Raw genomic sequence first — 72,089 nt, 5'->3', positions numbered from 1 at the left:
TCTTTGCAGACAATAGTGATAAAACGTCTATGTGGCCTTGCTTGGCTACTGAGGTAAACGTCACAGGTAAGCATGCACTTTTACACAGGTGTAACCGCAGAATGACAGGCCTATTACAATAGCGGGAAGAAGTCTATGTGGCCTTGCTTGGCTACTGAGGTAAACATCACAGGTAAGCATGCACTTTTACACAGGTGTAACTGCAGAATGACAGGCCTATTACATACAATAGCGGGAAGAAGTCTATGTGGCCTTGCTTGGCTACTGAAGTAAACGTCACAGGTAAGCATGCACTTTTACACAAGTGTAGCTGCAGAATGACAGGCCTTTTGCAGACAATAGCGGGAAGAAGTCTATGTGGCCTTGCTTGGCTACTGAGGTAAATGTCACAGGTAAGCGTGCACAGGTGTAGCTGCAGAATGACAGGCCCATTGCAGACAATAGTGATAAAACGTGGCTGGAAGCAATAGCAAGTCACTGTTGAATACGTAAATCCAACTACAACAATAACTTCAAAATTCACTACCTGGGGAGTTTGCCAACTAAGGTCATGCAGGGATGGAATTTTCACCATAACAAAGCTACATTACACATGCTAAGCATCCATATTAATGACAGGCAAATATAAACGCATAGGAATGACATTACCAACTTCGAAGCATTTACCAGCATATGAACAACATTAATCCAGCACATGAACATTTACCAACATATGAACATGGGATCAGGGGCGTAGTGAAGATGCTTGTGCTCCGGGCGACTGCTCCAGTCTCGGCACAGGAGATCAGACATCTGATGGAGAGAGGATTACCTGCAGAGTCTGAAGCACATACAGAGATCAGTGATTTCAGACAGGGAACATGTTGTTAGCAGAGCAACGTTTGCGGCTCTTCCCACACCATGCCCCCAATATGGAGTCACTAATCTCTCTGTGATACAGACTTAGTAGATGATCCACCCCCCACTGGATGTCTGATCTGTGCCCTTTGAAAATGAGGAGGGTACATAGAAGATTTGAGGGGGGGCGCTGTGTAATATATGTGTTTGAAGGGAGAGGAGCTGTGTGTGTTTTGGGGGGGTTGTCTGTGAGAAGAGGAAGATCTGTGGGGGGATCTGACGGGGGGAGAGCTGTGTGTATTTGAGGGGAGGAGGGATTGTGTGAAGGGGGAACTGAATGAGGGGGATCTCAGTAAGTGGGGAGAGCTGTGTGTTTGGGGTGTCTGTGTGGGGGGTATTGTGTGAAAGGGAGCTGAATGAGGGGAGATCTCAGTAAGTGGGGAGAGCTGTGTGTTTGGGGGGGTCTGTGTGAGTACGAAAGATCTGTGTGGGGGGATGTATGTGTGCTTGAGGGGAGGGACTATTGTGTGACAGGAGAGAAAGCTGTGTGGGGGGTCTCACTGAGTGGGAAGAGCAGTGTGTGTGAAAGGGCTGAGAGAGGGGGGAGCACTGTGTGTGTTTGAGGGAAGGGGAGCTAAGTGAGGAAGAAGCACACAAAAAGAAATGGAAAAAGACGGCGCATGTGTGATAATAATTCGATGGATAACAATCTACAAATGATCTATGTATAGATTTACATGTATACTATATGTATACACAAAATTGGAGAGTCATGTGGATATCTTGATAAAAACACAATTTAATAAACAACAATAAAATTGTATCTACAACGTGGATATTACCAATAGTATAGAACTGCTAATTAGCATATGTACATATAAACATAGGATGTAACGTAGTATTCCTTCTCAGAGGTACAACTCCCACAGTCTGGTTTCAATCGTATACGATGATATTAGAATAAAGCTCCATATATATTTACCGATACCACTTTTCCGTGTGCAGATGAAATATGAGATGTATGTCCAAACAGGGTTAGTAATATTCTGCAACCTGTGCAGTCCCTTTATCCTTATTCTCTAATGGCACAATGTGTGAAGCGGCTGGCAATAAGACGCCATTTTGCGAATGGCCACCCAATGCCATTTTAGCAAATCTCACAATATCAGTATATACGGCGATGTTATTATTTAGCGTCGTACGTCTCCTACGCAATCGAACACTAATAAAAGTCCTTACTAAAATTATACGTACATTTATTAATACTCATAATAGGAACAACCCTGCAAAACACATATCACGGTGCACCCCATGAACACGTAGACGCACAACGCTAACTAGCGTCTTTTCTTAATATCCTTACACATTGCACACTTACATAGAAAGGTTCCCTAGCATTAAGGTTAATATTCCAGGTTATATTCATTATTATGTTATGAAGTGACTGTATTTGAGATCTATGGTTTAGTACATGATAAGCAGACCGTGTTTGGTGCTATTCTAAACCACTGTTTATTTGCAGACTCCCGGTTCCATCGGCGAGGAAATTGCAACATGTGTCTGCAAATTATGGATCATAGAGAGATAGGCAATGAAATGTACTCTGTAATGTAATGTTTATTAGTCAGTTTAGACTTGTTCTTCGGTGGGAAAATGGACACAAAGAGCTGTTGGAGGCTGAACTATTACAATATAAACTGACCTATGAACTGTATCGTAACAGAAGAACCAGGAAGAAGAACCAATGGGATTATGCCAACTTGTTCTATTGTATTGCCTATCTCTGTAAGGGTACATAAGCAAGTACTCTGGATCTGATAGTCATCTTTTTCTGTTGCCGGAGGTTTCCTAGTTGATGGCGGGAAATCTGGATCCAGAGCGCATGTGTATGTATCGACTGTACCTAGTGATTGTATAATTTGTTTGCGCTAATTGTATTTAGATCACAGCGTGTAACTATATGCTTTTTGTTGAATAATATCTTTTTGTGCTTTGGAACCACAATCAAAGTCTGGAAAGCAATTATTTCTTGTGTGACTTACAACGCTAAATAGCAACATTTAGGGTGTATAGATCATTAGGTATTCATACATTGAAAAAACAAGAACCAATAGAACTAGACCCAGAATCCACAATCGACACATCATTCTCGACACACAGTATAGAGGAGAGTGACGAATATGAATCAATAGCAAGACAATCTCTGGAAAGAGGCTTTCAAATTACAGTACCCGACCAATACAAAGAAAAAGAGAAGGACACAACATGGGGAGACATTTTTTTAGACCAGGAGGCAGGACTGAAATCCTGCATAATGAAAGACAAGTCACAAAAAAGAAACTTATATACACTAGAAGGGGACACAGAGGAGGAAAGAAATGTAAGAGAACAACCAACCAAATGACCCAACATGCCCCCACTAACAACAGAATCATAAACCTAAGCAACACTTAACTAACGCAGACACAAACACAACTTCTAAACAAAGGATTAAAATTTGCACCCACATCAAAACTTAACATAACTTGATTTACATAAATTAACAATGGAAACTCACACTGGTGAAATATCATGTGAACAATACATACACACACAACCAACAGGAAGAGACCAAATACAAACAGATCTTAGACCCAAGTCCAAATTCTACCCACAATATATGAAAGGTCACCTTATTAACACCTTTGAATCCATAGTTACAAGGGACATTGAACGCATACAGTACAACTATAAAGGCAGATCCATGAATATTACAAAGGCAGAAAGGGAGGCACTACAAGAATTAAGTAACAACAAAGACCTGATCATAAAACCTGCCGATAAAGGCGGGAGTATTGTAATACTCAATACTTCAGACTACAACCAGGAATCACATAGAATTCTAAGTGATACCTCCACCTACGAACCATTACACAAAGAACCTACCACACAATACCAACAAACGCTAAGAAACCTACTGAAAACAGGACAAGACAATGGAATTCTAAATAAAAAAGAATACGAATACCTTGACATGGCACACCCAGTAATACCAGTCTTTTATTACTTACCCAAGGTCCGCAAAGACATCCATAACCCGCCAGGACGCCCCATAATATCTGGGATCGATTCAATTTCTGCTAATCTGTCTAGATACATTGGCACTTATTTACAGCCGTATTTGAAGGAACAAAAATTGTTCATTAGAGACACCACAGATATACTAAAGACCCTACAAGAAGTAGAATGGAAGGATGATCTATGGCTGTGCATAAGTGACATCACGTCACTGTACACAGTCATAGATCACAAACAAGGTCTGGAAGCCACCAAACATTATTTGACACAGGACTCCAAAATACAACCAGAACAGACAGAACTTATCATTGATGCCATGAACTTCATACTCCAAAATAACTATTTTTGGTATGGGGGCAGATACTATCGCCAGAAGACTGGGACCACCATGGGAACTAGATTTGCACCAAGCTATGCCAATCTCTTTATGAGTTTTTGGGAAGACAATAACATCTGGTCTGGGCATAGCTTTGGGGAAAATCTGATCCTGTGGCGGCGCTATATAGATGATGTGATTTTCATTTGGGAAGGAGACGAAGCATCACTGAAGGATTTCTTGAAACACAAACAATAATAACTGTAACTTAATATTCACAACTGACTACAACCACAGTAATGTGAATTTTCTAGATATTACAATATATACTGAAAATCACCAACTTCACACAAAAACATACATTAAACCAGTAGACGTAAACAGCTATATCTCATCTGATAGCGGACACAATCACAACTGGCTGAAAAGTATTCCAGTCAGCCAATTTACCAGAATAAGACGCAACTGTACCCAAACTCACGATTTCAAAACACAAAGTGAGAAACTAAAAGGAACAATTTTTCGCTAAACCATATGTCACACAGACAGTAGAAGATGCATATCAGAGGATAGAAAACACTGACAGACAATCATTGTTGTCCTACAAGGACAAGAACAAAGAAAATAACTCCTACAAAACTGCTTTCATAACACAGCTTAACAAAGGCACAAGACATCTACAAAATATACTAAACAAACACTGGCATATTTTACAAGAAGATGAGATAGTGGACCTCATACCAGATAGACCGCAAGTAATATACAAGAAAGCCCAGGACTTGAAACAAAAACTAGTTAAGAACCATATAAAAGACAAACCTTTGAGACAAACGACCCTAGACAACACACACATTAGGAAAGGTTTTTATTTCTGTGGTACACATAAAAATTGCAAAGAGGGACAAATGACAACAAAAAGAATAGAACAATTTATGTCCAACACCACCAAACGGACATACAAAAAAACCCACCATATTATTGTAACAGCACAGGGGTCATATACCTGATTGAATGCCCCTGTGGTCTTCAATACATGGGATGGACTAAACGCAACCTAAAAACATGTATATCTGAACACCGTTGCAACATCAAGAAAGGACTCGAGACACATAGCCTATCTTCAGACTTTAAGGAAATACATAATAAAAGATCCCAAAGGGATGAAATACATGAGTGTAACCTGCATCGAGAAGAACTGGAGAGGAGGGGATTTTGAGGGGACATTGAACAGGGAAGAGTTAAAGTGGATTTACACCCTCAAAACATTCCAACCACAGGGTCTGAATGTAGACAATGAGATAAAATCTGTTATTACACACTGACAACATCCCCTGATCTATTCGACCCTATCCACCTATCCAGTTGCCTCCCGCCCCCCCTTCGATACCCCACCCTCCCACCTACCCATAACATATACCAGATGTAATGCCAATGGTATTTATATACATATACCATCATATAATAATATAATATGTACATACATGCACTATCTGATTACTAAAATGTATATACATAGACTATTCTCATTAACAAAGGATTATGACACTTCCTGTCTCACACAAGATGGCTACCATTTCAACAACCCCTGCAGCCACCACCAAGATGGCCGACGCTGTACAATCAGCCTATAAATAACCACACACAAGATGGCAAACACCATGCTCTGAGGAAGGCTCATCAGCCAATATGCATTGGAAGGAACTCACTACCACACTTATCCATCTCCTATTCATCGAGCTCCCCCCCTTTAAGTCTCCTCACGGCGCCGAGTCGAGCCACTGCGAGCGACTGCTGAGCCTGGAGTACTGCGGACTCTCGCGAGAGTGCAGCAACCCGGAAGCCTCGCAGGACGCCGGCGAAGACGCTGCATCCCAGCCAGCACGTGTCTCATACACGCACTGACAGCAATAGCGGAGCAGAAGACCGAAGACTGTGACGAGGATGGAGAAGAGGACACCGCTCACCTGGAGGTGAACAACAAAGGATGTAGATGGTAAGTATGTGCACCTGGAGGATACGGGATGCCGCCCCACTAGACACATACTGACATACCCCGCGTATAAGGGCACAATTACAGACCAGCTGGACCACATCTACTGGTGCTGTACACCGGACCTACAATTGTGTGCAAGACTGTTTCTTGGCCATACATACCCCCACTATACCAAGACCAGTGCAAACACCCCCCAGCTTGTTGCAATGACCATCCGTACAATACCATTTTGTATTTACTGCACTAATTACTTTAGTGATAATGTACTATCTGCATACCACCCATCATACTACTACTGGTACTATTGTGCACCGTACCTACAACTTACATAATAGGCTATGCCTACATCTTAATTAATAAAAATTACCTATTTCTACACATAAGTACTCTGCATATCATTTAGGTGTAGCGTTGATCTCCACCAATATAACTTACACTTGAGATTGGGTTGGGTTCCCAAATAGAGATCAGCAGCAGGCACCGAACCCTACACATAACCAATAATATTGTAGCGCAGGTCTCCCATCTCTCTATAACTATGAGTTCATATCTTAGCCATGCAATAGAGAATAAATAAGAATAAATATAGAATGAATAAATCTATCTTTTATTTTAATCTAGCAAGAATGGGACTAGATCACACCCTTCATTCAATCCCTGAGAGGTCAGGATATTGAGAGTATGTATCCAGTATGTTTCTCTCCTAGCTAATTTTTTATCCAAATCCCCACCTGTTTCATCCAGGGTTACATGTTCAATTCCCTTAAAGGATAAACTGTTTAAAGAAGACTTTTGGCACTCAAGAAAATGCCTAGGAACACTATGGTTAAGGATTTTATTTATAATATTTCTTGTGTGTTCCAAAATTTGCAGTTTCAATTGTTTTTGTTCTTTTTGTTTTCCCTATATACTTTTTTTCCGCACTTACATTCTATCATGTAAATAACTGAGCAAGTGAGGCAATTCATTCTACTATTAATTGTTCTCCCCTTAGTATTATCAAAATTAAAGAATTCCTTTCTATTTGGACTACAGTATTTACACATTTTACAATGTGTACATGGAAAAAAACATTTTAGATTATCAATTATTTGTATTTATTTCTTTTATTAAAGGTAATTTACTTGGTGCCTGTCTATTTTTTAACGTCTGTGCTTTTCAAAATATTATACTGTATCTGGCTTTTCTGGAATAAATTTCTCGCAGCACTGGATCCAGCTTCAAAATATCCCAGTGTTTAGTCAAAATTCCCTTAATACATTTTTCATTTCTATTATAATTAGTAACAAACGAAGAAGTCCTTTAATTTTCCAAATATTTTTCCTTATATTCTAGAAGGGTTTTCCTATCTATACCTCTAGCTTTAGTAATGCTATCTTGAATAAGCTTGGTGGGATACTTCTTTTCTAAAAAGAAAAAAATCTAATTTTTGCTTGCTTCTCAAATTTATCTTGCTGCTGGCAGTTTCTTCTGATTCTAGTCATCTGAGAGAAAGGGATGTTTCTTTTCCAAGACTTTAAGTGGCAACTATCGTAGTGTAGGTAGCTATTGCTATCTACTTGTTTTAATGAATATATAAGAATTAATCTTATTACCTTTAGTCCAATTACTAGTATCTAACACTAGATCAAGAAATTCTATTTTTGTATTATGAAAGTAACTAGTAAAACTCAAATTTAGATAATTTTGAATGATGAAGGTAAAAAATTAATCAAAATCCTCTTTCGTACCTTTTCAAACAATAATTATGTTGTTTATATATCTCTTAAATAAAACAATTTCATCAGAGTAAGGATTGTTATTGTATAAATGATCCTGCTCCCATGTGCCCATATATAAATTTGCAAAGCTGGGCTCAAAAGGAGTTCCCATCACCGTCCCGCGGTGCTGAATAAAAAACTTATCCTTAAATCTAAAATAATTTGTTTTTTAAATATAATTGATGGAATCCAAAATAAAGTTCCTTTTATTTATATCTATAGTGGGATCATCTAATAGATATTTTTCAATTGCACACAGGCCTTTTTCATGAGGAATACTAGTAAACAGTGATTCAGCATCTATAGTACACCATTTTAGATTTTCATTCCATTCAAATTTATCTCGAATTTTTAGGATATGCGTAGTAACTTGGACGAACGATCTTAATTTGTATTACATATCTTTTTAAGTAAAGGTCCACAAATTCAGATAGTCTGGAGGTTACTGAGCCGATCCCAAAATGATCGGCCTTCCGGGTGGGTTTTGGGAATGAAGTAAAAGTTTGGTACTCTTGGATTATCAATCTTCATATATTCATATTCATCTTTATTAATTGAGCCCATCTTTAGACCTCTATTTAGGGTCTCTTTTATTTCTTCTACCATTCTTTTACTTGGATCATTCTCCAAACTAGAATAGGTACTTTTATCTTCAATTAACCTATATGCCTCTTTAATATAGGCATCCCTATCCATAAGGACAATGCTTCCCCATTTATCAGCACATTTAATTATAAGTCCTTTATCTTCCTCTAGACTTTTCAAACCATCTCTTTCTCTTTTGATAGGTTATCTTTAAAATTGTCTTTTTCTTTACATAATTTTTCAGTCTTTTTTAATAAGTTTTGAGAAGGTATCCACATAATTACCCTTGGATTCAATCGGGTAGTATGTGGATTTTTGTTTTAAATTTGTGAACCCTTGAATCTCATTTCTTAAAATTGCTGTAGTTTTTATATCTTTTTTCATAAAATGTAATTTTAGTGTAATATTTCTAATATATTTGTTTGCATCTAGAAATAAATTAAAACTTGAAGGTTTATAAGATGGTGCATATGACATTCCTCTTTTCAATAATTGTTCCTCATTTTTCTTAAGTTTATGATTTGACAAATTGTATATACCATTTTCGTCTTATCTGAACATCTTTCTGGCTTTTTTCCTTTCTTCCTCCTCTCGTCCCTCTTTTTGTTCTACACTTTTTCTTTTCACCCCCATTGGGGATTTGGTGGAACTTAGAATTCTAATATTGCTGTGAAAAAGATATAAATAGGTTCCAAAAAGAGAACGTCGTAAGTATCATAGCAGCTATAATTTAGCTTAAAGCTACGTTCTGAGCACCTTTGCTAATTCTCTATGTAATTAAATTATTAGTTGATTGGATGCTGCAAGTTGTTTACCATAAAAAGGTCTGAAGCACGCTGATTAGCTACACCCACTGACGAAGTCTGATAGACAAAACGCGTTTGGGCATGGCTGCTGGTGACATCACGATGCTGTGGAGCTGCCTGATGGGAAGTGGAGTCCTGTGACTTAGATCCGGAGCTGGGACGCCGCGCTGAACCGTGGACAAGACGGATGCTTGTAGCGGCTTTACCACACTGCTGTGGCTGTGTTTTCCCAATGCTCGTTGTGATCCTATGTGCCGAAATGTGACATTTTATGTTCAAGTTTTATATGTGCTACAATTAAATACGTGTTATTTTTTACTCATTGTGGTGCGCATCCCATTTTGCTTCTTTGACCAGAGATCCCTGTATGTACTCCTGAGGAGGAGGACCTAATTGAAACGGGAGCTGCAAACATTGAGAGATATCTGAAAACAAGAGGACACACTTCCATTGTACTACTGGACTAGCATACTGCGACGGTGATATACTTATTTTCTTTGCTTATATATATATATATATATATAATTATACAATACTGCATAAAAGTTTTATGCAGCTGTGGAAAAAATGCTGCAAAGTAAGAATGCTTTCAAAAATAGAAGTGTTAATAGTTATTTTTACCAAAATCACAAAATGCAAAAGTGAATGAACAGAAGAGAAATCTAAATATTAATATTTGGTGTGACCACCCTTTGCCTTCAAAACAGCATCAATTCTTCTAGGTACACTTGCACACAGTTTTTGAAGGAACTTAACAGGGAGGTTGTACCAAAAATCTTGGAGAACTAACCATAGATCTTCTGTGGATGTAGGCTTGCTCAAATCCTTCGGTCTCTTTATGTAATCCTAGACAGACTCGATGATGTTGAGATCAGGGCTCTGTGGGGGGCATATCATCACTTCCAGGACTCCTTGTTCTTCTTTACGCTGAAGATAGTTCCTAATGACATTGGCTGTATGTTTGGGGTTGATGTCCTGCTGCAGATTAAATTTGGAGCCAATCTGACGCCTCCCTGATGGTATTACATGATGGAAAAATACATGCCTGCATTTCTCAGCATTGAGGACACCAATAATCCTGATCAAATCCCCAACTCCATTTGCTAAAATGCAACCCCAAACTTGCAAGGAACCTTCATCATGCTTCACTGTTACCTGCAGACTCTCATTATTATACCACTCTCCGTAGAAATCCATAGAAACCAGGTAATATTTGCTCAGAAATAGTCACATTATGAAACAAAACAGCATTTGCACTGAGGAACATATTTTTATGCTTATATACACACATATATATATATATATATATATATATATGTGTGTATTCATTTTTTAAAGATGATCATCCCTCTTAATTGTAATATATAACTAAAAGTTTAATAAATGAATTACTCCATCTACTATTTAGTTTTCGATAAAACCTTACCTGTCTGCAGATAATCGCAGAAGAGGTTGTCATCCTTTGAATTATGAATATCCTTAGGTATGCTTCCCCTTAGGTAATAAATACCCTAAAGGTGCGTACACCCGGAATGATATATCGTAACGATATGAACGATAATATATCGTTCATATCGTTCCGTGTGAATGCAATGAACGACTAATGATGCACGCTCCTGCTGGACGATAACGATATCGTCCATGCATGCCGGCTAATCTGGACGATATTGTTATTTTTCCCATAGGAGTTTGCGATCGTTGGTTATTCATCGTTGGTGATATCTTTGGTGTGTGGATGAACAATATCGTTCATCCAGCACACCAGGAATTTCAAGGGTGATCGTTCGCTGAACAGATCGTCCTGTGTATACCCAGCATTAGGTTATGTGACCCCTTAGGTAATGAATACCCTTAAGTATGCGTCCCCTTAGGTAATGAATTTCCTTATATGCGTTCCTTTAGGTTATGGGTCCCATTATGTTATGAGTCTCCTTAGGCCATGTAGATCCTATGTAATGGATCTTGAGTGCAATAATAGGACATTGGTAAGGTCACAACAGTGGTTTGTAACAAAAGCATGTGGTTTAAATAAGATGCCTCACATCTTATTTGAAGGTATTATTAAATAAGTCTATGTTTATTTTGCAATGCATGTATTGTAGAATATTCACATTGCTATGGCTGCAGAGTTACCAACTATATATTCCCAGGAAGAAAAAAAACTGCTGGGAGAAGTGGTCTCTATTGTGTTGTCTTTGACTATTTTCCGATTTTTATTCACTACCTTACGCAACTGTGAATGCAATAGCGCTTACGCGCGCAGTTCAACTGCGATAGTATGCTAATCCATTGCGATCGCAATGCCCTTGTAGTATAACATAAGGACGCCCACTTTACTTATCACACATCCGTCATCCTTAGCAAGACTGCAAAACCATCAATACAATCGAGTACCATCATAGCCTCACGCACACTTGCACAAGCACAGACCTTACACAGAAATTGCTAACAACCACGAATGTTATCATGCCTCAGGCTGTGTAAGCCATCGCAGTGCATAATTTATGCAAGCTCATGCAACGGCGTTCAAACGCACTAGCACGACTGTGTTCGCTCGACCACACACCCCCATTACCACCCACAAATGGCACTTCCTGTCAATCACTCTGCAATGGGTCTGCATAGTCATTGCGATCACAGTCCCAATCACAATGGCTAGTTCATGCACGCACACTGCAAGGCTTACACAGTACGCAACAAATGGATGATTGCGTGCGTAATCGCAGTTGCGTATGGTAGTGACTCAGGCCCTTAAGTCTGTTTTGTCAACAGTGGTTATATTGACACTTAATACAAATGGTTAGAAAAACGCACTCCCACGTATCACCTCTGACAGCTGCAGGCAGAGTTGACCCCAGCTTTAAGTAGACAATAATACATTCACAAAACATGCTGTGCTGTAGTTATCAGAAATGACAAAGTATATCAGTAAAATGATCAGATACTTTACTAAGTTATACACATAACTAAAAAGATATCAATAACATTAGCATGCATGCACAAAAGAGAGAAGCATGTCTAATCAAAGTATAAATGTAATATAGTAACTAAGATCTTGAGTTACAATAAAAAGTTCAAATCTAAACACTGATGCAATACTGCTTGTTCCTATTGAATACAGTGTCTGTATGTAAAAGTCTATGGGGGGGATGTACTAAAGGCGAAAATGCAGTAAAACCCCCTGAAAATGCAATTTTTCGCGGGTTTTACCTCATTCTCCAAATGTACGAAGCACCGAAATGTGAGGTGGCGTTACCCAGTAGAAGCCTATGGGCTTCTTATCGGGACGCTGCCCCTTGGGAGGGATCCGATTGGATCCCTCCCATCACCGCCTACAGCCCGCATCCTTCTGTGCATGTGCAGAAAGACGCCAAAGGGACTTCTGGGTGTTAAATCCGGAAATCCCTCTGTCCATAGCAATTGCAGAGGACAGTTCTTATTGGGAGAGCTGTCCTTTGTGATATTATTGGTACATACCACGGTATGTACCCGAAAACAGGGGGGATGAACGGCATCGCGGATGCGATGCTTAGTACATCCCACCCTATAGCCGGTAACTGTTCTATGTGAGTAGAATAAATGAACAATATGTGTAAGTCAGCTGTAAATACAGAAAAAAATGGCATCCCAGACTCCCTGTATACAGTTTACGCACTCAAACATCCTCTTTATGCTTCTGCCCCCACTCTCCACCGGATCACCGGAAGTGCTGGGGGTTCTTGACAGTGTTCCCTTAGGGGACGGGAAAGTCTCCCTGTTGTCCTCCGTCTTGCTGGTTTCCGTATTCCGGTGCATGGTAGAGTTCCATCCAACATCGGTGGTGGCTGCAACGGTCCTCTCCTGATGCAGGAGACTTCTGCATGTAAGTCTCACAATGTTAATGTCCAGATAGTTATACCAGACGGCCATGTGTGGTAATTGGCTGTGCTCAGGGTGTCTGTGCATCCGACACGTAGCAGCTGTTCCGTCTTCCTCAGGGATAAAGACCTGTGCCCAAGGTCTGTCTTTTATTCTGTATGCAGTGGTGACACTTATTGGACCAAGTGTCTGGTTGTGCTATTAGTTACTAGTTGCTCCATTAATCGGATCTTCACATATGCAGATTATTAATGTTAGTTTAATTGATTTCCACATATTATTACATTTTATTTATAGGGCGCACAAGTGGTCCACAGCGTCGTACATACAGTACAGGGTACACAGAACATTACATTACAGTAACCAAAATATAAACAGAGCACAGGTAACAATTAGCAACACAATTCTTCATACACAAGACCGCTGGGAAGGCGAAGGCTGTCATTGAATTGCTAGAGAAGAAGGCTGTGAGACAGTGGGGAGGATTCTGCTCCTAGGAGCTTACAATCACATAGATCGGTTCTCAGTTGCACGGCTATTATGCACATTGTAAACATAATCAGAGAATAAAACAATAAAGAATATTTAGTGTGTGTTGTTGATTACATTCCTTTGTATGTGCTTAATATTGTTAAAAGTAATTGCATCAATATTGAGGATAATACTCCTATTGAAAGAATGCATGATCTATTGCAGGTATTTTGTACTTATTCATTGCATCACTACCAAATCTTTAGTGGTTGTAGCAGGAAAAAGAATAAAAGTTTTCATTTTAATCCAGAGAGTGAATATGATAATTGGGAAGTAGTTGTGCAAAATGTATTTGTGATGATCCGATTGTTGGATCTAGATGTAATCTGGGATTAGTCATTATTTTAGAAATGTGTTGTACTGTGGATATTTTCCCGTTATGGCAACATACATTGATTTGATGCTCCACATGAATCATGGTAACTATGGTTAGATAATTTGATTAACTCTAACCTGTAATCACTGCCTTGATTTTATTGTCTATGTTCAGTTCGAATGGGGCCAATGTTGTGAGGAAGAAGATCCGGAATGGGAATGTAATACCAACAGTCGGGATGCCTCCTGTTAGCTCCCCGTGGCTAACAGCTAAAATGCCCCGGACTTACCTAGTTCGGGATGGCGTCCTTCTGGATTCCAGTGTCGGGATTAAGATAGGCGCCAGTATTTCGACGCCTATCTTAAACCCCATACGAGATTCCTCCATTGGAATTTAGACCGACAGTATCCCGAGCACCAGTCTGCTAACTACATGCCAGAAGATCCATTTAAACTCTTCTTTATTAATTTTCTTAACGTTATCTCCTCTCCAATTTTGTTTCATCTGTTTGACCCATATGAATTTTAGACCCTTTGGGTTACATCCATGATGGATTTTAAAATGATTGGATAGGTTCTCTCCAATCCTTTTTTCACATTCTTTGTGTTCTGCGGTTCAGCCCAGTCTAGCCCACACTTACCTCCTTCTGCTACTGCTCAGCTCCTCTCTCTTCAGTGTCCAGTGGCGAGACGTCATGCTGCTGCATCTATAGGCCAAAAAAAACTTTATTGTGCCGCCCACCTGCGGCTGCCTCTGCGCTGTCCCAGCTCTCTGCCTCCTCAGTGTAGTTTGTCCCATTTTCATGTGTGTACATCCGCCAGTAAGGGGTACAGCTCTGAATATTTTAATGGTATGCCATACCACCTCATACCGCCATACTTGCACCATTGACTACATCCCATTAGGATAGGTAATGTGCCTGATATAGGTATAGATGGATATGTAATATATATGACAAACTGTAGGTAGTCTACCTCAACCTCTTGCACCCTTAGAATGTAAGCTCCACAAGCAGGGCCCTCCTCCTTCATGTTGTCATTACCTACTTTTCATATACACCAGCTACACTCTACACCTTCTCCTTGGGCTCTCTGCCCCCAAACTCCATCCCTTTGCTGTTTACCTAAATTCGCTACCTGCACCCATGCTAATAGAATTAGAAATATTCAGCAAAAACATATATATATATATATATATATATATATCTCCCTCCCTCTCTCCCCCCCACCCCCACCCTTGCTTAATGACATTTACAGGACTAGATCCTGTGAGTGCTCAGTCCTGCTCCTCTTCAACACACTCTCTTACCAGTCTGGCAGGGATGTAGTCCGATAACCAGCAGCTGTAAGGCGAGAGGGGGCTTTTGGATTAGGGAGTCTAGCGGGTTAGGTTTGGGTGGGAGGAGAATAGGGTTAGGCACCCCCCAGGGAGTGGTTAGGGTTAGGGGCTAGGTACCCCGCCAATGTCACTCACTGGACATATTGTCCAGTGTGTATGCGCCTTTAGAGTTAGTTTTATCCACCCCTTGTTATCCAAATGATGCCTTCCGCCCAAATAGACCCTTGTTACAGGAAATTAAATTCCATGGCAAATTACCTTGACAAAACTTTTTACCTGGTATGCAATGCAAGGTCCATAAGGCTGTGTCTACACCTACATATATATCTGTTCAAGCTGGCTGGTGGGAAGGAAAATCTGGTAATGTATGGGAGCAAATAAAATAAATTTTCTCCCAAACACTGGAAATGCAACCAGATTTGACTGACAGACAGACAGACAGACAGACAGAGAGATATATATATTTCATAATATAAATAAACACACACACACACACTATGTAGCCTAATAGTCAGGGCCGACTCTAGGGGGTGTTCAACCTGAGCAGTCAAACAGGGGCACCACCCATAGAGGGCGCACCCTTCCCCAGCATCCCAATTTCAGCAGGACAATACTACCCCGCTGTTCCACCCATGGGCCTAAGTGGCGCGCAGTGGTCAAAGCGGTAGGTTGGGGACACCCACCACCGCGGGACCCCAGAGTCTGAATGGATGCTGCACGCGGCATCCATTCAGTGCTGTGAGAGGGCTGGGGGAAGCCCAGCTAGTGAGGCTCCCCCCCAGCCTGACGTTATTTGAAGGCATGCCAGGCAGCCACACCCCTCAGATTACATCACGTAAGGAGGCATGACCTATGGTAATTAGGCCACACACCCCACCCATTTCAGGCGCACGCAGCTGTGCAGCGCACAATAAGGAGCATGGAGCACGCGGCCGGCACAGGGCGCTATTAGCCCTGGAGCTAGCTCTGCTAATGGTGCATATACACACGGTCAGACTTGCTAGATCAACGATGAACGATTTTACCAACGATCTCATTAACAATGAGATATTTCTGACAGTATTGAAATGAATGATCTCGTCCAAATCTGACTGCAAACAGTCGATATAGTTATTGGACATACGCATCATTCGTCGATGCATGTCAACGATGTAACGATTTTTACAATCGTTATTGTTCACAACTTCCAGAAAATCTGACAGTGTGTACCCTCCAATAGACTATCATGAAGGGCAACTAATTAGTGCAGTTTTAACCCTAAAGGTGCCCACACATATACCGATGTGCTCACGATACGATTTTATGGCCAATTTCCTCATGAACTTTCACGGGAGCTCCCTTGCCGTCGTGATCACGATTTGGGAAAAAAGACACCCAATCTGTCTTACGATCTCACGATCTATCGGATCGTACGCAACGTGAGTTTAAAAAAATAAATAAAACAGGCTCTTGACTATTGGTGGGAAATTTAAATAGCCATAACAATGGGAGGGGCTATCTAGGGAGTATAAACAGCAGGAACCCTTTAAACTCTGTGTACATTCTGCTCTGCTACTAGATGAGGCTAGGTGTATTCCTGCTGAATCCTGTACATTGCTACTGTGCTCTTTGTATTTGGCTTGCCTTATACAAAGTTTATTCTACCTGCAAGTGTGTGCTACCTACCTGCATTGTATCCTGTTCCTGAATTCTGTACTGATGCGTCCCTATCAGTATAAAGTGTTGGTCGCTGAACCCGGGGTCCGGGAGATTAGGAAGAGGGCCCAGCGAAGAAGGACGAGAGCATGCTGGACAAAGGAGTGGCTGCTACAAAGGGATACCCGCTCTCACATGTCCCTGCTGATAGAGATCAAGGAGAACAACCCGGAGGACTATCGGAACTACCTGCGCATGGATGACGCCAGCTTCCAAGAATTGCTGCATCTGGTGACCCCCCACATCAAGAGACAGGACACAAGGTGGCGGAGGGCAATCCCTGCTGAAGACAGACTGGTGGCTACCCTGAGATACCTGGCTACAGGAAGGTCACTGGAAGACCTAAAGTTTGGGACACTCATCTCACCTCAGTCTTTGGGCGTCATCATTCCGGAGACCTGCAAAGCCATCGTAAAAGTGCTACAGTACCAGTATTGCAAGGTAAGTTAAAAAAAAAACACCACACATTGGTTTCTTGTGCAAAGAAAAATGTTTATATTTATTTTTTACTCAACATATAAAGCAAGAAATTGCCTTCTTTTAATACAATGTGCACTGACCTGCAGGCAACTGAAAGTGTGCACTAAACTGTGTGCAAAATACTTTTTTATTACAACTTTACAAAAGAACATTATCACCAAATTTTATGAATCTCAATAGGTAGCCGGCTGTATGTGATAGGGTGGGTCAGACGCCAGTTTGAACAGGCCAATACACACATGGCACAAGTACACATTGTGGCCCCGGCTTCCAGCTATGTGTACTTGTGCCATGTGCGTAGTGACCTTGTTCAAATGGCGTCATCACCACCCTATCCCATGCAGCAAGCACCGATTGGAATTCATAAAATTTGGTGACATTAAAATCAAGACAAAAAAACAACCAAATTAAATATCACCAAATTTAATGAATCCCAATAGGTAGCCGGCTGTATGTGATAGGGTGGGTCAGACGCCAGTTTGAACAGGCCAATACACACATGGCACAAGTACACATTGTGGCCCCGGCTTCCAGCTATGTGTACTTGTGCCATGTGCGTAGTGACCTTGTTCAAATGGCGTCATCACCACCCTATCCCATGCAGCAGCACCGATTGGAATTCATAAAATTTGGTGATATTACAATATAGAACAAATTTACATCTCTGTATATTGGGGCGACTCATCTGCTGCATCCAGCAGAGCATTATACAAGGTGGTGCTGGTGCTTGGGGTGCTTGGTGGGGGAGTAATATCTAACTGGGCAGGGGGGGGGGGCGGACATACCTATTTGGGGCAGGGGAAAATAGCATTGGATCTGCAATGTATGTCGAATTTGAGATATTTTTGCTCATACAGCGACTCAAGAGGTCGTAGTTTAACCGTAAAAATTTTTTTGGGGTATCTGCATCCAGATTTCTCAATGTGCTGTTCACATGAGCTGTGAAATCATCAATTGCATCTGGGGGTTTCTGCAGCAGCCGTTCTGCGTTTTGTAAAAAATGGTCCTTTCGTTCTGTAAAATTCTCCTTTCAGCCTTTTTTTTTCTTTTTTTGGGGTTGTTGCGAAGATGAGGGTCCAGGTGGAAGTGGAGTTTCCACTTGTGTGCTATTCTCCGGATCACTGTTGCCACCGAGCAGACTGAGGTCCGGTGTGGATGTTAAATCAGGGTCTTGAGTGGGAGTCTATATAGGGAAAAAAGATATAAAAAATATTATAGTCATGTTTTAACATCTTTTTTCCTATTTTTACAGTTTCCTAACACAGTGGAGGAGTGGACTAGCATCAAATTTGAACAACGTTGGAATTTCCCTAACTGCGGAGGAGCCATCGATGGGAAACACATCCGCATCAACCCACCTGCCAACACCGGATCATATTACTACAACTACAAAGGATTCTTCAGCATCGTTCTCATGGCAGTGGTGAATGCCAACTACGAATTTCTGTTTGTGGATGTCGGCAAGAATGGGCGTGCTTCAGATGGTGGATCCTTCAAAAAGACGGCTTTCTACCAGAGACTCGCCAACAAAACCCTCAACCTGCCCTCACTGGACCAGACAAAGCACGGCCTAAATTACGTTTTCGTTGCAGACGAGGCTTTTGCATTACATGAACATGTGATGAAGCCATTTGCACACAGGGGCCTGACCAGAGAGAAAAGGATATACAACTACCGTCTATCCCGGGCACGGCGCATTGTGGAAAATGAGTTTGGAATAATGAGCAACCGCTTCCGCATTTTCCACACCACCATCAATCTACATGTGGAGAAGATAGACTGGGTCGTGATGGCGTGCTGTGTGCTGCACAACTTTCTGCGAAGAAAATCTACTCAACGAGGACCAGTCCCAGCTAGACCAGAAGATGTAGGACCCCTGGAGGACATTGAACATTTGACATCTGTGTCTGCACCAACAACTACAACAACATCCACCGCACGTGCCAAAGAAGTGAGGGAGGAGTACATGACCTATTTCAATGGACCAGGTGCTGTACCATGGCAGGAGGACTATCTGTGAACTACTGACTAAATTGGACATTTGGGATTTAACAACAAAAACATTAAGGATTTTGGTTTAAACTGTGTCACTACTTACCAAGACTTCTGCAACCTCCTCATCTCCCTCACGCTCAGACATCAAGATGATTGATTCCCTTTGAGGCTCTTGTTCACTGATGAATGACATCATTTGGTAGTACCACAGCGCAGGAGTATATATTTCATCTGTAGCCGCTCCTGATTTTTTGGAGTCATCCACCTTCTTTTTTTCTTTGATGTATACTGTCCTGAGATTTTGTATCTTTTGCCGTACAGTTTTCAGGTCTGCATCAGATATGTATTTTTTTGTATACACCAACAGTTCCTCGAGTGCGGCCAACTTCTGCGACTTATTGTGGTACTTCCGAGAACTGATCTTCCACAGACAGTCTTTCGAGTGCAGGATTTCAATGAATCCTGTAACGAATTCACGTTCAGAATCCATGGACATTATCTATGAATAAGAAAAAAAAGGACATTTAAATATTTGTGTATATAGTTTTGTAAAATGTAATGTTGTTATAGTTCACATTTTTAATGTTTTAATATTTTCTTTTTTACAGGTTTTTAAAGGTTTGTTATGGTATTCTAATCATGTTTTCTTTTACAGGAATGTTATGTGTTTATTGCTTGGTAATATAATGTTTTTCTTTGACAGTATGGGTTTTCCACCTTTGGGCCTGTCGTTGTGGTAGAACTACAGATCCCATGATGCCCTAAAAATAGTTTCAAAGGTGGGTGGCAGGTCATCCTGGGATCTGTAGTTCCACAACAGCTGGAGACCAAAAGGTAGAAGACCCCCAGTTTGAAATAATGTGTGTTTTTAAATGTAATGTATGGTGGTTTTTTTGGGAAAAAACGTGTTTATTTATTTGAGGTATTACACACATTGGTGGGCAGTGGGGGAGCTTAATGCATGACCCAGCCACCGCCCGCCTCAATACGGCGGGCGGTGGCTGGGTCATGCATTTATTGCCTGTGGGCACACATTGGTGGGCAGTGGGGGAGCTTAATGCATGACCCAGCCACCGCCCGCCTCAATACGGCGGGCGGTGGCTGGGTCATGCATTTATTGCCTGGGGGCACACATTGGTGGGCAGTGGGGGAGCTTAATGCATGACCCAGCCACCGCCCGCCTCAATACGGTGGGTGGTGGCTGGGTCATGCATTTATTGCCTGGGGGCATACATTGGTGGGCAGTGGGGAGCACATATTGGTGATCAGTGTGGTTGCAAACTGTACAAATACTCACCAAATATCCAACAAAACAAATATCCAGTGTGCAGGCTCCCAAAGTGCGACTGACTTGCTCCATACACGATGCTGCACAAGATGGCGATGGGGCGTGTCCAGGCTTCTGTCAGTCAAATTCTGCATTGTGTGATGAATCGTACGATTCATCGTGAGGAAAAAAAACCCTCACGATCGGCGTCGATCGGGTTCATGGTTGGCTAATCTGCCCTACAGCACGGCAGATCAGAAGATGCGATATACGACGAGCGGGGACGCGCATCGGCATCGTGCTCGTGAGTATAAATTCACGATTTGTACTTTTTTTACCCGATTCGTCGTCATCGGCCAAATCGTGTAAAATGTCGCTATGTGTGTGGGCACCTTCAGAAAGCAATCTGCACAGTTCATCTCTAGCATTGAGAATAACATGGAACCAGAGTGTCCATAGCGCCACACAGGGAAGTTAAAACACAGAAATAAAATAAGGTCAAGCAGTACACGCGGACAATTCACACAGGGAGACTTCTGGACACCTGCAACTGAGTGACAGAACACAACAATAGTAGTCAGTGACCCAGTGCCCTGGTAGAGCAGACAGGGGTCAGAGCTGCTGAGTGAGGGCACACTATAGAGACAAGGATAGCGCAAGGTGAGAACTGGGTACACACTGTAAAATTTTAACTTCTGACAGATAAATAGAAATCGGAAGAAACATTGTATCCCTGTACACACTGAACAGATCATCTGCATAGTGTTGCCTAATCAAAATAAAAAGTCTGTTGGCAGATTGGTCATTAGCGCATACACACTACAAAATGTTTCAATACAGTGACCAGATTCTATTGCGTCTTTAAGTTTATGAGTGTAATCGGTAAACTGAGGATAGATAAGGAGGGAAGATTACTTCTCTATCAGCAAAACTAGATCTCTCCGCTACTGAGGTTGCTGACCCAAACGCCTCAACGAAAGATTCTCACACATTAAAACAACACTCAAACATTGTGAAAAGCCTGGACAAGCCGCATACACACTAGACGATTTCTATGGACGATAATGATATTGTTCAACGACATATCGTTCAGTGTGTATGCAATGAACGACCAACGATGCACGCTCCCGCGGGTCATTAACAATGTCTTTTGTCATCCGTACATGCAGGCCAATCTAACGATATCTTCAAAAATTGCCTGTTGAGATGTATCATGATGACTTCACTGAAAGATATCTTTCAGTGTGTACACCAAATATCGTTTGTCCTGCACTACAGAAAGTTCAAGGGAAATCTTTCACCAAATATCGTTCACAAAGCACATCGTCTAGTGTATATGAGCCTTTAAGGCCCCCATACACGGTGCGATTTTCAAACGATCCAATCTCGTTTGCAATATGCCTTGAATTCCTGAACTATCCCGGTCAAACGATATTGTGCCCATACACAGACCGATTGTCCAAACGATATAGATGGGTCGTAAACGATATAACGTTTGTAGAAAACTACCTCACGATGCTGAATTTAAATAATGGGAGGAAAAGTGACAACATCTCGTTCATCATGCACACACCCGAAACGATGTGTGCCAAATCGTGAAAGATAGGCCGATATCCTCCTTTCAGCAGGTTCAATTGATCAGCGACTATGATGGGCGGGGGCACACATCGTGATCATCCCCACACACACAGCACACTTTTTAACCGATTGGAACAACCAATCGAACGAAAACTGCCAAATCGTGTAAAAAAAAAAATATATATCACACAGTGTATGGGTGCCTTTACGATGATCTGAAATCTAGGATGATGTAGCATAGTATTAAGTCCCACCAGTTGACAAATAAAATCCAAAATCCATACCAGTACCTCAGGCAGATGCTAGAAAGATAGCACATCTCTAGGAACCTTCCTTTACAGGTGGTGGGAGTGTGCCACACTAGACCTACATATTGGAGACATCAGAGACTTTACAACCTCAATTTATGGCTTCAGTTCCTTCCTTCAGCAGCCTAGAACCAAAATAAAACTTTGGGCACACAATATCCCCCTCCTTTTCCAGCCCTCTCTCCATTACCAGACTCTGGGGCACCAACAGCAAAATTAAATACATGAACCGCTCCATGAACAATACACCTAGATTATGTGGATAAATATGGAAACTGTAGGGTATTGATTTTGTGAGGCAATTTACAACAAGATAATTATTTGTGTGCGCGCAGGATATTGTTACCTGTTGGGAGCCCTCTTGGAGCCACCATTTTCCTACTCCCTTTAAAGAACTCATGTGAACCTCTGCGTCATCACCCTCCCACATACTTCCTGCATATAAAAATCTGGTTTGCAATATCCTCACAGCACTTTATTGTAAAATTACTTACAAAATTATTATTATTTTAGTCCGACTAATATCATTAACAGTTTAAAAAAATAAATATATCAACTAAATTTTTCCAAACCCGTTTTATTCACTTCCAACCCAAAACATTCAAACACCCATGATATACAACACTATTGCATCTTTCTCAGGGTTTACCATAAATTAGAAGAGTCAATCACTGGTAAGAGGGGTCAGGCTCCATCTTCCCTAAACCCCAAATAATTGGACCTATCACACCAAAACACATTATACAGTACCTGCCAGACTGTATGTTGTACTTTACTTAGTTACTACTTGGATCAGAGACAAACGTCACATACTGTACACAGACGTCACTCTGGATGCTTAACTCTGCACCCCTAGATCACTCAACTACATTAAATAACACAAACCTCAGCCAGTAGATAATAAACATAATACAATTTGCAGGGGCTGAAAATTAGCTATAAAGACAAAGGGCCTGATTCAGAGCCGGTCGCTATTTGCGCTCGCTCGTCCAGAAACTAGGGGTGGCTATTCAAATGAACCGTTCGCTGTTTGCGGTCTGTTCACGCCTCTAGGTCTGAACGAGCGAACAAAACTTGCAGTCGTTTTTTGGGAAACTACGCTCCCTGGCCGCTAGCATCCTACGTCATGTCCGCTATTTATTAGATTAATCGAGTACATCGAACAAGGTATGAGCTGCTCGCTATTCTTGGGGTTGGTTTTTGCTACCACAATTTTGCGAGCAGTTCTGGCTAAAAAAAAAATATGAGATATGGTAAGAACTTACCTTTGTTATCTCTATTTCTACGAAGTCCATAGGGTTCCACAGGATACCTTGGGGTATAGGTGTGACGTCAGTCATCGGGCACCATAGAGTTAAGCTTTCAGCCTCCCAGGATGCACTAGAGTCCCCCTTCTATACCCCGCCCCCGAGCCAAGGCACCTCAGTTAGTTACCAAGCCATAGGCCTGGAGGAGGAGAAGGAAGAGAGAGAAAAAAGATCTGGATACACACAAGAATCACATTCTCACCAGAGGGAGACGGAAAAACCGGTGACCAGAGCAAAGCCCATCTGCAGCACAGGTGCTACAGGGCGGGAGTCCTGTGGAACCCTATGGACTTCGTAGAAATAGAGATAACAAAAGGTAAGTTCTTACCATATCTCATATTTTCTACTTCAGGGTCCATAGGGTATCCACAGGATACCTTGGGGATGTCCCAAAGCAGTATCCTTTAAGGGTGGGGACGCCCCTGTGCTGAAAGGAGAATCCGCTGCCCGAAGGAAGCATCCTGAGAGGCGAAGGTGTCAAACCTGTAATACCTCACGAAGGTATGGACAGAGGACCACGTAGCAGCCTTGCAGATCTGGACTGCAGAGGCACCACGTCAAGCTGCCCACGAAGGACCGACAGACCTAGTGGAATGAGCCTTCACAGAAGGAGGAACCGGCAGGCCTTCATGAAGATAAGCTTCAGAAATAGCCATACGGATCCAGGCTGCCAAAGTTTGCTTTGAAGCAGGCCAACCCTTTTTACGGAAGCCATAGAGGACAAACAAGGCGTCCGACTTCCTAAACGAAGAAGTGCAGTCAACATAAGTCCTTAAGGCCCGCACAACATCCAAAGTGGCCTCACCCACTGAAAGACCAGGTGAGTTAAAGGCCGGAACAACAATTTCCTCACTAACATGAAACGGAAACAACTTTGGGAAGAAACTCAGGCCGAGTGCGGAGCACTGCCCTGTTCCCATGAAAAATCAAGAAAGGGGGTCTACAAGAGAGAGCCCCTAAATCAGAAACACGTCTGGCCGAAGCTATGGCCAGAAGGAAAACAGTCTTAGCTGTTAGCCATTTAAGATCCACTGAGCCCAGTGGTTCAAACGGCGGTCCCTGGAGAGCCCTCAGGACCACAGCCAAATCCCAAGGCGCCACAGGTGGAACAAAGGGCGGCTGAATGCGGAGAACACCTTGCATAAAAGGTGCGCACATCCAGGATTGTAGCAATCCTACGGTGAAACCAGATAGACAGGGCCGAAACCTGTACCTTCAAAGAAGCAAGGCGAAGCCCATGATCTAGTCCCGCTTGTAGGAAGGCGAGTATCCGAGACAGACGAAATTCCCGCTGTGCATAACCCCTCGGTCGACACCACTGGAAGAACGTATGCCACACGCGATGGTATATCCTCGCGGAAGATGGCTTCCGAGCTCGTAACATGGTACGCACCACAGAGCTGGAGAACCCCCTGGACCTCAGCATGGCTGTCTCAACAGCCACGCCGTCAAAGACAGCCGAGTCAGGTCCGGGTGAAGACAGGGACCCTGCGACAGAAGGTCCGGTCGTAGCGGCAACCGCAGAGGACTGTCCACTGACAGACCTTGAAGGTCTGAGAACCAGTGCCGGCTGGGCCACGCGGGAACTATCAACAGGAGCGTCCCTCCTTCCTGTTTGAATTTCCTGATTACCCGTGGAAGAAGGGAAATCGGAGGAAACAGGTATGCAAACCGGAACGTCCACCGGACGGACAGAGCATCCACCAGAGACGCCCCTTCGTCTCTTGTGCGAGACCCGTACACTGGCAACCTGTTGTTGTGCCGGGACGCCATGAGGTCGATCTCTGGAAGACCCCATCTGTCCACCAGCAGGTGAAAAACGTCCGGGTGCAGGGACCATTCCCCCGGATGAACGTCCTGGCGACTTAGAAAGTCCACCTCCCAATTTAGTACTCCCGGGATGAAGACCGCTGATATGGCCGGAAGATTGCGCTCCGCCCATACCAGGATCCGAGAGACCTCCACGAGAGCCGCCCAACTTCAGGTTCCTCCTTGCCTGTTTATGTAGGCCACGGTGGTAGCATTGTCCAACTGGATCTGTACCGGACGACCCTGGAGAACCCGATGTGCCTGCCGGAGAGCATTGAAGACCGCACGGAGTTCCAAGATATTGATTGGAAGCTCCGCTTCTGTCAGCGTCCACCTGCCCTGGAACAAGTGTGGACCCGAAACTGCTCCCCAGCCCCGCAGACTGGCATCCGTTGTCAACAGGACCCAATCTGGAACCCAGAATGGACATCCCTTGCTGAGATGGGTCGTCTGTAACCACCAGGCAAGGGACAGGCGAACCTCCGGGGTGAGCACAATCGTCTGTGACTTCAGAGACTGAGGCAGCCCGTTCCACTTGGACAGGATCAGGTGCTGCAGAGGTCTGGAGTGAAACTGGGCATATTCCACCATGTCGAACACCGACACCATGGAGCCCAGTAACCTCATCGCCGAGTGTAGAAACACTCGGCGGCTGTGCAGACAACTGCGCACCCTCGACTGTAAAGCAGAGATCTTTTCCCCCGTCACGGATCCTTTGCTGTCAGGAGTCCAATAAGGCTCCGAGGTGCAGAATCCGCCGAGACGGGATTAGAGTGGACTTCTGCCAGTTGATTAACCAGCCGTGCCGTTGCAGTAGTGCAATGGTCAGGTCCAAGTGGTGTAGAAGGAGCTCGGGAGATCCTGCCACTAATAAAAGGTCGTCCAAGTACGGCAACATACGGACTCCCTGCAGCCGCAGAGAAGCCGCCATGACCGCCATCACCTTGGTGAACACACGTGGTGCTGTCGCCAGGCCAAAAGGTAACGCCCGAAACTGGAAGTGGTCGCTACGGATTGCAAACCTGAGGAACTGTTGATGGCGCGAAAGAATAGGGACATGCAGGTAAGCGTCCTGTATGTCCAATGACACCATGTAGTCCCCGGGTTCCAGCGCCAGAATGATGGACCGTAGGGTCTCCATCCGAAACTTTGGCACCCGCAAAGACTTGTTGAGAGCTTTGAGGTTTAGAATCGGACTATACGACCCAGTGGGTTTCTGTACCAAAAAAAGATTTGAATAGAAACCCTGGCCCCTCTGGGAGAATGGAACCGGCACTATAACTCCAGCCTAGAGCATAGTGTGCAAGACCTTCCGCAGCTCCGTGGCCTTGTTCCGGTCTGATGGTAGACCCGTGGTGAAGAATCGAGCCGGGGGTCTGTGCCGGAAAGAGAGGGCATACCCTTGGGAGACCACCTCGAGAACCCAAGTGTCTGTCGTGGTAACCGACCAACACCGGGCGAACTGCAGCAGGCGGCCTCCCACTTTGGGATCCCCCAAAGGGAGGCCCGGACCGTCAGGCCGCAGGCTTGTCATCTGGCTTAGGGGCCGGACGTCTGGTACTCCATGCCTGCTTCCGGGGCTTGGCTGATTTCTTGGGACCAGCCTGTCGAGGAAAAGACTGTGGTTTGGGCCTGCCCTGGGCCCTATAAAACCGAAAGGACGATGGTCCAGAACCAGAAGGAGCAGCGGCCGACGGGAGACATGCCGATTTGGCTGCCGCCAGCGTGGCCACAATCTTGTCTAGATCCGGACCGATGAGAACTTCTCCGGTAAATGGCAACGCTTCCAAACCCTTTTTGGAATCCGCGTCCGCCTTCCAGGATCGCAACCATAAAGGTGCGACGAGCAGCCACCGCTGCTGAAGAAATTCGAGACACCAGAGTACTAAATGTCTAAGGCCGCCTCGTTGATATAAGTGGCCGAATCACGGAGATTACCAATCAACTCCGCCTGATCAGCCGGACAGTCGGAATCAAAAGACGCCTCTAATGAATCCGCCCAGCGCTCCATCGCTCTGGCAACCCAGCAAATGGCCATAGCCGGCCGTGCAGCCCCCCCGGCAAGGGAATAAGCAGACTTCAGGCAGATCTCGTCCTTGCGGTCCGTAGCATCCTTAAGGGAGGACATGGATGGCATCGGCAATGTGGCACTACGGACAAGATGGGTCACGTGAGAATCCACCTGTGGAGGGGATTCCCACTTTGCAAAATAATTATCCGCGAACGGATAAGCCACCGCCAGGCGGCTTTGCGGCTGGTAACGTTTGCCAGGCTGTTTCCACGCCTCCTCTAAATGGTCCATTAACTGACCCGAAAGAGGAAAGACTGTGGCATCGCCCTTCACATCTTTAAAAAAGGCATACTTGGATTTAGCCGCTGGGGGAATTTCGTCCTCAATCACCAAGGCTGTGCGGACTGCCCGAATAAGTCCAGGAATATATATTGGACTTAGCATCAGCGTCCTTAGTATGGAGAGGTTCCTGATCGTAAGGATCCAGAATCTCCCCATCATCAGACGTCCCTTCGTCATCCTCATAAGCCGACAGAGACGCCACCGGCCGTTTATGTGGCCGCATCACAGACTCCCCTTGCAACACATCCGACAAGTGCTGTACAGAACTCGTCAGGGAGTTAACCCACGCCGGCTCCTGAGAAACCAGGAGCGGGGAAATAGGGAGACTGTGGGGTACCACCAATTGTCGTGGGAAACCCTGCATGGGTGACGACACCACTGATTGCTGGGACAAACCCATCTGTGAAAACGCGGGCTGCGGAGCTAACTAGCCCACTAAGGTCGTAAGCGCCTGAGCGAAACAAGCCCAGGGCGGCTCCTGTACCGATGCTGTAACCGTAATAGGCTGCGCCATTGACAAACACTGCCAGCAGAGGCCCTCCGCGCTACCCTCCCCCTCCGCTAACGGTACTTTACACGTAGTACACTGTAGCCGGAGAGGAAAATCACTTTCAGACATGATGGTACCAAGTATGTGACCCCTCTCACCAATTATATATTAAATAGGCGAGAGACCACCCTGCAGCACCGCACCGCAAGGGCTTAGCAGAAAGGACAGGGACAGTAATAAAGCTGACAGTCAGAAGAAAAAAGTTACAGGCAGCAGCGCTAGCACAGTCACATACAATGCAAAGAAAAATCAATTCCTGCACTAACAGCACTGATCACTCAACTACGCAGACACAGGGCCTGGTAGGACACAGCGCTGCATACACAGACCTGCCACAGAGGAGGAGAGGTATGCGGGGGGACCCAGACCACGATGCTTCCGTCCAGTGCTTCCAGCAGCGTTCACCATGCGTTCTGGAAAGATGGCCACCGAGGAGCAGAGTGGAGGCTGGCCTGGGGGGAGGAGCGCTGCTACAGGACCAGTCGGCAGTGTGCAGAGAGGGCTGTGTGCAGCGGGGGAGGCGCCGGCTGTGAGACAGGGAAGGTGCGCTCCCCTGGCATGCATTTAACCCCCGGGACGCCGCAGCGCTACCGCTCTGCTGCGGTCCGCTGTCCCAGGGGGGTAGTGGAAGCGCAGGTTCTTACCTGGCTCCACGCTGCAGCCAGTCCCCAGGGAGCCCCCTGCCTGGGGACTCTGGACCATGTAACAGCGGGGACCCACCACGGGACCCCCGCTGCTTACCTTGCTGTCCCCCCACTTGAATCCGGCCATGGTCCGGAACATCTGGGGTCACCGCTGTGACCCCAGATGCTCACCAGCATCCCCGGATCGGTACCGGCGTTCTGGTACCGGCGGGGGTGTAGGGAAGACAGCATGGACGTCAGGACTGACTGTCCATGCTGTACATCCAGATGTGCAGCCACAGCTGCATGAAGAAAAGCTTCAGGGGCTCTTCTAGCCCCCACTCCAACAGGTGCACCAGACTCCGGCCGGGCACCAAACGAAACTGAGGTGCCTTGGCTCGGGGGCGGGGTATAGGAGGGGGACCCTAGTGCATCCTGGGAGGCTGAAAGATTAACTCTATGGTGCCCGATGACTGACGTCACACCTATACCCCAAGGTATCCTGTGGATACCCTATGGACCCTGAAGTAGAAAAACCCAGTGACATGGTCAATGACGCTGCTGTTTTAAATATGCACACCCATAAAACGCCCGTTTTGACCTTTAAGCACGCCTGCGATCGGATCTCCACTCCCCGTTTTCAAGTACCTTCCCGTTACCACCCACATACGCCTCATCCTGTCACTCAAGATAGCAGGCATTCGCTATTTTGCGAGCACATGAATTTCGGCCGCACTGACTGGTTCGCGCATGCATATAACAATCCGTACGCATGCGCAGTTGGGCAAACATCGCTCGGAGCGAACGAGCTGCCGCTTACGAGTGGCTCTGAATCAGACCCAAAATCCCTCAATGTCCTTGTTCCTAACTTTTATGGGAAACTTGGCATTTCAAATCATTACAATATAAAACCCTTTTACACAGAAGGCTTTTCTAGGACTCACCAAGATAAATTACCTTTTAGATGTCTTGATTACGTTCCTTTTATAGCATGAGGTCTTGGGCAAAAACACCTTTTTACTTTTAGCACAGATTTCCATTTATAAATACAATCACCCTCTAGCCACGCTTACACAAAGTGAATCACATTTTATTTTATATTGGCTGTTTATGCCCAAATATTTTGGCCCCTTTCTCTTCTCCCTGTACACATCTCCCCTTAGCAAGTTTAGGAGTTCCTTTGGACTCATTATACCCCTGTGTCGGCAATACATTTATTATAAGTTTACCTCTTTCCCAGCCCTTTCTCCCACTGTCCTCTCCCATCTCATCCTAGATGGCGCAGGCTTTCTGAATCACGATACAGTATTTTTAAAGACTGAACTCAGCCTTTTCCCCAGCCAATGCCCCCACTACTCCCACCCTGGTGGCATTGTCTCTCTCCTCTGCTCCCCACGTAAGATGTCTAGGTGCCACCCTTGTCCTTTCCTTCACCCCTCCATACAGACCCTTTAACAATACTACCATTTCCACCTCTGCAGTTTGTCCTGAATAATGCCATTCCTCACCAATTGCATTGCTCATTCATGCCCTGATCATTTACCACCTTGATTACTGTAATCTGCTCCTCTCTGGCCTTCATAACTCCCAGCTCACCTCTCTCCAGTCTATCCTCAGCTCTGCGTCCCACCTTAATTTTCCTCTCTCGTCCTTTTACCAGTCAGTCAATACATTGGCTCGCTGTACAACTTACAATTCATACTGATGTCTCAACCTCGTCGCTCCTACTTCTATTTCCATTTCTTCACAAACACCCTCCTGCCCACTTCGCTCTTCTGATTGCCACCTCACCTCCACGCTGATCACCACATCACAATTTCACTTGCAGGATTTCTCCCAGACTGTGCCTAACATCTAGAATAGAGAGAGATGGGGGGTGGGCCCTCTCTCTCTATTAGATTTCTATCCAGTCACCAAAACTTTACACATGATTTTAAAACCATTTTGCTCTAGATTACACCCTCTGTCTCTCCTAATGCTGCAGTCTTTATACTCCTCTCCCTATTGTGTCCACCCATATCATTTATAAATTGTAAGCTCATGTGACCAGGACCTTCACTCCTTTGTCTTCTCTATATTAATTATGCTAAAAACACATTTAAATCTGGTGTCAATCGGAATTCATCTACAGTCTGTAGTTATATTTCTTGTTATTTTTGTATCCCAACATCCAGCATTATGGAATCCTTGCAGCATCTTATAAATAGAAGACAATAATGTAACATTATATGTGGCTTGCTGGCAAAGCAACCAAACATTTCATAAACAGGCAAAAAGTTGAGCAGAGTAAAAACACACTATACAATTATTGGGTCAATTTTCCAATAATCGGCTGATCGGCCTGAGTTATTGTATAGTGTGTATAAACGATTGGTTTAGCGTCTCACCGATAAAACAGTTAGAAAACATCCACAAATGCATTCTTTCGATTATCTGATCGATCGGCCAAGAACGAAAATCTTGATATCAAGCAGTGTATGTGCTTTTTCCATAATCTGCCCATATTTCCTATGTTTTCCTGTCTGTCATCCTCCTTGTGGGCATACTTAAGCAAAATAAGTGTGGTGGAAAATCCATAGCTTCTAATAAAACATTGCATAAAGTGTAGTAATAAAAAATGAGCGCTGTGTAAATTAAGTTCGTGGCACCTGTGAAATAAAAATGGTTAATATAGTGTTTATTGCTCCTTTATGAAAAGGTAATAGTGATGGTGGGTCCAGTTTACAAAGTCACTCTGCCGCAGATGACAAATAAGAACTTTCCCTATCTTACAATTAATCTCTGGAAAGATTGGAGATTCAGGGTAGGTCCAGGCGGGGAGCACGAAGTCAGAGCTCAGCCTCAGCTCCTGCTCCACTGCATGTTGTCGGGGCCGAAGGCACGGCCGGGATTGATGACGTCACCGGAGTTCGTGCAGGTAGAGTGAACGGCTAGTTAGCCGGTCTCCCCAATGTTGCGGGGACGTCCACCTCTTGCCTCCAACGCATTTCGGACATCATGACAGTGCGCATGACGCACGAAACGCGTTGGTGGCAAGAGGTGGACGTCCCCGCAACATTGGAAACTCCAGCTAACTAGCCGCTAGCCTGCACGAACTCCGGTGACATCATCAATCGCGGCCGTGCCTTCGGCCCCGACAACACGCAGTGGAGCAGGAGCTGAGGCCGAGCTCTGACTTCGTGCTCCCCGCCTGGACCTACAATTTATCTCTGGAGAGATTGGAGATTCAGGGTAAGATAGGGAAAGTTCTTATTTTTCATCTGCGGCAGAGTAACTTTGTAAACGGGAACCACCATCACTATTACCTTTTCATAAAGGAGCTATAAACACTATATTAACAATTTTTATTTCAGAGGTGCCACGAACTTAATTTACACAGCGCTCATTTTTTTATTACTATTATACCATTTGATTGAGCTTCTCTTACCATTAACACAGCGCGGTGGTCACAATACTTTACTATTGCATAAAGTGTAGCAGAGATATTGTGGCTGGCAGTTTGCTGAAAAATTGCTCAGTTTCTCATTTTGCTCAAAAAAAATAAATCTGACTGAGTAGCTAGCTTTAGGCGTAAAATCATGAAGTGGCTGGAGACAGCCATTATCTTTTAATTTATAAAGTGCTGAAATTAGGCTGCACTGTGTATGAATTCATGATCAAACACACGAACAGAAGGTGAAAATGGCCTTACCCAAACACCCATAAACTATTTTAAGAGCATAAATGTGACAAAGAATTTGAACACACACAATATGGCTGTAGACAAATACAACACGAAACTAGTTATTTTATGCCCAATAAACACACACTTCCAGTCACAGATGTTCTAGCCATTTTAATAATTAAAAAAAAAAAAAAAACCTATACCACCATGTAGCAGAAATGCTAAAACCTATGACATTGCACTGGCTAGCTGTATACAACAGACTCATCAGCCATTCCTGGGTTCCCATCCCTGCTGCACAGCAGTTAGACGGAAAAAAAAAAGTGAACATAAAATCTGCAATGAATGAGAATGTCACCATTATATCTATATTTAGCCATAAAACAAGTCTGTTACAGTTTCCAAACATTTCTGTATAACAGTGAATGTGCCAGAACTGATTATTCGCTAATAAAGCTTACATACTTAGTTATGAAACAATGGCAGAATTGAAATAAATTGCATGTAAATGTTACATACCTACTATAAATAAGTTCTTCATGCCTAACTAGTAAAACTACACTTACCGACAGACACAGTAAAATACAGAGGTACATTTGACTAAACATTAACAGGTCACTATCCAGAAGATGCTCGTCAAGAATATACAAATACAATTATTTACATAGTAAGGCACTTTTCAAACATTACATAACAAATATGAGTGTACAATTATATTATATTACAGGGTTGTCAAAATCATAATCCTTTCACAGTTTTAGGATGTCAGTAATGTAGATGCAATTAAATAGCTCCTTAAGATAATCACTATACAAACATGCATGTGTCCTGAAATCCTGACCCATAGCTGGCTGTGAATAAAATAATGACCAAAAAGACCATTACACAGATAGAGCTTATAACAAAAGCCATTCTCAGTCAGTTACTTTTAGTGGAGATGTCAAAAATAGAGCGAGCCAAACTGCCTGAGATCACTTGGAAGCTCTGCGTTACAGTGCGATGCATCTGTGCCATCTCAAAGCTCACTGGCTTGTGTTACTACACCTAGGGGACAGTGTACTTACATGGTGCAAAGCCCGAACCAAACCAGCAACTCATGGCTCCAGATTAAACAGGACACTGCCAATTATTTTCCAGTCTGGTGGAAAGCATGCACATATCTCAATGGGTTTATTTTTGGTCACCAATCATAGGTTTCTGTTCTTATATTAATTACTAGCCTTTTTAACAGTATTTGTAGTGTTACAAACAGTTTGTGGTCTTTTTTTCCAAAAAAAACAAAACAAGAAAAAAGAGTGTTGGACTTGGAATCTAATCAGAGGAGACCCAATGAAGTCTGCCAGAAGTCTAACAGTAAGACAGGAAAAAAGCTGAAATAGGTGCAGCTAGGATGACGGTCATGGTGTAAGTTCTATGGTAAAACACATTTGCTTACTTTCTATTTTATAAGTTTCAATACTTCCCAAAGAAAAAGTATGCACCGAAACCAATACATGATGCACTTGCGCTCACAGTCCGTTATTTCCATATGGGCAGCTGGATGCAGCTATCTGCACCAGGAGTCATTTCCTTTTTTCTTATCTAGTATATAGGAACCTACAGGACATTTAAAATATGTAGGAAGGGAACTGGTATGTACACAATTCTGACACTGGAGTCAGAGATATGAAACATTCTACTAACTTTTTAATAGATGAAAGAACCATGAAGGAAAAAAAATAAGGATATATATATAAATTTACATTTAGTCAGCAAACATGAGTTTTAGATTTTGTTAGCAGATACAGGAGCAATTTGTGACTATAATTTTTGAGGGATACTAAATTCCAGCCTATCTACAGACATAAAAAGGTAGCACACCCCTAGATCTATTAATTGACAAAGATACTGGTTCACAGCACTAACTACTCATTACTGAGATACTGTGAGTACGGAGTATAGTCTGTTGCCCAACACAGGTATTTCCTTTCAATCATTTTTAAAAAGGAAAACATTTGCAGTTATCTTAGCTTCACAAGAGGTTCATTGTACTTTTTATAAAATGTAGTGTTCATGCTAGCACCCTGCACCTGTCACATCCAATGCAGTTCCTCTTTCCTGCCTGGGGTGTCGCTCTCTGTTCTGGTGCTTCTAGCACACACTGGTCTGTATCCGAGCAGTTTGTTGCATCAGCTGAGTGTGCTAGAAGCACCAAAGCAGAGAGCGACACCCCAGGCAGGAAAGAGGAACTGCACGGGTTGTGACAGGTGCTAGAATGAACACTACTATGTCCTGGCAAGTTTTATAATCAGAAAGGTCATGCTGATAAAGAACCTTCAATATAGAATATAGACAGAGTAGAGTTTATTCCTCACAATATTGATACATTTTACCCAAAACCGAAAATATAGACTCATTGTGTTCAAGAAACATACGTTATATGAAACACCAAGAGCCAGTTCTATAAAGTGTATCTGTGTGGTGTGGTGGCAGCAATCACATGGTCTAAATGAATATTGGGACTGTAACCCTTCAATAGATAGGAATCAGTCACTTAATTCTAGTGAAACTGCAAACTATTCTACAGGGTACGCTTTTAGACAGTTAAATACTTGGTGCAGATGAATGGTACAAAGATTTAATTAAAAATAAATAAAAAAAAAAAAAAAAAAAAAAAAAAAAAGAAGGAGGAGAGGAAGGCTGCAAAATACCCTACATTCAGCAAAGCAGTTACATACATTTCCATTCATAACAAAACAAGACTAGTTTTTTTTGAGTACCAAAAAAAAAAAAACCAAAAAAAAAAAACCAAGTTGTGACGTAGCCTAAAGAAGTTAATGATCTGCATTTCATGTATTAATACAAAATGATTTAGGGCAGATGAGAATTTTTAAACCTATAACAGAATCTCATTTAACAAATGGTGGTAAGAGTAATACACCCTATGTTATTTTAATTAACAAAAATGTAGGATAGGGCAAGTACAGGCAGTCAGATTAAAAAAAAAAAAAAGCACACTTAATAGTACTATTTGGCCACAAAACACAATATTTCTCTTATAGCTTCAACAGGTTTAAAGAGGTAAATTGAAACCGGAGATCCAGCTACTGCTAACTGGCAGGTCCTCAGTCAATGCCGACATGTAGTTTACACTCTGCATTTAAGGATTTCGTCTGCATAATCAGCTAAATAACAAACAGCCTATTTAATGTACATATGTTATGTAGTATAGACAAGCACGTTATATCTTTATCAGACAATATAATATGGCCATGCCTCAAAGTAAGGTACATTTCAGGTTGAGGGGGTGGGGGATACGGGGGGGGGGTGTAGGGGTCGGGGGGAAAGGAAAGCTGCTCGCTTATAAAATAAGCAAACGCTTCATCTATTCCACTGCCACAATACGCCTTGCATTGTGTTGCTGGACACTTTGTAACAGATTGGCAAGTTTACTACAATTTTGTTTCATGAATTCTTTCAAAACGTAGGTTTTAAAAGCAACTATTAAAATATATATAAAAAAAAAATATATAGAATGGGGTGGATGTGAGGAAGGAAGGAAAGAAGGAGGAAGAAAAAAAACCCAACATCCTTTTCACAAGCATCAATGAAATGCAACTTGAAAAATGTCCAGCATTCCCCAATCAAAAACGGATGGCATGTTCCTGGGCTCCAGGCATCTCCTACTTATGAAGATGCTCGGGTCTCAATTTCCATTGACCTGCTGTGGAGTGCTATTGTCATGTCCAACTGTTGCGTTCCCTTTGCTCCTGCTCTCACGTTCTTCATCTTCCTCATCTCGTTCATCATTGCCACTGTGATTTTTACAATAGAGTCTGAGGAAGAAATTCAGAGACACAGATTATAGGTTTAAAGGGAATTGATGGTAGAATTATTTGCTTTTTGTACGGTTAGCATTCTTGACAGTCAGTCAAGAAGCCGAGATTAATTTTTGACCCTTACACATTTTTATCAATCACTTCTATTGCTGCATCCCCACAGGAGGCCAGAAAAGGTAATTGCACTGATAGGAGGTGGTCTATGATATGGCAAGAAGCACAGGCCACAGTCCCTGCTGTGTCTCACTGACCACTTCCCCATGAATTTTATCATGAGGAATTCCTAAGAGCACAGAGAACAGCATTGAGGAGGGGTAATTCCCACCATTCAGGTGAAGGGAGTGTCGGAAAATATTCCAAAGGGCATTAGGTGGACCATTCCAAGGCCCATAAAAGGTAAACATACTCTGCTAGAACCCATCAGAAACTATAAGTGTATAGGTGTGCAGAGGTGAAAAAACATACAACCTGTTCATTGCACAACAGTTCAATCGAATATCACATAAAGCCTTTCAGGTTTCTCCTAGCACACTGCTCTATTTAGCCTCAGTTATACCGTGTTCCCCCGATAATAAGACAATGTCTTTTTTTTTTGGTAAAAAAAAAACACCATACGGCTTATTTTCGGGGTAGGTCTTATTTTAATTAACATTGACAGCAGTGCCCCTTATGCAGGCCCCCTTGTAGATGTGAGGAGGTGAGGCTTGAGGTCCAAAGTGGAACATGAAATGCAAAATGCATCCCATTAAGAGTCTGTGGCCATCAGGGTACAAAAGTCTAATTATCATCATCATTTATTTATATGGCACCAAAAGTGTTCCGCAGCGCATTACAAAGTACATAAACGAATATGTTAACCAGTGATTTACAGTACAATACAAAACCGGACGAGGACAAGGATATACATTGCTACATTAGCGACCATAACACCCAGATAAGCAGCAAAGCAACCAAGTGTAAGGTGCCCTAGTGGGGAGTAAGAAGTAGATGAAAATAAGAGAAAAGCACAAGACGGTAGAGACTCCTCCCTAACCATTTCTCTCATTTCAATAATCATGAACAACGAAGTGGAAAAAAATAGAGATGATAAGAACTTGCCCTTATTATCTCTTTTTCTACGAGGTCCATAGTGTCCACAGGGTGACCTTGGGGTATAGGTGATGCAGGGTCATCCGTGGACCTTACGCAGTAAATTCTTCTCCCAGGATGCAATGGGTCTCGCTCTATACACCACCCCTGGGCCAGAAACTCAGTTACGTAGCAAGCCAAAGGCCGGAGGAGGATAAAAGAGAAGAATGTTTGGAACACACTATAATCACATTCTCACACAGGAGGAGACGGAAAACCGGTGACCCGAGAGAAGCCCAACTGAAGCACAGGTGCGTCAGGGGGGGTGCCCTGTGGACCATATGGACCTCTTAGATATATGGTAAGAACTTACCCTTGTTATCTCTCTATTTTTCTACTTCAGGATCCATAGACTGTCCACAGGGTGACCTTGGGATTCCCAAAGCAGTACCTTCAAGGGTACTGACACTCGTGCAGAAAGGAGAATCTGCCGCCCAATTGAAGTATTCTGAGTGGCAAAAAGAGTAATACCTCAAAAAGGTCTGGATAGAAGACCACGTGGCCGCCTTACATAGCTGTACAGCCGAGGCACCACGACGAGCTGCCCACGAAGGGACCAAAGACAGTAGAATGAGCAGTAACAGAGGGCGGGACTGGAATGCCCTCATGAATGTAAGCCTCAAAAATAGTCATACGAAGACATCTAGCCAAAGTTTGTTTATTGGCCGGCCATCCTCTCGTGGAAACCATAAAGTACAAACAAGGAATCTAACTTCTGGAAAGAACTGGTACGATCCACATAAATCTTGAGGGCACGTACCACATCCAATGAGGCCTCCCCTGCCGAGAGGTCTGGGGAGTTAAAGGCTGACACAAAAAACTCCTCATTATTGTGGAAACTAGAGACCACCTTAGGAAGGTACCCAGGGCGAGTTCGAAGCACTGCCCTGTCCCTGTGAAAAACTAGAAGTGGGGAACGACAAGAGAGTCCCCAAATCGGAAACTCTTCTGGCAGAAGCAATGGCCAGAAGAAAAAAAAAAAACAGTCTTAGCAGTAAGCCATTTGAGGTCTGCTGAGCCCGGTGGTTCAAAGGGAGGGCCCTAAGGACAACAGCCAAATCCCAAGACGCTACAGGAGGGACAAAAGAGGTTGGATATGAAGGACCCCCTGCAGAAAGGTGCGGACGCAGGAAGTGGAACTTCAGGTGTAGCAAGGCGGAGACCAAGGTCCAAACCCGCCTACAGGAAAGCCAACACTCTGGATATACTAAACACTTGGGGGGTCATACCTATTTTGAACGGTGTCGTCCAAAAAGTTATGCCATACCCTGTGGTAAATTCTATCAGAAGCAGGTTTACGTGCTCTGAGCATGGTATTAACCACAGAGCTGGAAAAACCCTTGGACCTTAAGAGGTATGTCTCAAGAGCCACGCCGTCACAAAGAAAGATGACCGATATCCAGGTAGAGGTAAGGACCCTGAGACAACAGGTCCGGATGTTGAGGCATCAGCCACAGAGTATCGATGGAGAGACTCCGAAGACCTGAGTACCATGGACATCGGGCCATGCTGGAACCACCAGCAGGACCATGCCTCCCTCTTGTTTGAGCTTTTCGAAGAACGTGAGGAAGAAGGGAGAACGGAGGAAACAGGAACACAAACTGGAAGGTCCACTTGATTGACAGAGCGTCCACCAAGAAAGCTTTGGCGTCTCTTGTCCTGGACCTGTACGGATGTAGCTTGTGATTTAGTCGAGAGGCCATGAGGTCCACGTCTGGAAGGCCCCACTTCTCCACTAGGAGCTGAAACACTTCTTGGTGAAGAGACCATTCCCCGGGATGCACGTCGTGACAGCTGTAGAAGTCAGCTTCCCAATTCAGCACTCCTGGAATGAACACCACCGATATGGCTGTTAGATAGTCTTCCGCCCATGACAGTTACTGCATCGCTGAGAGGACTGACACTCGGCGACTGTGAAGGCATCCTCGTAAACGCATCTGCAAAGTGGAGATATTTTCTGCAGTCAGAAAAATCCTTTGCTGTTGTGAATCCAACAGGGCTCCCAGATGGAGCTTCCTTTGAGATGGAATCAGTGATGACTTCCAATTTATCAACTACCCGAGTACCTGGAGCACAAATATCGTTAGCTGCAGGTGGTGATGGCGAAGCACCTCTGGGGACCCTGCTAGTAGCAAGAGGTCGTCCAGGTAAGGTAACAGGCGGATCCCCTGCAGCCACAGATGGGCTGAAATTACCGCCATGACCTTTGTAAACACCCGAAGTGCAGTGGCAAGGCCAAATGAGAGCCTGGAACTGCTGTTGTGACACAGTGAACCTGAGAAAACATTGGTGAGCTGAAACAATTGGAATATGCAGGTTTGCATCCTGAATATCCAGGGATACCATAAAATCCCCATGTTCCATACACAGCATAACTGAGCGTAGGGTTTCCATTCTGAACCTGGGTACCCTGAGGAATTTGTTCAGGGACCAGAGATTGAGAATAGGACGGTAAGAACAGTTTGGTTTCTGGACTAGAAAAAGGCTGGAACAACCACCCCTCCCCCTTTGGGACAACGGGACCGGTACAATGACCTCTGCCTGCAGAATGGATTGTACCACCTCTTGAATAGCCAAAGCCTTGTCCAAGTTTTCCGGAAGTCCTGTGCAAAACAATTGATGGGGAGGCCTTCTGTGGAAGGAGAGGGCATACCCCAGAGAGACCACTTCCCTCACCCAGGAATCCGTAGTAGTCTGACACCAGTACTGGGCGAACTGAAGAAGTCGGCTTCCCACCCTGGGGTCCCCCAGGAGGAGGCCTGTCCCATCAAGCGGAGGGCTTGTCATCAGGCTTGGCAGCCAGACGTCTGGTAATCCAGGACTGCTTCTTAGGCCTGGCAGATTTCTTGGCGGTAGATGGCCTGGGAAAGGCCTGAGTTCTAGCCTTACCTGGGGCCCAATAGTCCCGAAAGGACAGAGCCAGAGCCACCGAAGAGGCTGGAGCAGAAGGAAGACAATCCGATTTAGCCGCTGCTGAAGGTATTCACAATTTTGTCCAAATCAGGGCCAAACAAGACTTTACCGTCATAAGGCAAACACTCCAATCCCTTCTTGGATTCCGCATCAGCCCTCCAAGAACGGAGCCACAGAGCGGCAAGACGCAATGGCGCCGAAGAAATCCTGCCATTTAGTAAGCCAATATCCAATGCTGCCTCATTTATATAGGTAGCAGAATCTCAGCAATTTCCCACAAGATTCAGCTGTTTTTTGGTAGCATTTAGGGCCAAGGAAGTTTCCAGGATGTTAGCCCAACATTCCATGGCCCAAGCCACCCAGCAAATGGCCATAGCTGGTCTGCACGCAGCCCCTCAAAGGAAATAAACAGATTTAAGGCAGAGCTCTACCTTCCTATCTGTAGAATCCTTCAGGGATGACATGGAAGGTATAGTTAGCGTTGCGCTTTTTACCAAGCATGTGACATGGGAATCCACCACCGGTGGAGTCTCCCACTTGGTAAAATAATTCTCAGCAAAAGGATAAGCAAAGACTAGACGCTTCTGCGGCTGATAACACTTCCCCGACGTTTTCCATGCTACCTCCAAGTGATTCACCAGTTGGTCAGACAACAGTAATATAGCCTCAGTCACTTTTTCTTCCATGAAATAGGTGCAGGAGACTCATCTTCCTCAATTATCAGGGCTGCCTTCACAGCCTGTATCAGACCTGGAACATATATTTTTGACTTGACCCCTGCCTCTGAGGGGGGCTTAGAATCAAAAAATGGCTGACAGTTCTAGAAAGAAACTCAAGACAGACAAATGCAGAACAACAACAACACCTGCACTTAATGGCACTTACTGGTCAACTACACAGACTAGTAGGACAAAATAAGAGATATGCTAAGAACTTACCTTTGTTATCTCTATTTCTACGAAGTCCATAGGGTCCACAGGAGACCTTGGGGTATAGGCGATGACGTAGTGGTCGGGCACCTCAATATAGTTATTTTTTCAGCCCCCAGGATGCACCGGGGCCCCTTTCCTATACCCCACCCCAAGGCACCTTCAGTTATGTAACAAGCCGAAGGAGGAGAGAAAGAGAAGAAAGTCTGGAACACACAAGTATCACACAGAAGGAGATGGAAAACCAGTGACCAGAACACAGCCTATGTGCAGCACAGGTGCGACAGGGTGGGAGCCCTGTGGACCCTATGGACTTCGTAGAAAGATAACAAAAGGCAAGTTCTTACCATATCTTATTTTCTATTGCAGGGTCCATAGGGCTCCACAGGAGACCTTGGGGATGTTCCAAAGCAGTCTCTTCAAGGGTGGGGACGCTCCTGTGCAGAAAGGAGAATCCGCGCCCAGAGGCGAAGTATCAAAAGCATAATACCTTACAAAAAGGTATGGACAGAAGACCACGTGGCCACCTTACAAAGCTGAACAGCTGAGGCGCCACGGCAAGCTGCCCACGGACCCACAGACAGTAGAAAGAGCAGTGACAGTGGGCGGAACAGGAAGGCCCTCATGAATGTAAGCCTCAGAGATGGCCAAGCGAATCCAGCTTGCCAACGTCTGTTTATTGGCAGGCCATCCCTTCTTATGGAAACCAAAGAGGACAAACAAAGAGTCTGATTCCAAAGAGAACTGGTACAATCAACATAAAGCCTTAGAGCACGTACCACATCCAATGAGGGCTCACTAGCTGAGAGGTCTGGGGAATTTAAGGCCGGTACTATGATTTCCTCATTAATGTGGAAACTAGACACCACTGTAGGTAGGAAACCAGGGCGAGTCCAAAGCACCGCCTTGTCCCTGTGAAAAATCAGAAAGGGGGGGCAACATGAGAGCGCACCCAAGTCTGGAGCAATAGCCAGAAGAAACAATGTCTTCACTGTAAGCCATTTGAAATCCACTGAGCCCAGTGGTTCAAACGGCTGGCCTTGCAAAGCCCTAAGGACCACAGCCAAATCCCAAGGAGCCACTGGGGGGACAAAAGGAAGGCTGAATTCATAGCACACCTTGCAGATAGGTGCGGATATCAGGAATAAGAGCAATCCTACATTGAAACCATACTGACAGGGCCGAGAACTGTACCTTCAGCGAAGCAAGGCGGTGCCCTTGCTCCAAGCCCGCCTGTAGGAAAGCCAGAACTCTATATATACAAAAAACCTGGGGGGGGGGGGGGGGGGGTCATAACCCTTAGAATGACACCACTTGAAGAAGGAATGCCACACTTTGTGGTAAATCCCAACCGAAGTTGGCTCCCGAGCCCTGAGGAGAGATGTCTCAAGAGCCATGCCGTCAAAGACAGACTGCCCAGGTCCGGGTTAAGACAAGGACCTTGAGACAACAGGTCCGGTCGTTGAGGCAACAGCCATGGAGCGTCGATGGAGAGACTCAGAAGAGTACCAGTGACGTCTGGGCCATGCTGGAGCCACCAGCAGGAACGTGACGCCCCCGTTTTCTTTGACCTTCCGAAGTACTCGAGGAAGAAGAGAGAACGAGGCGGGCGGTGGGGGGGGGGGAGAGAGAACAGATATGCAAGCTGGAAGGTCCACTGGACCGGCAGAGCATCCACCAAGAACGCCTCTGCGTCTCTTGACCTGGACCCGTACACTGGCAGCTTGTGGATGTTCCTGGATGCCACAAGGTCCCACTTGTCCACTAGGAGTTTAAACACTTCTGGGTGTAGAGACAATTCCCCCTGCACATCGTGACGGCTGAGGTAGTCAGCTTCCTAGTTTAGCACTCCTGGAATGAACACTGTCGAGATGGCAGGGAGTTTGCCTTCCGCCCATGGCCCGTATTCAATTTGAGGCGAAAAGTCTGGATCCGCGATACTTTTCCGCCGATGACGTAGTTTTCGCCTGTTTTGCTTTTACCCTGTATTCAATTTGAAATACTTTCCGCCTAGACAGAAAGTCAATGCAATGTACTAGCTGAAAAAGTTTTGCCTATGAATAGCAGGCGGCAAAAAGTGCAGATTTGGGGTGCAACGTCGCAGGAACCCCGCTGCAGCCTTCAGACAGTCCCCCCAAAAGGTAGTAAAAAAAAAAATGAAAACACTTAAGGACACCCCAAAACTAGCGAACTTGACTCTGGGGGGGGGGGGGGGGGGGGAAGGGGGGGTCCCCAAGTATGCCCCAAGTGTTTTTTTTTATTACTTGCAGCAGGTGGATTTTTCACGATTTTCTCAACTTCACTTGAGCAACTTTTAAATATGCTGACCCCATTTTCAAGTACCCCAAATTTGCTGGGATAACTTATTTTCTGGGAAAAAAATACTCCTGAATATTATTCTGCACCACGTATAGAAAAATGCTATTTAGTCTGTTTAAAAAGACCAAATACCTTCAGCAAGCCAAATCGAGGGGTACAATAAGGAACCCCCATGTCAGAGCATCTTTTGGGGGGTGTCAGGCTGATTTCCCCAAATCTGACGGTACTTTCCGCCAGTTCAAGTTTCGCCGGGTCCCGTTTTCGCGTACTTTCAAATTGAATACGGGGTAAAGCAGGCACGCGCACGATACTTTTCGCGCCCTGGACTTTTCGCCTGTTTTGTAGGCGGAAAAGTATCGCGTCTCGGCTCAAATTTAATACAACTCCATATCAGAATGCGGGACACCTCCAAAAGTGCCGCCTGACTTAAGAGTTTCTCCTTGGCGGTTTATGTAAGCCACCGTGGTAGTGTTGTCTGACTGGACTTGCACGGGTTTTCCGTGAAGCAGTCTTGCTTGCTGAAGAACCTTGAGGACCGCCCTGAGTTCCAATATGTCTATTGGAAGGACGGACTCCTCTGATGTCCACCTTCCCTGGAAGAAGTGTGGACCTGTCACGGCTCCCCGGCCTCGGGGACAGACGTCCGTCGTCAGGAGGACACAATTCGGAATCCAAAAGGGACACACCTTGGTGAGGTGACTTGTCTGAAGCCACCAAGTCAGGGACAGACACCTCATGAGAAACCACCAAGTCAGGGACAGACACCTCATGAGAAAGCACCAATGCTTGGTTCGTATCCGGTGTGAAGATCCATCCCACACTGGACTGTCCATGCTGACCACTCCGCAGGAAATAATTTTTTGGGGCTGCTTGACGCAGCCCTCTTGAAGTGACCCGACTCCGGCCGGGCACCTACGAAACTGAAGGTGCCTTGGCCTGGGGGTGGGGTATAGAAGAGGGACCCCAGTGCATCCTGGAGGCTGAAAAGTTAACTATTGAGGTGCCCTAGGAGGCTGAAGCGTTCCCGCCAACTCCAGCACACTGTCCCAGGTGGCTTTGTGGAAGCGCAGGACTCAGTGCCTGGTTCCAAACGCTGTCAACCCCAGGGAGTCCCCAGCCCTGGAGGAAAAAGACTGCAATTCGGCACACACCACTGCGGCGCGTGACGCTTACCTGCTGTCCCATGGGATCCGGCCGCAGTCTAGGGATCCTCCGGGGTCTCTGCTAGCCAAGACCCCAGAGGCCCGCCGAGATCCCCGGATCAGTACTGGCGTCAGCGGGGTGATGATGCGGCAGTACGAACTTCCACTGGACTGTCCGTGCTGCCGCACTTGAAGATTCTTCAAACTTCAGGGGCTGTTAGCAACAGCTCCACTGCGTGTTCAGTAACCCGACTCCGGCCGGGCACCCAACGAAACCGAGGAGCCTGGGAGAAGAATTTAATGCATAAGCTGCCCGGATGACTCTGCATCACCTACACCCCAAGGTTACCCTGTGGATCTTCTATGGATCCCGAAGTAGAAACGGTTCTTACATTCCCCTGTGTATCAGTGAACCTCTGCTATACTCTGCAAGGAATGCTCCCTGCGTGCCCCGTGCATTTAAGAAAATGACTGCTATAGAGATGCAGAATATATACCACAGATGGAGATATGACAACTCTTATTCCAGACATTAGTGCCTGAGCAGGTTTTTCTAAACCATGATATATTGATACATACAGTTCTAGAAAATATATGAAGGATTTCTCATTTCAGGTCAATCTGTACACATTTTACTTTGAAATGTAATAATCAGCTCTTACTTGTAAATCCCCCGTGACATGTTCTCAATATATTTAGCCTTGTCCTGTACGCCACAGTGATAGTGATAAGTTTTCACACAGGCCTTAATTTCACATCCAATTGTAGCACCTAGTAGACCACATAATGTACACTTCTGCAGAGATGAAATGACAACACCAATTAATATCAGATCTCGCACGGACATTTTGGGGGAAACAGTGTTAGCAAATGTGCTCTTTAAATACGGTGTATGTTATGCTGGCCATACACGCTACAATTATCAGGGCGATCCGCCTGATCGCCCCGGTAATTGTAGCGTGTGCGCGGGCGACCGAGGGTTAAATATTGCTCGGTCGGGCATGCAGGATTGTCCAGCATGCCCGTCCGATGCGATATTTACCCGGTAACTGTCGGCCGCATCGGGCAGTGTATGCCCAGCGCGGCCGACAGACAGACATTTCCTGTGTTCCTTCCTACGGAAGGAACAGGGAAATGTCTCCTCCCCCGGGGGCGGAGCGCGGATGTCGGGCTATACACTGAGATTTCTCTCACAGTCTATGCCGGCGACATCTGCGGCTGGCAGCCGGCAGATAAAATGTCTGTCAGACCGACAGACATTTTATCTGGCTGTGTATGCCCTGCATTAGATATACACATTTCTGTAGGAGGCAGCAGGCAATAGATAGTGTGGCCTCTATGTCCATTCTGCTCCACAAATATCTAACTAGTACTGATGTAATACCTACAGTTGGGATGAAGACCAGAAGGGTGGTGAGAGGAGGTATTTAGCATATACATACAAGAGATGGTCCTGTGAGTAAATCATTCTGGTTTCAAATGGGCTAATTAACAGTTTGTCACAGACCCCCTCTTTGTGCGAATAACTACAACATTTCTCTCTAATGGTGGGTACACACTGGGCGATATTACTGAGCAACTGCACGATTACGACATCGTTGCATTAAGGTGCATGGTGACATACCCAGTGTGATCCCAGAATTTTTTTGAAGCTGGGTGGCATTTTGAGCAAGCGGGACAGGGAAAGGGGGTGGCGCGCAGACCGGCTGGGGTTGGCAGACCTATGGTGGCATTCTGTGTGCAGTGGCCACTCTTACCATCACAAACATGATAGTTATCGAGGGCACCACTACCCTTACAATAGAGCATGTCTGTCCATTTGCAACTTCGATCACACATTGTGCTAAAGAAACGGTGAGAAGGAACACACCCTGATGCTGCTGAGGCTGGAAGCAGAGCGGAACTCCCTCCAGGGGCTGCAGGAGGAGGAGGAGGGAGGGAGGGAGGGAGGGAGGAAGGGGATAATATCCACCTCTGCAGTAGCTACGCACTATGTATTGCTGTATTACTGTTATGCATGCACTTCCCACCTTTCCATAAACACACCCCGTAAGTCGAGCTGGCCCTGGATGCCGGGCAGCGTGAGAAAAATGCTGGATGGAGCACCCATCTAAAAGGCACTGGGGAGCACACAGCAAGTCTGTTGTTCGAGAGGAATGGATTGGTATTATATTGATCAGATGAGCAGTAAGGTTACAGCACTGGTTACATTGCACCCTTTCTACATCATTTAATTAGAAGGGGGCAAAGCAAAAGGTCACCTAGCAACAATTCATGACTTACAAATCACATATTAGGCCAGAAGAGGAGCATGTTTGGGGGACAATTCTAAACATTGCATTTGTTTTTATAAATGGAGGTTAATCTTATTTTGATACTTTCTTTTACGCTAGTGCACGCATGTCTTAGAATCAAATAGTTACTAAACAATAAAATAATAAAGGAGTTGATGAGAGACCAAAAAGGAGAACTGCATCCACACCTTCACAGAGCAAGCAGCAGTGTTAGTGTGTAGTATTTATGCATCAGTGGTCTCCTAGGTCCTAGTGAAACAATAGGCTGCTCGGTTTACAGAACCACTTAATGCAGATATACAGAAGTGTGCAGTGTAACAATTGCATGCCATGATTTACCACATGAAAGGAGGAATTAAGACACTTTCTAGCCATTAATCTACAAGTACTGAAACTGGCAGCAGATAAAACTACGGCTTGCTAGAATTTGTTAATCAAGCATGAAACATGCAGCTGTTAGAAAGCATTATGCAATATATTGATATTTACCATTCGCTTGCCTCGTTTCATTTCTTGAATCACAGTTTTAATATCAAAGTCGCCAACTTCAGCTCTTGACGTAGTTGTGAGCTGGACTGTCCCAGAGGAGAAAAGCTAGAGAAAGGAACTGGTTTTAGTGAGCATATTCCTCCTCAATTTGTGACCATGGTACTAGAGTGTGAAAGATAAATACGTACCATGCATTTGTAATGCGCTGCTGCCTTTTTTGCATTAAATACATGGAGCTTGCCTCGTGTCTCATTCTCTTCATCGCCCGCATGACAGAAGCCACACTTCGGCCTAGTGTCACTTGGACTGCTTCTGTGAGGTGACCTGTCTCTCTGGCAGAGGGGGGGGGACAAAAAATAAAAAAAAAGAGGTAAAGAAATCTTCAAAGAAATGTTAAATATATACTGAATGTATTGCCCACACTGCATTTGAATCCACATCAAATATTCTATTACAGTCTAACGACTTACACTGGAGCTGCTTTCTGTCTCTTCTGTACAGTGCGAAGATGGGAGTCTGCTCTCATTAGACTGCCCTCTGGAATTTGTGGTCCTTGACTTTCCACGCGAGCCTCTCCCTCTGCCACATTTACGGGGCGATGGACTCAAGTCTCTGTGACCAAATCCTCCTTCTAACTCATCTAATAGAGACATGAGATTTAGAGCCAAATTCAAATAGCCGTGCTAATTAACGCGGGCTTGTAGCATTGCCTGGGGCTATTCAATTGCAGCCCACAGGCAGCATTTAACGCAGCTTTCTGTTCACCAACTCTTGAACAGAAATCCACATTTAGTAGGGCTTTCTGCCCTTACCATGAGCAATGCGTTAACTCATAGCTCCGGGCACTTAACCCAAAATCTATGGGTTAGACGTGCGTTAGCTGCGCAAGGAAAAGAGCTTTTAATTGAATAGCTGTAGGCGGTAAAGTCCGAGGCTACAAGACTGTGGTAAGTATTGTGGCTAATTAAATCTAGACCTTAGTTGCCAATACAGTGCAAACAACCATGCATAATTAACGTTGCAACTTGCAACACAAAGGGGTAGATGTACTAAGCTCCTAACTTGTTTTTTTTTGTTTTTTTTTTAAACACAGCCAGTAGAGTTACAGATAGGAGCTGATTGGTTGGTACTTTCTCCAAGGCTTAGTACAAATTCAGGAGATGCAAACAAGTATATAGTTTGCTATGGAGAGGATCATTCTACCATTTTGATTTTTTACCTCTTTAGCAAGAAGACCTATTGACTCCACATGGCAGCTCAGTATAAACCCACTTTTTGACGCACATTTATTTAAAGGTGGTTCTATACAGTTGCTGCAGACAGCTTTTATTTATTTTTTTTAGGCAAACTTTAAAGACTGGGTTTCATTTCAGATATTCCATCCATTTTTGGGTGCAACTATCCTTACAAAATAAGGAAAATAAGTCTTTAAGCTACCAAAATAATCTGGTCATCCGACCCCTCTACTCCCACAAAAATGCATGAAATACATAAAACAGTTCAAATTCTTTGTTTTACCAACTGACCAAATGAATTGTGATCTGACCACAAAAGCTATGCAACAGGTTCAGTCTCCCATATCCAAATACTTAATATTCCGAAATACAGAATTAGATTTTTTAAGCATACCTTTGCTTTCTGATGGTTCAATGTACACAAACTTTGTATAAAATTACCTAGGTGTATAGGAAACAAATTAAATTTCATGTATGTACACATTGTTTTTGATGCACAAAATAAAAAGATTATATAAAATGACCTGCAGGCTGTATGTATAAGGTGTATATGAAACAAATGCATTCGGTGTTAGATTTGGGTCCCATTCCCAAGATCTCATTATGATATGCAAATATTCCAAAACACAGAAAAATCGGATATTCAATATACCCCTGGTCCCAAGCATTTTGGATATGATAGACTCAACCTGTATTGCTGCCGTTGAAGTTTAAAAACTTTCCCTTTACTATATTCAAAAAAATGTGAAATAAAAATAAATAGGTGTTTCTGGTTGAATAATTACCTTCGGAGTTATGCATCTGTTCCTTGTGTTTTCTGCAATATATCCTACAACAGCAGAAAAGTGTACTTAGTGTCATAAACCATGCAAAAATTAGTAAATATATGAAAAAAGCTTGTAAACTGTTTTACAGCTGCATAGTTGTACAATAATATTAGTGGTACAGCAGGCTTGGTGCTTGATCAAAGTTTTAAAAATGTTAGTAGTTAGCAATTATGATAGGAAAAAGTTGTGGCACACAGAGTGTAATGGATAAATTTGATTTGAGGGCCCTTATCCAATACATACCAATAGCACCCAGTATATGTCAGAGGCACCCAACAAGCACAAAATATCTATATACAGTCAAATATCTCTCCTCCTTGTGGGTAAAGTGCATCTACACATGTAATTAAACCTACATAATGCTTTCCTATACTAGGTGGTATGGAACTGATCTGACAAGGACAAGGACAGCACACCTAAAAGGAACCCAATTACATATAGGAACTGTAGGGTTTGGATAAACATCTATCTAATGAACTAGATACACAATTGCGCTCGTAACAGGTGCCAGTCCAGGCATGGAAACACGTTAAGCTCATAGGATTTGTTCGTTGGCAACACCTATCCTGCTACCGAATTTGATAATGGAAATTGCAAACCCTCATTTTGTGAGATATCCAACAGACAAAAGACCAGGGGCCAAATGTAATAGGGTGAGAGTTTAGAAAATGTGAGTGTTTAGCAGTAATCTCTCACATTGGTCGAGTTTTATCTTCAAAATGGGAAAACATCTGGATGAGAGTTTAAATCGTGAGGTTTTTTTTGAGGGTAAAAACATAGGACTCTATTACATTGGCAGAGTATAAAAAAAAATGTGAGAGTTTACTGCTAAACTCTCACATTTTCTAAACTCTCACTCTATTACATTTGGCACCAGCTGTTATTGGCCCACTCAGTGTCAGTCAGGAAACAGCTAATCTGACCTCATACCCGGATTCTGAGTACATCTCTGCGGGTTTTCATTCATCTGAAGGCTCTGGTCTCTTAGCAGTGAGAACAAATTAATCTACCCTCAGCCATACTTTTCCTCGTCACATAGACCCCAAAATATATTTAGTGACATCTTCAGGGGTGTTTTAAGAGAGGAGGGGGCCCCATGTGCATTCCTTGTGCAGGGCCCCCTCCTCTCTCCCTGGTGGTTGGCAGCCGACTGACGCGGCTGGCCAGCCACCGGAGCATTAGTAGACTGCGGGCACTAGAGTGTGCCTGGAGTCTAATGCGCATAACACCGGAAAATGGCCGCAGCGGCCATTTTTCTGGTTTCCTGAGCAGCAGTGACACCCGACGCGGGACCTCGGACAGGCAAGTTTAAAAAAAATATGGGTGCAGTTTGTGCGGGGCCCGTGTGCCCTGCACACACTGCACCCATTACAGATATGCCACTGGACATCTTATTAACTTTAGAACACCATCACATGTGACTAATAGAGGATTTATGGTGAATGTTTCATCTGACACAAATTAAGTACCATTTAAGATCCACTGAGCTCCATTACATTTGCATTTGAGAAGCAGATTTGTTTGATATAAACTCCAGTCACAATTATGCACAGTGCTTAGAGCTGGCTGCTAATACATACATATTTTCATTAAGTAGGTTTGTTGAATTTATCAATTATATATGCAATGTTCTTTTTTCTTTAAAAAAAAATAAAAAAAAGTGTATTTAGGGGATATTACCTTTTCATCAATAACTTGTAATCAATATACGATAATAGCTTTATTTTGAATGAATGTGCACATCCAAATATCTTTGAAGTACTGCATACAGAGTTTAGAAGTACATTTGAGCAAAGGTGGGATACAAGTTTCTGTATCTGAGAACAGAAATTATTTTCTTACAGGTATATTCCTTGTGATGGGTTTTCCTGTATCTGGGCTTTATCGTGCAGAGCGCAGTGATAATGATAGGTCCTGTGGCAGGTCTTTACGTCACAGCCGATTGTTGCTCCAGGACAGTGGCAGAGCGTGCACATCTACACAGAACACAAATACAGTCATAGCACTACTTTCACATGCTCTGCAAAGTACAATAGGCCCACCAACAGGTCACACACACACCAATAAAGGATTTTACGGAACGTTACCAAGTCAGAGACCCAGCATTAGTTCCATTGAGCGCCTTAAACACCCCATTGTAGGAAGTGCTGTACGGGCTCGGAAATTTAAAAAGTTTTACACAATTTACATTTTAAATGTAATGTTCAAAAACCTCTTACAAATCAGAGTTATGAGTTTGACTGGAAATATATAAAAGGAACAATTCTTAAAATGTGACAAAAATAAAATTACAGGACATAAAAAGCCAATGTTTTAGGGCCATAGACTTATTAGTAATCAAACATGAAAACATAACTATAACACCATACACATTACAGACGATAGCCGTGCAGAGAAATGACAGGTCATTTCAGCAATTACTAGATATTTTACTTTACTTGCGAGTACAGACATACCAGTTTTTTCCCCCTTCTCAGTTCCTTCTGTATATCGTCTATGGAAAACCCACCAAGATTTTCACTGTCTGACTGTGAGGATACAAGTGCTGAAGAAAACAGCTAAAGGAAATAAAATGTAGTACTTGTAATCCAACTGTGTAACACTAGTAAATGTACATAACTGTACAAACCACAAAGCAGCTGGCTCATTCCACAATCTTAATGCTTCAGATACAAAACAATCATGAACTTATACATATGAAATTATGGCCATAGCAATGTTTAAACGCTACAAGAGACTTATTGGATGCAGGATACAAGGCCACAATTATTCGAAGTTCAGAGTAGAATTCACGTAACATTTGGAAACGAATGTGTGCACAAGAAAATGTGTACTTGCTCTGTAAAATCAGATGCAAGTTTGAAAGAGAACTGCTCACTCTGCAGAGATTTGCTGAGTGGACTCAAGGAGTGCTACTGAGGTTACAGTATACCTACTTACAGTGATCACGGTGAGTGGAAAAAATTGTGGGTCCCAGGGACCCCTCACTTTAAAGAACTGGGGTCCTACACCACTTTTTCTGGGTCCCATTACATATTATGGGAGTTGAGGGCAGGCACCAGTTGGGACTGTGCTGGGGGGTATATAGCAGTTGGGGTAGAGCTGGGGGTAAAGGCAGGGAGAAGTTGGGATAGAGCTGCAGCTATAGGGGAGTAAGGGCAGCCAGGGCTGGGGGTAGGGAGGGGTAAGTGCAGACAGTTGATGTGACAGTGCTGGGGGGCATGGAGGGTACTAGGGGCAGGATTGTGTGAGGGGCAATGGTAGATAGCTGGTGCAGTACTTGGGGGTACGGTGGGGGTTAGCGGCAAGCAGTACTTGGAGTAAGGAGGTGGCGAGGGTAGTTAGCAGCTGGGGCAGTACTGCGGGCAAGGAGGAGGTTAGGGACAAGCAGTGCTGGGTGTAGGGAGTGGTCAGGATAGATAGCAGCTAAGGCAGTACTGGGGGGGCAAGGAGGGGATTAGGGGCAGAGCTGGGTCAGGATAGCAGCTGGGGCAGCACTGGTGGTAGAGAGGGGGCAAGTGTAGATAGCGGCAGGGGCAGTATGGGAGGCATATAGGGGAAAAGAGTTGTTAGCAGCTAGGGCACTACTGGGGGAAGGAAGAGGTTGGGAGCAAGCAATACTGGGTGGGGGGAGACGCCGCAGCACAGCCATTGGCTGGGGGTGCACAAACAGAGCCAGCGGGTCCTACAGGACCCGATCAGTTTTTAAATCTGGGTCCCCAGTTTCCTGTAGCGCGTAAAAACGTGCTATAGTGCGTATTTTGCAAACCCTGACTTATCTTCTAGATGCCATTCGACAATGGAACTATACATCTACACTCTGCAATCAGCTATCTAATGGAGCTGGGAGGTAATGTTTAAATTTTAATGTTTACCAGATGAAGCAAAAAGTGGTAATGCCATAAAATGCATTCTTAACCTCACTAATAGTGGTTCTCCGCCCTAATCCTAAAGTACCCCCAACAGGTGGGTGTTTTGATCATTTCCTTAATTATTTACAGGCGAGTTAATGTATTTTGCAGACCTGCTTCCAAATACACAAAACATGAATTGTTATACCCCATTCAGACATCAGCAAAAACCTAGGTTTTTGGTCGTGAACATGCATCAAACCAGGCTTTTGCTGTGTGTGAACAGAAACGACCCGGGACTTGACCCGGCTCTGTACCAGGATTTTTCCCGGGTGCAACCAAGGTAGCCTCTAGTGTGAATGCATCCAACCCAGGATTTTAGACCCGGGTTTTAAGAAATCTTTCTTATACCCCTTTCAGACAGAGAAAAGAACCCGGTAATTTTCCGGCTCTAGCCGGGTCGACCCGGGTTTTTTTTCTGTCTGAAATGGTCAACACGGGACCTAATTCCCGGTACTTCGACCCAGGAATTTATCTGGGTTTCTCCCGGTCTTACACGGTTTGGCTGCTGTCTGAAAGGTGCCGACCCGGGTTTTTCTACTCCAGGCATAGTGAGCAGCGCTTATTGGCTGAGATGGCAGTGCACGGGCTGCACTTTTCATGACCTCATCTGTGTGCCATAAAAGCTGTCCATTTATTATGACACACTGTATATTGCAGGAATAATCTGGGTTCTGTGTGAAAGAGGTCGACCCGGGAATTTCCCGGGAATTATGTGCTGTGTGAAAGGGGGTTAGGAGCAAATTCCCAGGTTGAAAGATATGGGAAAAACCCAGGTTTTAGGGATTTTTCTGTCTGAAAGTGGTATTATTGGCTGTTTTGTGCACCTGCATATGACATCAAATGCAGGCACCCAGACCACATGACAGGGGAGCAAACAAAGTGTGTATTATTTTAGGTTTAACTTGTGTGAAAATGTTGTCTATGTATAGGACGAAACTTTCTAGAGGTTATATTCATAATTTTCTTATATTGTAAAAAAATTATTGGTTTTCAATAAAAAAAAATAATAAAAAAAAAAAATTGGAAACAAATTGTGGCCTTTACTCTAAAAATGCTGAATTTTATATTATGTCATTACTGTGAATAAAAAAAGCCTCCCCTTTAAATCCACACCGGGTTTTTGGTGTAGAGTGAATGGGAGTCTCAGGCTAAGACCTGGGAATTTCCAGGGTTGATAGACCTGGGAAGTAACAGTCTCATGTCTGAAAGGGCTATTAGCGATACAGAACCCCTGCACTAGGTGCTCATTTTCAAAGGCAGAAAATAAATGAAGTGAATGAATCTGCGCACTCACTTTCTGACAAGTGTACACTTTGCTTTAATTCCCAAAGCACAAAAGCTTAGTAAAATACAATGAAGTTCTATGGTGACACTCATTAAGTATATAGTACACTATGCTGCAAGAACAGGACTCAAATAATCTGCTAAACATACAAAAGTTATTGTATTACAATTGATGATTAGGTTTTAAATAAATATGTATGAGCCACTATCAACATAACTATTGCCTCTTACCCATTATTATTTGCATATGCACAAATTTGGATTCCTCTTCATATGGTTTCAAAGGAACAGATAAATACGACTGCAAGCTCAAAGGCACTAACTATAAAGCTACGTTTGCAGGTCAAGACCATATTGTTTAATGCACAGTTAAACAAACAGATTCATAGGCAAGTATATTGTACTGCAATTACAGCATACAGTAATGTCAAACCACATTAAAGGTGGTGTCTATTGATTTGAAATAAAATATCTAAAAGACAGTGCCCATATTATAGTAAACTGTGAATAGTTTTAGACTTTATGGGGTAGATTCAATTGCTGGAAGCTCTCATCTAAACTGCACAGGAGCTATTCAATTGTCACAGCGAACAGTCCCAGTTTAGACAGAAACTACCAACAAACGAATCACACCTATTTAGAAATCTGAGTAGACCAAATATAGCAACAAAATATTATAAAGCAAATGCAATTACCACAGATTAAGCATTTCTGCTGGTTAAGGGGGAGGGGATACAATTCCTAGCGCGGCGATGTAGCTCCCAGGATGAGTGTCCGCAGCTATTCAATTGCCCGCATCAATGCAGTCAATTAAATAGTTCTAGGCACTCATCCTGGGCTACATCGCTGTGCCGGTAATTGAATTGCACCCATGATATAAACAATAATTGCCACCTTTGAGTGTGAGTTTGATACCTACCAGACATCTACGATGTGCTGCCACCTTCTGGTTATTGGACATAAGCAACTGCCCACATTCCTTGTCTCTGTTTGACCTGCAGAAACAACATTTATGTTGCTGCAGAGATCCTTTTTTCTGCCTTGCAGAGCCTGACATGTTTTGAAACTCACTCGAAAACAAGTTTGATAAAGGCTGTAAACGAAGGTCTGAAGAAAAAAAAACAAATACATATATTCAATTTTCAAATATTTTAAATTACTCAATATGTCCTATCATGAATTTTAAAGAAATCTTTGTACAGGTTTCCACAGGACCTTGCATAAAAACCAGTCTATGAATTCTGTAAATAGACTAAATATAAACATGATAATTAACGAGGCCACAAAGTAAAAAAAAAAAGAGAAGAGGATTAAATGTTAGAAACTAATAAAACAAAGAGCCATAAATAAAGGTGGGTACACATTGGGTGATATTACTGAGCAACTGCACGATTACAACATCGTAATCGTGCAGTCGCTCAGTAATCGTGCACTTTTATGTCGGAAACGACCAGCGATGCCCCCACTCCTGCTGGTCGTTTCCGACATTGTCGGAAACGTCTGAACATGCAGCACAATCTGACGATAACGACAGATTGGCATGTTCAGGAATGATGGACAGTGCCTGCACTGAACGACTGATCGTTCAGTGCAGACACTACAGGGGATCAGGAACGACGGTACGATTACGATGTCGTAATCGTACTGTCTTTCCTGATCGCCTAGTGTGTACGCACCTTAAGAGTTCCCTTCAACATAAACATAACAAAGAGCTTAAAGGCGCTTCGACTACAAAAGTGTACTTGCTTAATTACATATACCACAGGGAACTGCATATCAAACAGTCAAGTTTCAAAACTGCCTAGGGTAGACAAAAATGGAACTCTTCCAAAATACCTGAGGATTTTTCTAAAACCTACATATAAAAAGTTGCAATGGTAAACCAACAGGTTATTGGTCCAAACACGCAAGTCGCCAAACTGGACATGGGGCCCGATTAAGCACGGATCGCAACTGCGTAATTGCATTCAATGAAGCTGTGTAAATATGCTAATGTCTGCCACCGCTCAACCAGCATAGAGACGCCCACTACTGCTTTCTCACACCTGTAATACCTTGTAGTGCTGTGTATACATCTACAGCAGGGTCTGACCTGTCTCAGAATTTGCAAGTCTCGTCACACGCAGTGAGTACTCAAGCTGCGTAGGCAATCGCAGGGGCTAATTTATGCATGTCCATCCAACATCACTCAAGCTGACAGGCACGCCTGCGTTTCTGCAAATACTCCCCGTCACCATCCCCAAACGCTCACGGCCTGTCACTCACTCTGCGATGGATATCTGTCTGCTTTCCTAATCACAGTGCGATCGCTGCGCACGTGCAGGCATTGCGCAGTACGTAACAACCGGCCTGTTGCAATTGCGATCCATGCAATCAGGGTCCATAATCTAGTTATTTGTGTCAAGCATCTGGACCTCTCGTGACCCCATTACAACCTAGTAGTTTTTTTTTTCTCTTCTTCCTGGTGTAAAATGCAGAGATCATAGTAATTGGCCGGCATTTGCTTTGTTTTAGTCAAGATTTAGTCAGTGGACCTCAGTTTTCATTTTAGTCTAATATTAAGCAATGTTCAGTAATAATTTTTGCAAACAGTTTAATGATACTGTAATGGATTTTATTGAAGAACTTTTCTATAAGATTCCCATGAGAACTTGAAGTCAGCATACCTTTAACTACATTATGTGTTTAGTAACCTCAGTATGCTAAGAATTTGATACACAAATTAATTCCTTATGTTTGTTAGAACCAGTGTTAATTTTGACAGGGAATTAAAATTTAGTCTTAGTCGCTTATTTGAAATTGAACACAGATTTTGGTGTAATTTTTGTTATTAAAACATTTATATTAATGTTACAATTTAGTCCTCAAAAATGTTGACGATTACTTTTAATTGGCAAAATTAAACACTGACACAATCTTTCCCTTCCCCTCTACCAATGAATTAGTCATTCCATAAATTCACTATCAGTGCCGGCTCCAGGAGAAGCCTTGCCTTGTGCAGAACGGGACTGAGGCGCCCGTTAACACTGTGCGCGGCAAAGCCTGAATACCGCTATTTGGGAACATGCTCGTATGGCACGCCTCCCATTTAAGGTCAGGCTGGGGGCGAGCCCAGCATTCCTTCAGTAGCTAGGCTACCCCAAACCCTCTTCCTGCACTAAATGGATGCCACGCGGCATCCATTCCTCTTCTCCGGGGTCCGGCACCACCCCCCACAGCTGTGGCAGTGTCCAACCTCCCAACCGCGGGACACTACACACACTGAAATCAGGATGGTTGGGAGGGGTGCACTATGTGGTGGCACCCCTGTTCGGCCACACGAGCCTCAAGCCGGCATGCACTCTATCAACTAGTCTCCCCAACTTTAAAACACACCTTCTTAGTAAAGCTTACCAGTTGTCCTCATAACTTATCGGCTCTACCCAGTAACCTGGTTTCCTTCCAAGCTATTCTTTCAACTATGTATCCCCTCTTGTAAGCAAGCACTTACAGGCAGTGCCAACTCAGTATGTAAGCACTTAATGGTAATGCCCCCCTTCTCATAGCACTGTCCATGTCACCAGGGTTCCACTCTAGTCCCACCCCCCTCACCTCCATCAGTGACCAACACTGTTTGCCCACTCATATGTTGGGTACAGGATCATTCAGTATTTAATACCACTTTCATACAGAAAATCAAATTGCCAGGTCAAGCATGTGGACCCGGTAATTTGCAGATCAACACAGGTCCTTTTTCTGTGTGAAAGGGTCAAAATTCCAGAGATTTCAACTCTGGATTTTTGCCAGGTTCAAAGTGCCGTGAATACCTGGTTTAGTCCACAAATTATCGGGTAGAAATACTTGACCCGGCACTTTGCTTTTCTGCGAAGGGAGGTACAGGCGGGGACCGGCAAAAAAACAAAAACCTGTGAATCAAATGCTGGATTTTTGAGGTTTTTCTGTGTGAAAATGGTATTACTCATTCCTTTCCTGCCACTCACCACTACTTGCTCCTTGAAGCTACAGCAAGTTGAGCAACCCTTGCCATTACTTGTCCTACCATTCTGTTATAGTGTTTCTACCTATGCTATATACAGTCAGGTGCATAAATATTAGGACATTGACATAAATTTCAAATTTTGGCCTCTATTCACCACCACAATGGCTTTGAAATTAAACAAACAAGATGTGCTTTAACTGCAGACTTTCAGATTGAATTTGAGGGTAATTACATCCAAATCAGGTGAACGGTGTAGGAATTACAACGGTTTCTATATGTGCTTCCCACTTTTTAAGGGGCCAAAAGTAATAGGACAAACTAAACAATCCTAAATCGAACTTTCACTTTTTAATACTTTGTTGCAAATCTAGCTAGGCTGTTTTAGCGGGGCGCGGCGCCTTGCCCTCTTTCTGGAAGGCAAAAAGCGCCCTTCCCTCCAGAAGGAGGGCAGAAAGCGCCCTGCCCTAACAGCCTGCGGGAACTGTCTTCACCCGCGGGTGAAATGTGCGGTGACCCGGTCACCGCCGGAGAATAGACGCCGGGCGCATGCGCCCGGCATCTATTCTCCCTGTCTGCAGGGCTTGGGGGCTGCCCGGCGTGTCCATAAGTGCCAGGCACGCCCCCAAGAGTGACGAAAAGGGGACGCGTCTTATACACACGCCCCCTTTTCAATGACCACGCCCCTTTCTTGGCCACACGCGAACATGCCCTCTCTAGCTCCGACGCCCTGCCTCGCACCGGAGCTAGAGTGAACACTACAAATCCATTGCAGGCAATTACAGCCTGAAGTCTGGAACGCATAGACATCACCAGACGCTGGGTTTCATTCCTGGTGATGCTCTGCCAGGCCTCTACTGCAAATGTCTTCAGTTCCTGCTTGTTCTTGGGGCATTTTCCCTTCAGTTTTGTCTTCATCAAGTGAAATGCATGCTCAGTCGGATTCAGGTCAGGGGATTGACTTGGCCATTGCATAACATTCCACTTTTTAGCATTAAAAAAACTCTTTGGTTGCTTTTGCAGTATGCTTCGTGTCATTGTCCATCTGAACTGTAAAGCGCCGTCCAATGAGTTCTGAAGCATTTGACTGAATATGAGCATATAATATTGCCCGAAACACTTCAGAATTCATTCTGCTGCTTTTGTCAGCAGTCACATCATCAATACAAGGGAACCAGTTCCATTGGCAGCCATACATGCCCACACCATGACACTACCACCACCATGCTTCACTGATGAGGTGGTATGCTTTGGATCATGAGCAGTTCCTTTCCTTCTCCATACTCTTCTCTTCCCATCATTCTGGTACAAGTTGATCTTTGGCTCATCTGTCCATAGGATGTTGTTCCAGAACTGTAATGGATTTTTTAGATGTTATTTGGCGAACTCTAATCTGGTCTTCCTGTTTTTGTAGCTCACCAATGGTTTACATCTTGTGGTGAACCCTCTATATTCACTCTTGTGAAGTCTTCTCTTGATTGTTGACTGACACATATACACCTACCTCCTGGAGTGTGCTCTTGATTTGGCCAACTGTTGTGAAGGGGTTTTTCTGCACCAGGGAAATAATTCTTCTGTCATCTACCACAGTTGTTTTCCGTGGTCTTCCGGGTCATTTGGCGTTGCTGAGCTCTCCGATTCGTTCTTTTTCTTAAGAATGTTCCAAACAGTAGATATGGCCGCACCTAATGTTTTTGCTATCTCTCTTAGTGTTCCCTCTAGCTCCGGCGGCAGGCAGGGCGCCGGCGCACGTCCGAAAAGGGGGCGTGGTTACGAAAACGGGGCATGTCTATAAGACACGTCCCCCTTTTCGTCATACTTGGGGGCGTGCCCGGCGCTTACGGACATGCCGGGCAGCCCTCAAGCGCTGCAGAAAGGGAGAATAGACGCCGGGCGCATGCACCCGGCGTCTATTCCCCGGCGGTGACCGGGCCACCACATGTTTGTCCACCCGCGGGACACTGCGTCCCACGGGTGAGAACGGCTCCCGCAGGCTGTTAGGGCAGGGCGCTTTTTGCCCTCCTCCTGGAGGGCAGGGTGCTTTTTGCCCTCCAGAAGGAGGGCAGGGCGCCGCGCCCCGCTAAAACAGCCTAGCGGGAACACTACTCTCTGATGTGTTTGTTTTGATTTTTCAGCCTAATGATGGCTTGCTTCACTGATAGTGACAGCTCTTTGGATCTCATATTGAGAGTCGACAGCAACTGATTCCAAATGCAAATGTCACACCTAGAATCAACTCCAGACCTTTTACCTGCTTAATTGATAATGAAATAATGAGGGAATAGCCCACACCTGTCCATGAAATAGCTTTTGAGTTGATAGTCCCATTACTTTTGGCCCCTTAAAAAGTGGGAGGCACACATAGAAACTGCTGCAATTCCTACACCGTTTACCTGATTTGGATGTAATTACCCTCAAATTAAAACTGAAAGTCTGCAGTTAAAGCACATCTTGTTTGTTTCATTTCAAAGCTATTGTGGTGGTGAATAGAGGCCAAAATATGAAAATTCTGTCAATGTCCCAATATTTATGCACCTGACTGTACTTACCTGTTGTTGATATTTCAAAAGTAATGGTGAGTATAACACACTTCTATACATGTGGCATAGCCCAGTTATTTCATATCCTTAGTGCCTCAAATGACAGCACAACCCCCTATAGCCTAACTTCGGTTATGAACCCACTAGTGTTTGCAAAGCATTTTTTTAAACATATTAAAACTCAAGATGCACATTAGCAACACTACATTAATTTATGTATTTGTACATGGAAATGTAACAACCTCATGGGACAGGCAGGAAGGATGGTCCAAGAGACTCAAAGCCAGGGCCTGATTAAGGGGGGCTTGGCAGGGGCGGTAGCCATGGGGCCCCCTCACAGGGTCGGCGTAAGCCTTTAATTTATAAGAATAGGTGTCCAGCGGCACCTATTCCCAGACGGGGGATGACATGGCTGTTCTGCATGCATGCACAGTGAGTGCACACAGCACTGAGCGGCACATCTGACTCAGACGAGGGGACTAGGTAGCTGCGCCCGCTGTGTGCACATGCAGAAGTTGAACACAGGCTCGGAGGGGAGTACTCTCAGGAACTCAGGGCCATAGCTAGGGTAGTGCGGCCGGTGCCATCGCACAGGGCATCACAGTTCAGGGGGCGATGTTTGGGCCTGTCAAACTTCTGTTTATTATCATTCTTACTTGTGGCTTCCTCTTATTTTATCCCCATCATCTCCTGGCCTCCCCTCTCTCTTCCCTGGCACTTCCCCATGAGGCAATACCCCTTTTTTGGGTGCATCATGTCCCTTTGAAAAATGAGGGGGGCAAAAAAGGCTCTTTCTGGCACAGGGCACCAAAAAGTCTAGCTACAGCTCTGCAGGCACTATGTACTATACAAGGAGATGCTGTGGGGTATTGTGGTGCTTATTAGGGAGGAGGCAAAGAGGCGTAGAGTGTCAATTTTATTGTAGGGGGGTCCCCACAACGTAGTTGCCCCTGAGCCCCCACAAGCCTCAATCTGGCCCTGCTCAAAGCATTACATGTAATACACAGATGTAACTACCTAGCACAATAATCTATCACTACCACGTACTTACCACACATGTAACACAAAAACAGTCATCATAGCAGTGGGTGCACAGCCATAACCCGAATTACATTACCCTGCACTGGCATACCCCCTATAGAAGCACTGAGTCTCCATATACAGCCAACAGCCCAGGCACACAGCACAGACCGATCCCTGCTGCCCCACACAGCTCATACGCCGCCCTTGCCGGCGGCCTCCTACCACCGGACCCCAGCACCCCTATGTCACAATGGGCCCCGGCTGGGGGCACAGGAAACTAATTGGCCTTGGCGGAAAGCGGGGCCGGAGACCTGTACACAGTGGCGCTCCAGCTCCCGCCCGCGCCGTCTCCCCGCACTCGGGACTCACCCGCTGCCCTCCCAGCGCCGCTGTCACCCGTCCGCCACAAACAGCTCAGTAATCTCCGGGGTTTGTTTCCTTTCATTCGGAGACGCACTGCGTGCTGACGTCACGTAACGGCGGGAACAGCCGCCCACCCTCAGCGCGTACGCTGCTGCTGCTGCGTTATTAGTACACCTCTCTCGGACGGCTACTAGTACTGCCGCCGCCCGCTGCAGGCACAGTCAGTTATCATCATTCCTGTACAGCGCCGCCGGCACACGGCTAGTCAGCGACCATTCCCATTCACAGGCAGCCAAAGCAACCAGCCGCCCTCCAGCTACATGCTGGGACTTGCATACAGCTCTACACCAGATGTGTCACAGAGCATATAACACTCTGCCATGCCTATCTACCCAGGGCTGATCACACTAACTGGCAGGGCCAAATTAAGGAACATGTGGGGCCTCTATCAATAAAAGTATATATATATATATATATATACACACACACGCACACACACACTTGAATGAATGGTTATAAGAACTTTCACTTCACTCAGTGCAATGATTCATATATCAAATGAAAGGAAATTTAATGCTAAATTTAACAAACTAAACAGGATGTCACATATTTGCATTACAAGGGAAGTTATGTTACTTTCAATCAGATTCAAGAAGCGGATTGTAGTAACAGCTACTACCAGCCAATCGGAATCGTTGTTCTGAGGACCAATCAGCTGCCATTTATGAGCAGGTGAGAGGCAGGGCCGGCCCTAGCCCAAATTTTTGGGTAAGCAAGTATATTTTTTGGCGCCCCTCTATGCAGTGCCCCTTTTACAGTGCCACTGGTAGTGGTCCCCCCTGTGCAGTGTCCCTTGTGCCCCCAGTAGTAGTCCCCCTATGCAGTGCCCCCAGTAGTGGTACCCCCTATGCAGTGTCCCCAGTAGTGGTCCCCCCTATGCAGTGCCCCCAGTAGTGGTCCCCCCTGTGCAGTGCCCCCAGTAGTATTCCCCTTATATAGTTCCCCAGTAGTACTCCCCCCTATGCAGTTCCCCCAGTAGTGGTACCCACTATGCAGTGCCCTTTATATAGTGCCCCCAGTAGTGGTCCCCCCCCCCCCCTTGTAGTGCCCCTAGTAGTAATCCCCCCTTGTAGTGCCCTCAGTAATAATCCCCCTTTGTAGTGCCCCCAGTAGTAATCCCCCCCCTTGTAGTGCCCCCAGTAGTATTCCCCCCTGTAGTGCCCCCAGTAGTATTACCCCCTGTAGTGTCCCCAGTTGTATTGCCCCCAGTAGTAGTATCCCCAGTAGTAATCCCCCCTTGTAGTGCCCCCAGTAGTATTACCCCCTGTAGTGTCCCCAGTAGTAATCCCCCCTTGTAGTGCCCCCCAGTAGTATTACCCCCTGTAGTGTCATAAGTAGTATTCCCTCCCTAGTAATCCTCCCTTGTAGTGCCCCCGCAGTAGAGACGTAATGAAAATTAAAAACCTGAAACACGCTCCTGGTCCCGCCGCCGATACCAGCTCCTCCGTCCGCCGCTTTGCATTATGGGAGTGATGTCACGTCATGACGTCACTCCCATTACCCACTGCGGGAGCCGGAAGATGTCCGGCAGTGGGAGCAGCAGCCGATGAGAGTCTGTCTGACTCATCAGCTGCTAAAGCAAGCACACAGCTGCCAGCGCCGGCGGCTGTGTGTTTGTGCTGTGTAGCACTGACCGAACTCCGTCCGGTCAGCGCTACACACGCGGTGCAGCTGTGTCACAGAGACACAGTCTGCACCGCGGCCCGCATGGTACGCAGCTGAGGCGTCCTTCACTATGTGGCGCCTTACGCAGCTGCGTACCATGCGTAACGGGAGAACCGGCCCTGGTGAGAGGTCAGTTTGGCGTTTTCATTTTGCAGAATAAAGTTGGTTACTGAAGTGCAATTACGGTTGGATGTTTGTGTGTATTGTTTAGTACTATTGACAGGGTAAAAAATAAATACAATAATGTCATCCAGGCAAAGTGGTGACTGGTCACCCAGGAAGAAATCCAGGATTGTGGTGTTACGTGAAAATGGTCTTTCGTATGCAGCAATTGCAAAATAAGTTGGTGGGAATGTGACAACATCAGGAGTATGAAAGTTTTGTTTACGCTATCAGGAAACACAATCTATACAAAAGGAAAAGGCCGGAATAAGTGCACAACTGCTGTTGATGATAGGAGAATAAAACAAGTTTGCGTCAGGGACAGATGGATGTCATCTGCGGCCTTTAGCAGTAAACTGAGTGCAACTGGTGTTTTTGTCAGTGCAAGAACGGTACGGAGAAGACTAAAGCTGGCCACACACTAGACCAACTTACATCCAACCAGCCAACTTGTTGATTGGTTGGAATGAAAATCTGGTAACGTATGGGAGTAAATAATGATCAGCAATTTGCTCCTAAATGCCAGAAAACAGATGAAAATGGTAATTCAAACAAGTTTGTTAAATGTTTGATCTCAACTATTTGTTCAAACAACAGTTTTAGTCCATTTTCCAGTGTTTGGGAGCAAATTGCTGATTGTATTCCTTACCAGATTTTCATTCCAACGAATCAACTAGTTGGCTGGTTGGACAGATAATATTTAGATGTGTGGCCAGCTTTACGGAGGTTGGCCTAAAAGGTAGGATTCTCCGAAAAAAGCCATTGCTGAATAAAAGCATTGGCAGAAACTTATACAGTGGGCAAAAGAACACATTGCATGGACAGAAGGTAGCGGAAACAAGTGATATGGAGTGACGAAACTAAGATATCGATATTTGGTAGTGATGGGAGAAAACGTGAGACGTCGCATTGGGGAAGAGGTACATCCAGATTGCATTCAAGCGATAACAGAATCCTACAAGTGTTATGATCTGGGCATGTATGACAGCAGATGCTGTAGGCCGCCTTTATGTCATAGATGGCACAATGAATAGCAGAAAGTACATTGACATCATCCTACAATGAAAAATAAAGGATACCCAACGAAATACTGATAGGACAGTAACATCATAAGGAACAACACAGGAATTTTCACCCAAAGTGTTGTTTTCACTGCATAACTTCCCTTGTAATGTAAATATTTGACCTCTGTTTATCGTGTTGAATTCAGCATTACATTTCCTTTCATTTGATATATGAATCATTGCACTACATGAAGTGTAACAGTTTATATAAGCATTCAAATTTCAAAAAGTGTCTGCAATTTTGGCCACCACTGTACATACCTCCCAACATGACCCATTTCAGGACGGACAAAAAGCTCTGCTCCTGGACTCCCCTCTTAATTTGTGACTGCCGTCACCTGTGGTGAAACACCTTTTTTTTTTTTTTTTTTTAATTACCTAGTTCAACACAGGTGGCTGCAATCATAAATTAAGAGGGAAGTCTAGGAACAGAGCATTTTGTCCCTCCTGGAATGGGTCATGTTGGGAGGTATATATATATATATATATATATATATACACACACACACACATATTTTACATACACATGCATATGTATACACGTATATGTATATATTTTAACATATATATATATATACACACACACAAACACATCGGCCTGCCTGATGTGTCTATATTATATTTTTATATATATACATTATGTACATATATATACATTACTACTGCTTACTTCAGTGGCAGCAGAATAAGTGGCCGGAGCCAAATGCAGGGGGCGGGGCTTAATTGCTGGCCACTGCTCCAGAGACATGAAAAAAACTAAATTTCAGCTTGGTGATGGTGCCGAGGACAGAGGGCCTTATTCAGACCCGGTTGCAAGCGCTGAGCGCTCGCAACTGGGTCGATGTTTGCCCACTGGGCATGCGCACATCGGAGCTGGCTCCGATGTGCGCATGCGCGAGACCTGGCTAGCGACGGGCGCTCCATCGCTATGGGTTTCGCACCAAAGGGGGCGAGCTATTGATGGTGGTTGACAGCTCACCCCGTTTGGGAGGCGGGCAGGGGGGGTGGCCGGCTAAACGGAGGCGTTCCTAACGGAACGCTTGCCGTTTGGGGGCGGCCCCACTGATATCAGCAATGATGTCAGTGGGGAGCTTTCTGCTCGATCAGAGCAGGAAGCTCCCTGGGGCTTGCCGAGACCCAACCTTAGGGTCTCGTCGCAAGCCGTGATGGTCTTGACCATCACCCTGGTCAGTCTCTAAGCTGTGGGTGGTAACCCACAGCTTAGCTAGCGACCAGGAGGCCGCACTAAAAAAAGCGTCCGCCCTCAGAGAGAGCGATCGCTTCTTGCGACCGCCTCTGAATGAGGGCCAAAGTATGGGGGCCCTAGAACGACCGCCTCTGTCGCCCTCCCTATGATCCGGCCCTGTAGGCAAGTATGAGCAGAGGAGGTGCAGGAGTCTTTATTAAATAACAGTGGAGTGAGGAGCTCTATGTGTGTTATGCGGCTGCTGCTACAGCTACACACATTAAGTAAAATGATGGGCCGCTCACCTAGCCACGGCACTGCTCTGCACAGCTCTACCGCCCCCCACCCGGACAAACCACCCCCGACGCTTAAACCACTGCACAGCTACCCCCAGGCAGACAACCTCCCGCAGTCAAGCCACTTCAAAGCTTAGCTACTCCCTCTGAAGCCCCTGGCCACGCATAGACCCTCTTACTCTTACCGCAGAGCCCTATGCAGCTGGAGAATCGACTCATTACATGCACCCTGCATGAAATGGCCGCTGCAGTACAGTTATGTCCGGGAATATCCGCTAGTGGTGACGAGGATCTGCTTCCTCCCATCCCATATAATCTGGTCGCTAGGTAGCCGGGTAGCAAATCTGGTCACCATGGCGACCCGTTCCCTGGGATTTGCCAAGCACTGTTTTAATAGCAAAGCCTCTTCTCTCGATAAAGGCTCAGACGGAAGCGGGCAGCTGACAGTTCTCTAAGCTGTGAATGGGCAACCGGGCTGCCTGTCATGCTGAAAAAAATAACAGCCGGGTGATGCGATTCGGAGGGGCGGCGCCATAGTTATTATTATTTAGGAGAGAGGGGACCGTACAGTGATATAGGAAGGGAAATAACACAGCTCCCGGCTCCCACTGAATGTGTGGTATGATTATTATATGGGGGAGAGGGGACCATACAGTGATATATGAGAGGGAATAACACAGCTCCCAGCTCACACTAATATGTGTTATTACTATTATAAAGGGAGAGGAGACTGTACAGTGATATACAGTATAAGGGGGATTAACACAGCTCCAGACTAACAGACTTTAATCTTGGTTCAGTTTCTTCTCAGGGATTGGTCACATATTTTGTATTAGCCATAACGATACTGGATCAGAACCTCTATACACACATTCCTATACCTTCTAATATCCTGCCTATACCTTCTAAGGATAATGCTAATATGCGTACGCAGTCATACAGTAAATAAAGACTTAGACCTGGAATCTGTGGTTCCAAAGCACAAGTATTATTCAAGTAAAAGTTCAGACAGTTACACGCAATTGATCCAGATACAATTTAGGCCCAAAAGGAATTATACAGACCCAAGTACAGTATACATACGCAGCGCTTCCGGTACCAGGTGTTAGGCCTGCACATCCCTAATTTATACCCCCCATTAATAGACAAAACAATAGAGACGTTTGTTGCTGATGCTATTGGTTCCGAAGGGGGATCCATCTGTTACGGAGCATTTAACAGGCTGGTTCAAATAGACTCTCCCTGCCTCTAACAGCTGGGGGTCTCTCCCTTCCCACCCCCTGTAACATCCTAACAGTTAATACATTTTGTTGCTTGAAGTCTCTGCGATCCATAACTCGAGAATGCATGATGCAATCTCCCCACAGATTACACCGGAATACTGTGGAAAGAGTACGCATCAGTACGAAACCAAACACGGCTTGTTTAGCATGTATAAAACCCTAGTTATCAAATATCTTTATTTCACAGCATTTATATTAACTGAACCAACTTAAATCGTATATCTTAAAGCTAATGGAACCTTGTAAGTGAATATGTAATGTGTGAGTGTACGGGGTTTGATATGAAGACGCTAGTTAACTTGGTGCGGATGCATGCGCATTTAGCTACTAAGCAGTGTTTTCATTCGGGGTCTTGTGCATTCGCTAATATGCGACTAGTTAACAGCGCTATTATGCGTATTATTGTGTATATGAGAAATTATGGGAGATGCAATGGCATGGTGCTAATAGTATTATCGCCACATGTACTAAAATGTGAGTTTATCTAAAATGGCGCTTAGGCGGCCATTCGCAAAATGGCGTCTTGCGATCTCATTTTCAAGATGGCGTCTTGCGGCCAGTCGCAAGATGGCGTCGCCGCGGTTCAATTTTAAACTGAACTTGTCTCAGCCAATTACTCAGCTTCGACAGCCAGAAGTGGTTCCATAGAAGTGGCCAAGAGAGACCTTATATGTGTGGCCATAGGGATCATTGTGCTTTATAACCAATGTAAGGTAATATCACTGATTATACCATTTGAGGATGGGATGGGTACAAGATGCCGGCTCTCGGGATCTTGCCGGTCAGAATCCTGAAGCCGAAATCCCGACAGTGTTAGAATACTGACATTTATCTAGCAGTTTTCTAACCCTCCCCTACCTTAACCCTAGCCCTCCCTCCGCAGTGCCTAAACCTAACCTCCCCTCAGTGCCTAAACCTGACCTATCCCTCCCCCTTAGTGCCTAACCCTCCCCTACTAGTGCCTATACCTAACCTCCCCCCCCCCCTTAGTGCCTAATGCTAAACCCCCAACCATGCTACTTACCTTTGGGATTCTGAATGTATATATCTCTGATTTCTATTTTTTTCCCAAGTATATAGCAGCTACATAATGGGGTAAGGTGCAATCAGGGAGATTGCTAGAATGTACAGGGAGAATATCAGGGAGAGTTGGTAAGTATGATGATAATCAGGGAGAGTTGGTAAGTATGACTGTGTCACATTATATATATATATATAGGGTAATACTGGTAATAATTAGATATCCCTAATAGCAGCTCTGAGCTAACAGCACATTGATGGGATAAACTGATCTGAATTTCTGTTACTGTGAGAACACATCAGGGATATTATATATTTTCCCTGCATAACTGATCCCTACTAAGGCCTTGGCCACTTCCTAGCTGTCACTGTTACATCACATGATGCATCACAGTGGGGCTGGAGCTCAGGCTGATATCACAGACTTCAGCATTTGGAGTCTTTTGATAGGTAGTTTTCAGGAGAGATAGTTGCAAAATGGCTGTGTGGTGTTACAGAATAGTATTTCTACTAATACTGCTCCAATCAGGACATGGGATGCCCATACCGACAACCAAAGGTAAATTATACCCTCTGTTATTTTTATTAAGTGGAAATAAATAAATTTTGTTGGCCAAATAGAGACATAGGGGGAAATTATTCAAAGTGTGTTTTTACAAAAATGCACGTTCTTTGGTCATTTTACTGCGATTTTGAAAATATTAGATTACTGAAAAGTAAAACCATACAGAGCATGTTATTATTGCACATGGATAAAAAACGCATCCCAACTTATTCACATAACTGCAATACAAAACGTGTGAGTAATGAATGTGTGCTTTTACAAACCACTAAAAGGCGGCAGGTTTTTTGTTTTTTTAAACTGCTTGCCCGCAGCAAGAGCCCAAATCACCATACAGAAATCTCTGATTTATCCATTGCTACCATTTGATAAATTGAGAGAGTTGAGTGATGTCATTAATTAGGCACCAGTGACAGCAGGACGGCTGAGTACTGAGGGCCTGATTCAGAGCTGAACGCTCTGACCAGAGCGCTCGCTCTGAATCAGGGCCCTCCTTCATCAAAATGGAGCGGCCTCCTGGCCGCTCGTATAGCTGTGGGTGACCAAAAAGATGGTCGCGATGGTCTTGACCATCGCGACCATCGGACTTGCGACGGAGACCCTGCGGTAGGGTCTCCCAGCCACAAGCCCTGGAGTGGTTTTGGCTCTATCAGAGCCAAAATCACTCCCACTGACATCACTAGTGATGTCAGTGGGGCCGGCTTCAGACAGTAGGCGTTCCCATGGGAACGCCTCCGTCTGGCAGGCACGCCCACCAAAGGGGGCGTGCTGTCAATCAACATCGACAGCACGCCCCCTTTGGTGCGAGACCCGGAGCGATGGAAAGCCCGTCGCTCCTCGGGTCTCGCGCATGCGCACGACGGAGCTCCCTCCGTCATGCGCATGCGCAGTGGGGAACATCGACCCGCTTGCGAGTGTCCTGACGCTCACGAGCGGGTCTGAATGACCCCCTGAGTCCATTGTGCTCTTCAGCACTTACATAGCTGGCAGCATTTCCTGGGACACATTGCTGCTCAGCCACTGCATCTAAGCATGTCCTGTGCGGTACTGTCTCTGCGGACCATGGATCTGAAGATAATGTAGATTTTTGTATATTAAATATTACTCTTACACATTGACTTCCAAAGCCCATATTTTAAGAATAGATAATATTATTTACAAAGAAAGTAATAATTAGTTACATAACAACATTTCCAGGACAAATTATTCCTGGGGATACAGCTTTTAGGCCAGGGCCCTGGTAATTAGGGACAATTGGCAACTAAGCACTTAGGCTGTTCGTGATTAGTACAGGGGCAGGTAGTAGCCTATGCTCCTATAATAGGATAGGCGGATCAGGCTTTCTATCTCAGGGACTGGGTACAGAAATGATATAGCTGCCCCATACTGTCTTATATTACTTATTACCTACATTACCAGCCCTGCTCATGTTACAGGAGCAGCTCTACTGGTTGTATTATTGCTTCAAATTGGGAGTTTATATGTGTAACATGGCTGCATGTGATAACAAGTTTATTCACCTAACCTGTTCCTTTCTTGCATAGATGACCAGATGCCAGATGGATGGCTGA

The 72,089-nt window shown here is 44.6% G+C and overlaps 1 protein-coding gene across 2 annotated transcripts; it reads right to left on the bottom strand.

Annotated features, from left to right (window-relative positions):
* Positions 1-35,166: 35,166 nt before the first annotated feature.
* On the bottom strand, positions 35,167-66,497 carry PHF6 (PHD finger protein 6). 2 transcript variants are annotated; one of them, XM_088465844.1, is made up of 10 exons: positions 66,433-66,497; positions 56,238-56,425; positions 52,577-52,678; positions 51,963-52,096; positions 50,079-50,122; positions 48,529-48,698; positions 48,247-48,390; positions 48,059-48,163; positions 45,938-46,071; positions 35,167-36,841 (listed from the first exon to the last, which is right to left on the bottom strand). In XM_088465844.1, the coding sequence occupies exons 1-10, from the start codon at positions 66,440-66,442 to the stop codon at positions 36,712-36,714; spliced, it is 1,161 nt and encodes a 386-aa protein (XP_088321970.1). In that variant the 5' UTR covers positions 66,443-66,497; the 3' UTR covers positions 35,167-36,711. The 2 variants fall into 2 exon arrangements, with proteins under 2 accessions (XP_088321970.1, XP_088321969.1); XM_088465843.1 differs by lacking the exon at positions 66,433-66,497 and adding an exon at positions 63,227-63,341.
* Positions 66,498-72,089: the final 5,592 nt, after the last annotated feature.

Source organism: Taudactylus pleione, unplaced genomic scaffold (assembly GCF_031769625.1).
Source record: "Taudactylus pleione unplaced genomic scaffold, aTauple2 ptg000064l, whole genome shotgun sequence".
NCBI classification, from domain to species: Eukaryota; Metazoa; Chordata; class Amphibia; order Anura; family Myobatrachidae; genus Taudactylus; species Taudactylus pleione.
The sequence above is the reverse complement of the archived record's forward strand: the minus strand, read 5'-3'. Positions and strand labels throughout refer to the sequence as shown.

What these genes read in the sequence shown, in the direction of transcription:
- PHF6 (XM_088465843.1), bottom strand. Translation starts at nt 63,302, where the DNA reads ATGAAAGGAAACAAACCCCGGAGATTACTGAGCTGTTTGTGGCGGACG. An exon ending in ACAGATGCATAACTCCGAAG is followed by an intron (nt 48,699 to 50,078) that starts GTAATTATTCAA and finishes TGTCTCTATTAG; the next exon opens with ATGAGTTAGAAGGAGGATTT. An exon ending in AGACAGAAAGCAGCTCCAGT is followed by an intron (nt 48,391 to 48,528) that starts GTAAGTCGTTAG and finishes CCCCTCTGCCAG; the next exon opens with AGAGACAGGTCACCTCACAG.